This window comes from Ipomoea nil, unplaced genomic scaffold, assembly GCF_001879475.1.
Source record: "Ipomoea nil cultivar Tokyo-kokei standard unplaced genomic scaffold, Asagao_1.1 scaffold2845, whole genome shotgun sequence".
NCBI lineage: Eukaryota > Viridiplantae > Streptophyta > Magnoliopsida > Solanales > Convolvulaceae > Ipomoea > Ipomoea nil.
In genome coordinates, this window is record NW_017619273.1 from 616,556 (window position 1) to 688,644 (window position 72,089).

The 72,089-nt window shown below is 37.6% G+C and overlaps 2 protein-coding genes across 4 annotated transcripts in view; one reads left to right on the forward strand and one right to left on the reverse strand.

Annotated features, from left to right (window-relative positions):
* Nucleotides 1-14,928: 14,928 nt before the first annotated feature.
* LOC109159787 lies at nucleotides 14,929-16,696 on the reverse strand. Its single transcript, XM_019307899.1, has 4 exons — nucleotides 16,327-16,696; nucleotides 15,913-16,256; nucleotides 15,687-15,801; nucleotides 14,929-15,575 (listed from the first exon to the last, which is right to left on the reverse strand). The coding sequence occupies exons 1-4, from the start codon at nucleotides 16,694-16,696 to the stop codon at nucleotides 14,929-14,931; spliced, it is 1,476 nt and encodes a 491-aa protein (XP_019163444.1).
* Nucleotides 16,697-69,581: 52,885 nt separating this feature from the next.
* LOC109160189 (transcription factor GAMYB-like) overlaps nucleotides 69,582-72,089 on the forward strand; it is a 4,518-nt gene continuing 2,010 nt past the window's right edge. The window contains exons 1-2 of one of the 3 annotated variants that reach the window (XM_019308406.1): nucleotides 69,582-70,130; nucleotides 71,222-71,587. In XM_019308406.1, coding sequence (XP_019163951.1) covers nucleotides 71,228-71,587 — 360 coding nt within the window. In that variant the 5' untranslated portion in view covers nucleotides 69,582-70,130; nucleotides 71,222-71,227. Of the gene's footprint in view, nucleotides 70,131-71,216; nucleotides 71,588-72,089 lie in introns of all 3 variants that reach the window. The other 2 variants (XM_019308405.1, XM_019308404.1) reach the window with 2 other exon arrangements.

Below are 72,089 nucleotides of genomic sequence, written 5' to 3' on the forward strand. Positions count from 1 at the left end.
TACCATATTTATGTATGTTTAATTTTGGTGTCTAATTGAAATTTGTCTAATTTTCTAAATCTGTGTTAAAGTTAATTGGGAGTTTACCGTGTATATGTTTGTTTATATATGGATGTGTTTTAATTGCTTTATTTTTTTAATATGTTTCGAAATTATGTGAGTAATTTTGTGAAATTATATGTGAGATTTACGGATATGTGTGTAATTTGTGTGATTATATTTATATTTTTTTATGATACATCTAACGTGTGTTTTTGAGATGATGATGGAAGAGATCAGATTGGATTTAAAACCTCCACCCCTTAAACCTCTACCCCATAAACCCAATCCCATTAAAACTCTTCACCTTTCAAATCTACACCTCTTGATCTTCCACTCATAAATTACATCCCACAAAAATCTCACCCCCTCTCACAAAATCAGATCCCTTCATTAATCCTAATCGACACCCTCTCTCCCTCGAAGAACCCGATCGTCACCCATGCCTCAAATCTGATAAAATCCTCTCTTAAACACTAGTAGTTACTTGTCTAATCTCCTCCTAGCACCGTCCTCCTCAACCAATAGAGATTCATCCAAATTTAATGGATGTCAATCATACCTGTTCAGAACCCAACTGTCGACCATAATCCCTGAAGATCTCAGACGATTCTCCGCCTATATATATATCGGCAATCCAAAAACCGTGCAAGCAGTGCATTTTATTTTTTTTTGCAGGAAGAACAATGGTTTCGAAGGAGAAGAACAATGAAGAAAGAAGAACATCAAAGAGAATCTGGAATCAAGTGCGACTCCAGAAATTACGAGCCAGAAGGGCTGAGGCTGGAGGACATCTGGTTGGAGATACTGCAAACGACCCTCTTGTCGTATCTGAAGAGAAAGGCCCTGAACAATATACACCTGTTTCACCACCAAGAGAACCAGGGCTTATCTATGCTGAAGAAGGAGATGCTGAGAAAAGCTTGCCACCACCGTGTCAAGGCTTAGCCGAACCACAGAAGTCAAAAGAATCTGAAGGACCTTTTCTGAAATTTTCACCTGTTGTGCAACCGGACATCTACCAGGAAATCATGAACATGAGCAACACTGAGTACATCGACTATTTGAAGCAGCTGACATTCGGACCAGTGTTGCCACCACCGGGCTTTGAAGGAATTTCTCATGAACCTCTTGCACCACCAGTTCAGTTTGATGCACCACCGGCCGCAGAACCTGACCTACCACCAGTAGCACCAGAACTCGTTCTGCCATCTGCTCCTCCACCGGTGAATCCCCGCATCCGTCCACCTGTGGACTACACGAGGTTCTTCAATGCAACGTACTCGTCTTCAAGCTCGAACATGCACAGTGAAGATTCCGGACCAGGGTACAGCCCATCTCCTCCACATACTGACGAGGACAACAGTGAAGATGAATGTTGTTCTACTAATCGCAGTTGATGTGGTTGTATTGTCTAAAAGGAATGTCTTTTGTGATCCTCTCTCTTGTACTCCTGATTAAAGGAGTAATAAATAAAAATGTTTGGTTGGCTGTATTTGGAACAAATCGTATTTCCTACCCCATTAAAAAGGACCAAAAATGAACAAAACTTCCTCATCACGTTATATGGTCAAAAGTCAAAAATTGGACCCTACAAGGGATGAATTTAGAGACCAAATTGATGGTGAAATCAGACCATCAATTGGGGGGAATATTCACATGAAGTGCCAGTACACGATAACACCCCTATATTGTCACTTCAAAATACCTCTCTGGAAGCTACTTTAAATGCAGAGCTTATTTCAAGAACAGAGGTAATTGAAGAAGAAGTGGAAAATCATCTTGAAGAAGCCGAATCACCAGAAGAGAATTTGCAACTCACCGAAAATCCGGTTCTTGGAGATTCAAGAAGGAATTTATTCAAGAGTTTACACTCTTTGAATATGCAAGGAGGCCGAACCCGAGAAGAAGATGAAGATGATTTATTGGTTTCTTTGTTTGCAAAAGTCACTAAATCAAGTGATATGGTGTGTCAGAAAATTGGAAGTATTCTCACCGAGCAAGGACATCTCTCTCTACAACATTTTGAGAACACACGAACAAATTTGAAGGAGTTGTTGGAGTATCAAAACACTTTGCAGACAAAAATTGAAAGAGCCGAACAACATTTGAAAGGAGATCTCACTGAAGGATTATTGGAGATAATCCAACTTACGAAGAAGGAACGAGAAGCCACAGAGAAAATCAACAGTGAAAGACACCTGAGACAAATCAAAGCCATACAAGATCAAGAAACAAGGATAAATCACCTTGAGGTGGAATTATCCTCCATGGCTAATAAATTGTCTGTTTTGCAGGATGTTTCTCTCAAAACACATGATGGAGTTAAGATTGTTAAAGCCAATCAAGAACAAGATTCCAAATCCCTTGGCTTTTTGATTGATAATGCCATAAGGGGGGAAGAAATTCTCAATCATCTGGCTTTACAACAACATGAATTCATCATTGGAAATCAGTCACAACAACCAGCTCAGACCGCCGCACCTACGAAAGGCCGTGGACGAGGACGTGGTCAACAATCCCAAGTTGGTTTCGCTCAATTTGCAAATCCAAGTCTTGGATCAAGTTCATCAAAAGTGGCCGAAACTCGAGATTGGTTCGAATGCTCAAAAGGAACCTTAACACCGCAGAAAGTCTGGACATCCGAAAATGTGCCGGCTATGGTGAAAAGATGGCCAAAAGCTGATCAAGCTCAATGGATTTCGGACAAGAATAAAGAAGAAGAAGCGAAACGAAACCGAACCGAAATGTGGTATGAGCTCAGAGACTATACCAAGAATAATGGTGAAAGTCTGGGATTCCAAAGAAGTTTTGAAGAATGCATAATTTGGTGGGAAGCCGGAGCTCTTCCGGGCACCAACATTAAAGAGGCCTTTGGACACTACATGGCTGGGAATGTGACTAAGAAATTTGAATGTGAGAAGTTCAAGAATGATATCTGCAAGATGAGAGAACATATCAAGGATATATTGAAAGCTGACATGGGAGTCAAGAAACCCAGAAGGTAATCAAGCATATATTCCTCAAGAAATATGATGTTTTAAATTTCGATGATTTTGGCTAGCTACAATATTTCCTCTTTCGACTAATATGAATAAAAATTCCCTTGGTCTGATCTAAGTCTGTTTATGATTTATTTTTTTTTTTGGCTATCATGTAATTAGTTGGTGAATCAAAAGACAAGAGTTGTTAAACGCATGCAAAATTTTGATAAAGATAAAAATTGATTAATCAAGGATGCGTATAGGACTTGTCTAATGATTGCTGTAATTTGGGGCAAACAAATAATACCCGGAGTATTCGGGTTGTCGAACCACAGAGAGGTGGTGTACTAATCACTAGCTACTAGGTTACTCATATGAAACTAGTCCGAACAAAACTTGAAGGTTGATTAATTGCATAAAATAACAAGCAGAATAAAATAAGTAGCAAGGTTTTGTAGACAATAGAGCAAAATAGGATTCTTGGGATCACAATGTTTAATCACCTAGTGCCAATTAACGTTTGTAATATTTGGTTTGGAATTAAGATTTGTATGGGAATGCAAAGTGGAATCGAATTACTCCCGTAATCTCTATTCCTAGTGAATTTCCACTCCCATGGCTTAAACACCCAATAAGATCAAAGATCAGCATTCAATTATTCCTAATTACTACCATCTCCCGATGAGCAATAATCTAGAATAAACTTCCCCTAATTAGTTCCCCTTTCCCAAGGACCAACCATTAGGTGCAATCGTGTGTGACCTAATTTATGCCCCAACTCCCATTGGTGACACAAACATGACTGTGAAGCTAGTAATTTAGGCCTTTAACCACCAACAACAACAGATTAAAACAAGATTGCAACACAAATCATAAAACCAAACATAAATATATTAAGAAATTAACGAACTAGGCACATAGGTTCATAAACAAATTCACCCAAAAATCCCTAAGGAATTTAGCTGAGCATGGCTAAATTATACATAGCAAATATGAATAAAGGATTACAAACCATCAAAAGAGTACAAGAATTGACCAAGCGATTCTCCCGAATCTCCGTGGCTTCCTCCTTGCTTCCAAAGATAACTTGAGCCTCTTGAATTCTCTCTTTCTTGTCTACAAAGAACTCTGAAAATCTCTTGGTCCCGGTCTCTGTCATTAGGGTTGAGGAAGGAGGGATTTTATAGTGGGTACAAAGTTGAGATGAAATAGGAATCTTGTACCAAATTGGACTCAAATTCTAATTCCTATATTTAAATAAAGAAATTGTCGTCTTTAATGATATTTAGAATTTGGAAGATTCCTTGAATTGCTAACTTTTAATATGGAGATATGAGCCTTGAAGTCCGCGCAATTGATATTAGGAAAAGAAATCTCGCGCTTATATTGAATTTTGCCCAGCTGCGCCACTTTAGGCGTCTGTTTTTTTATCCGCGCCACTTTAGGCGTCTGTTTTTATCCCAGAAACAGACGCATATTCGACGCGTCGAGAATTTTCTCGACGCGTCGAGACTTCCTGTGCGCGAATTAATTAGCTACTGGAAAATTTCGACGTGTCGAGCCCGCTCGACGCGTCGAGTCCACTGGGCCCCGAACTCATCCAAAATTGCTCGAAACTCATCCTTGAACTCCCCTTGGTCATATCTTTGACCTAAAATGGTTCAAAAACACTAACAAACACCGTAAAATATTCAAAACAAGTGCGAACCATAATTAAATGATAATAGCAAGGAAAACATGTATTAAATAAGCAAAATTAAAGAGCTTAATTACTGTGATGATTCAAAATAACCATAAAAACAAGCACAGATGTGATAACATCATCTAAATTAATTCACAAAGGTTTATTTTCCCTAGAATTATTTTTGTCAAACTCATCTTGGCTTTGTCGAAATAAAATTGAGTAAAAATAAAAATATTTTTCAAAGCCTTAAAGCCAATGTTTGAGTATAGGTTATGGCATTATCAAAAGGGGGGAAATTGTTAGGAATAAATTGTAATAGATTTTGATAAGCCATATTGTAATTCGTAGATCCCCAATTTTATTTTATTAGACTAAGTCGAGTCTTAGACCAAGAAAGGGAAAAATAAATTCATTAGTTGAGGAAATGGATGAAGAAGATATCAATCCAAAAATCAAGAATTTGTCAAGAGAAAATGGCAAACAGAAGAGGAAGATGTATGCGTATGAAATTTGAGAAAATCCCTCAAGAAATCCCGAAGAAGAAAGAACGTGACTAGAAGTTTGCATGAAGCTATCTTGAAGATCAAGCATCTATGGAAAGAAAGGAGTACACCAAGTGAAACTAGAAAATGACTAAAAGGCTGTACGGACGAGATGGTAGAAGCTTGAAATATTATGTGCAAGGTCATAGGTTTGAATCTCACATCCCACATATTTTAAAGAAGCCAAGTTAAAATTCCATCTGATCAAGTAAGAGGCGATGGTTTGGCCGAAGGGATACAATTTGCAAGTCAATGGGATGAGATTTCCAATTTGACTATGGGATGAGATTTCCAATTTGACTATGGGGTGAGATTTCAAGGGATGCAAAATCAAAGGGAATGAGATTTCCAATTTGACTAAGGATGAAGTTTACAAGTGAAGGGATGCAGTTTCTCAAATTGGTATCCCAAACAAATTGGAACCCCGAAAGGGAATGAGATTTCCAAATTGACTAAGGGATGAAGTTTACAAGTGAAGGGATGCAGTTTCTCAAATTGGTATCCCAAACAAATTGGAACCCCGAAATTGAAATAGGGATGCAATTTCATCAGAAGAAACAAATTGGAACCCCGAAATTGAAATAGGGATGCAATTTCATCAGAAGAATTGAAGTTCAAATTGGTACAGGGAAATCAATTTGAAGGGATGAGATTTACAAGGCTTCAATTCAATTGGAGATATAGATTGCAAGGGATGAGATTGCAATTCCAAATCAAGTAAGGGATGAGATTGCAATTCCAAATCAAGTAAGGGATGAGAATTCAATTGACAAATCTAGCAAGGGATAGAGATTTCATTAATAGAAAGGGATGAAGTTTCACAAGGGAAGAGATTTCCAAGTCAATTGAAGAGATGAAGTCTGGAAGCAGTATACAGACCCAGATACACGAAAAACAGAGGAAGATATTAGAAGAAGTTGCAGGAGCAAAAATACTAGTCTAACTAGTAAGGGATTATATTGGAGAATATATTTTGAAGATAAAAATCCCAAGAGGCGTGATCTACACCAGATGGAGATTCATGGGACGCCATTTTTGCTGAAACCTCAAGCTCAATTTGAAATATTTGACAAGATCTGCAACGTTATCTTATCTTCTGACAAAAGACTATACAACTAAGCAAAATTCGAAAATGAGACCGTTTCTTTCCAACGGACGGATTCTCATTACCAGCTATAAAAAGATGAAGATTGAAGCTTTGGAAAGCAGAAGCAAGAACGCAATAGAGCAAGAATACAGAGATAAACAGAGCATATAAAATTCAAAGAAAGCTTTCCATCTCAGGAGCTTAAATTGATATATCTTTTGTGAGATAAACACTCAGAGTGATACAGAGCTTAGAAAAGAAATATCCAAGAGTGTTGAAATCTTCATCAACTTCGAGATTAAGCGCATCAACGAAGATCATCTACAGAATCTCAAAGTTGGAAGCAAGGCAAAACTTGTTTTGGAGCAAAACAAGGGAAAGGAGGAAAGTAACACGGAGTTGTGAAATCCTGGATTGTCACACGGAGCTGTGAGATCCGAAGCAGCAGTGTCGGGAAGACATTGGGCGTGATTGGTGTGGGCTTGGTGATCAAAGCACCAGATCACGGAAGATACGTTTCTACCGGATCGTAGAAGACGGGGGGAAAGTAGCACGGAGTTGTGAAATCCTGGGAAAGTAACGCGGCGACGTGAAACCCGAAGCAGCAGTGTCGGAGGCACTGGGCGTGATTAGTGTGGGCTTGGTGATCAAAGCACTAGATCACGGAATTCATTGTATCTTGGAACCAAGAAGTGGTGGATATAGTGAATTAGCTCTTGGAGAAAAGAGCAAGTGGAGTAGGAGGATTACATCACCTCGCGAACCACTATAAATTGCCTTGTGTTCTTTACTGCTTTCTTTACTTACTGCTCTTGCTTGCTTCTCACGTCAATAATCTTGACACGATCTACACACACACCGTATCGTTTATTTAATTCCGCTGTGCACCTGACTCTAACAATCTAGTTAAGAGTCTTGGTTTATCTCTGGCTTACCTTTTGTTATATTGTGCGAAAAAGTTTGAAAGTCTATTCACCCCCCCCCCCCCCCCCCCTCTAGACTTTCACCTTACCTCTTTTGGGACCAACAATCAAATCACTCACAACATCAAGAATCATCAAATAGAAGCCAAGAAACATCAATAGCAAGTAGAAAATAAATTTTGTATAGCATGGGTTACCTTTGAAGACCAAAAACCACTTTCTTCTTACACTCCTAAGCCTCTCCTTGAAGCTCTTTCTCACCCAAGACTTCTTAAACAACCAAACCACAAAGAAAACACCAAAATAAGATAAAGTCACCTTAAAGTTAACTAAAAACACTAAAAAACTTTAGATAGTACCCCTTCCTATGCTTGGGAGGTAGAAATGTGGGATCTTGGATTGAATCTTTGCAAGGCTAGGAAAATCTTCTTTTAGCTTGGAGAGTAAGCCAAGATTTCTTAGAGAGAAGGTGGAGTGTTTAGGAGATTGGCTAGAAGATGATGAATGAAATGTGTGTCTTGCTAGGGTAAGCTTAAACACCAATCATGTGTGAAAGGACACCTTCCTATCCGGAACCTCAAGAACATCAAGAAATCTATATGTAAAGCCCTAAAGACAAGTCCTATACTAAAATCAACACCCGAGCATGCATAAACCCACCCAAGAATACCAAGAACATCACAACACGAGATTCACGATACAAACCCCAGGGACAAGTTCTAGACTTAATTAAATACAAGATCATATCAATAACCACACAGGGCCATCAAAAATATCAAGAATAGAAATAATTCACCATATAAACCTAAAGACAAGCTCTAACAAGGTATACATACAAAATCACACAATCAATCATTCAATGGGAGCCAATCAATAAACAATAGCAAGGAAAATAGGTTTTATAAGACATGGGTTCGTTACCTCTTTAGCCCTAATCGATTTCCAAGGCTACTAAGGTCATTCCCTAAGATTCTTCTCCCAATTGATCTTCCTAAGCTTGATGGTGGGGGATTTCCTTAGCTAGATTTCCTGAGAGATTTTCGAGTAAGATGGAGGTGAGGAAGGGTTCTATATGCTTCCTAATCTTCTATTTATATGTTTAAGGGAAAACCTATTCAGGGTCTGGATGATAAAGCCCACTTTCATTATTCCCTACGGGCTTAAGGTTTCTAGTTCAGACAAAGGTTCACGATCCATTGAGGATCGCATAGATTAATTAAGAGAATTATAATTAAAATAAATCCTTCTTAATTATTTTGATTAACATAATTAATTTAATAATTAATTCGGGTTTGAAGGCTGTAACACGGGGTGTTACATTCAGGTTTGGCCTCTCAAGGCTGAACTCTGGTCAGCCGTGAAAGCCGTGGCTGATTTGGTTGGAAAATGATACCGAAGTTTGGCATAACTTAGTCCGCAAGGCCTGCCAATTTTCAGACGATATCCGTGCCCGCGTACACGAGTTCAGGCCTGAATCAAGCCTCTTCAGTCTCATTTTGGGATTTGATTTGCACCCACCCCCCCCTGCGCACGAGAGAAAGCCTCTATTCTATACAATTCAATAAGCCTTAGAAAAGCTCTTGTATAAATAGTGGTCCAAATCCACTTCCCAAACCAATATGGGACAAAAGCTACTCTCAAGCTTTTTCCCTTCACTTTTCCAACTCAAATGTGTCTACTTTGAGAAAAATTGAATTTCAGGGTATTTTGAAATCGAAAACAACTGTGTTCAACGGTCGATCCCTGCATAGGATAGGTACGGATTACCGCACCCTTTGAACCTTCCCTTGTGAAGATATGTTTACTTTACTGGCTATATGGAAGAACGCGATGTCTTTGAACCTACCTCCGTTTGTGTAGACGAAGTCATATTTCACACAGGAACCTCCCAACCATGCTCTGTTCTCATGACTGGCCGTTTTGGTCGTGGGTCACCGTTCCTGGTTCTACAAGAGTTTCTAAAGAATTGTGCCCATAAATTCTCCTTTGAAGCGACCCTCACTTCTCTCTCACATAGGTGATTCTTTCCCGAGTATCCCACATACTCACACATGTTAACCGACATTCGAATCATTAAAGCATCAACGTGCTAGCCTCGTACAAGAATCACTGTTTTAACGAGGAGTGGTAGGGAGTCCGAGACCCCCATAGTGACACACTCTGTTCCATAATTTAGTTGCCCGATTGAACTTAGGTGCCAGCTAGGTTGGGTATCCACTATAGAACTTTTAGTCCAAGAGCTTTAGACTCATTCCTCATGTCAACTTCTCCACAACTTCTTTGCCTAACCCTTTGGTTAGCGGATCCGCTATATTGTCTTTTGACTTTACGTAGTCAAATCGAGAGAACACTAGTTGAAGAATAAGTAATTAGCATATAAAAGTCCCAGCATACTATAGATAAAAATAATAATGTTGAGAATGTTGATGTGAGTGAAGAACTATATAATAAGAAGAATTTTATGATATATTATAAATGTTTTGTAAGAAAATTATAAATGATAAGAATCAAAATCATTGAAAATTTGTAAGGGTGTATTGAATTTAGAATTTCAATGACTTTTGTACTTTTTAAAATAAAAAGTTGATAAAAGTCTATAAATGCTTTTTATATAGACTTTTATAGAGTTTTATAAAGTTTTAAAAATTATTGAATGACTCTATGAAAGTCAATAAAAGTTTATTAAAATCTTTCAATTTAAAAGTCTTTAAAAATCTACAAAAGTCATGATTGAATACACTCCCCTAAGTATGTATTTATTTATATACATTTAGATCGTGCATTGCACGGGACAATAATATTTACTCCCTGTTTGGCAAATGGATGTTAGCTGTTAGCTGATTGGGTTAATTAGAGGGTAAATTAGTTGATAACATTAGCTGATTGTAAAAAGGTGTTTGGTAAGTTAGGTGATAACTGTTTGGTATAATTTCTTTTCTCAAAAAGTTAATTGAAAACATTGCTTTGAGTAGTTTTTTGAATTTTAGCATTTTGAAATTACAAAAAGCTAATTAATCAAATACTTATATTGATTTTTGAACCAAGTCAAAGAGCTAATAGTGTTAAATAAGTCAAAATTAATCTACCGATTAACTATTTTACAAAACAGGGCCTTAGTAATAATAATACCAGATTATTGTAAAACTCCATGGGTGGCAGTGACTATGAGAGACGTACAGTACGTAACTCAAACATACCTAAACGATGGTGCAATACATTTGAATTTTTTTATATTTTTTTTAAAGGAAATTTGAATTTTCTTCAAGCATGACATATACTTATATTTATAGGCACACAAAGTATTCATAATCTTAATCGTAATAGGAACAAAATATTCCTACTCTTAATTATCATAGGAATTGAATAATTAAGCAGTTTTACTAAAATTAAATTAACTAAGTTACTTGTCTAACCATAAATGAAATATGCATGTTATCCTTGGAATGCATGGAAGGGGTGATATTTTGTTTTCCAAGTAGATTGGATGATATTTTATTTTCTATGAAAATTGGGAACAGAGTATCATATGATAAGAATATGTCGTCTTTATAAAACATTCTTAATTACCTTAATTAGATCAAAATGTTTATAATTATAATATTAAAATTTATTATATTGTGTTTGTTAGGGTTTTAATTGCTCATAAAACCTCAACATATAATTGGCAATATTATTATGGCAAACTAAGATAGGGTTAGCTTGGTGTCAGTTTTGTTCTACAGAGGACTGATTGATCAAATACAGCAACAGAGGGACTGACACTGAAGATCTGTTTTAGGAAGATGTTTCCCTTTTGCAGAACGCGGTTTAAGAAGTCAGATTTGGAAAGAAGATCAGCGTATCTGTCTTGGAAAGGTATGGACCGGATCTTTAAGATTACATTTTTCTTATATCGTCCTACCATCTACAATCACAGATATCTATGGAGAGTGTTCTTATTATGGAACTATAAGTACTCTTATTCGATCAAGAATTAGGGTTATGCTTTTAAGAAGAAAGAAACACTTAGAACTAGTTTGAAGATCATATCTTTGATTATCATTCCTCTTCTCAAGGCAATTTTTTCTTGGTGATTATGATGAAGAACTTGAGAAGAAATATCACTGTTTAAACGAAAGGACGCTAAGATCACACAGTTGTGGGAACAATATTGAACAGCGTCACTGAAGTGGACTGCATCAGAGTTAGCTCTCCAAGTGAAGGGATTTCATTGGACTTCTGCATGCATGGCTCTCCAACTTCAACAATCCACTAAACTTGTGTAGACTGGGTACGTACCTTGTGTGGGGCACTTTAGTGAGATTATTGTTTCTCTACTTTTGTACATTGGATTATGAGTTAGTGGATTGGACGCTTTTGTGATCGTCCCCCAGACGTAGATACACACCGTATCGAACTGGGTAAACATTTAGTGTGTTGCTTTGTGTTGTTTTGCCTCTTTCTACAAACTTCTCAATGACCTATCTAACTGACTGACATCATCACCGAATCAGTCAGTCCATTTTATCAGTCGTTTAATCCGGTTAATTTGATTAAAATGAGGAAATGCAAAATTACAGTGTTTTATATATATAATGTTTAATTTAAAAAGTACTATTACATTGATAAGTCAATTCAATAACTATTTTAATAAGCATCACACAAATTAAACATATATTAAATCAACAAAAGCGCGCAATTCGGAGGGCAAAAATTATAAAAGCATAGTTCCTTTTAATAAATCATATGATAATATGATATTAGTCAGAGACCAATACTTAACCTCTAACCATACCCAAAATATGTGTCAATTCCTAAAAACATAAGAATTTCAAATTGTATTCTTTTATATATTTTGAACACCTTTCATATTTATTCTCAAATAATATTTTTGAATACTACTGCTCTATTACAATGTAGTATAACACAAACGCCTCAACCGAGGCTTAAACTCATAACCTTCCAAATGGAAGTCCAATCCGGGTACCATTTGACCACATAGTTTTAGTTATTCTCAAATAATATAATTAAACACTATTCTATTAATCTAGTTTGACTAGGTTCATTATAATTGCTTATGTTACTAATAATTTGGGCAACTTCGAATTCCTGAGCGGCATCAGAATTAAGTTATAACATGAATGCTGCTCTTATGTTGCCTTTCACGTTGGCTGAGGTCAAGATTGCACTCTTTTCGATGGCCCCGGAGAAAGCGCCGGGTCCGGATGCTATGACGCCTGTTTTCTATTAACATTTCTGGCCAATTTTGGGGCATGATTTGTTCATGTTTTTAACGAAGTGTGTAACTAACAGAAGCCTACCACAAGGACTCAATTATTCCAACATTGTCCTGATCCCAAAAAAGAAGGTACCCGAGAAAGTCTCGGACTTACGCCCGATTGCTTTATGCAATGTTGCGTATAAGGTGCTGGCCAAAACGCTAGCTAATAGACTAAAAGAAGTACTGCAGAGTGTTGTATCTTTGTCTCAAAGTGCTTTTGTCCCCGACAGACTCTTAACGGATAACATAATCGTGGCAGGGGAAGTAGGGCATTATCTGAGGAGGAAGTCAGGAGGATTGATGGGTTGGACGGCATTGAAACTTGACATGGCCAAGGCCTACGACCGGATGAAGTGGGGCTTTTTGAAGGGGATGTTAGCGGCTCTGGGATTTTACCAGGGATGGATCGAACTACTTATGATGTGTGTCACGATCGTGGCTTAATATATTCAGGTTAACGGGGATTCGGTGGGATCGATAAACCCGTCTCGAGGCATCCGTCAGGGCGACCCGCTGTCTCCCTACCTCTTCATTCTGTGTGCTGAAGGTCTATCTATTATTTTACAACAAGCCAAGGCGAGAGGTGATATCCATGGTGTTAGAATCGCACGGGATGCCCCACCTATATCACATCTGTTCTTCGCGGATGATAGCTTATTATTCTTCAGGGCTACATCTGAGGAGGCTCAGTGGGTCAAAGACTGCTTGGAGATGTATAGCGCAGCCTCGGGACAAACTGTAATTTTGCAATTCCTCATTTTAAGTAAATTGACAGAATTAGATGACTGATGTAGATTACTGACTGATTCAGATAAGAGGCCAATCAGTAATGATAGATCACGAAGAGAGAATAAGAGAAAGATAACTGCACAAAAGCCAAAGACACAGAATGTTTACCCAGTTCGATACGGTGTGTATCTACGTCTAGGGGACGATCACATAGGCGTCCAATCCACTAAATCATAAACCAATGTACAAACGTAGATATACAATAATCTTACCCAAGTGCCCCACACAAGGTTCAAACCCAGTCTACACAGGTCTAGTGGATTGTTGAAGATGGAGAGCCATGCATACAGAAGTCCAATGAAATCCCTTCACTTGGAGAGCTCACTCTGATGCAGTCCACTTCAATGACGCTCTATAAAGTTCTTCCCACAACAGTGTGATCACAGTGTCCTTTCGTTTAAGCAGTAGTAACTCTTCTCAAGTTCATCATCTTAATCACCGTGAACATATTGTATTGAGAAGGTGCATGACAATCAAAGATCTAATCTCATATAGCAGATATGGAGTGTTTCTTCTTACTTGCGGCGTAACCCTAATTCTCTTCGAATAAGGGTACTTATAGATCCTTTAATAACCACTCTCCATAGATGTCTTTGATTGTAGAAGGTAGGACTATAAAAGAGGAATGTAATCTCAGAAGATTAGGTCCATACCTTTCTTAAGAATATACACTGATCATCTTTCCATATGAGTCTGATAATACCGCGTAAGCCTTTTAAGAAACCAGCTTCCTAAATCAGATCTGCAGTGTCAGTCCTTCTGTTGTTGCTTCTGATTGATCAGTTATCTGTAGAGATAAACGGATAGACTCTAAACCTATCTTAGTATGCCATAATAACAATGCCAATTATAATATGGGGCTTTTGAACATTTAAAAACACTAACAAACTCTCCCTTTGGCTATTATTTAGCAAAACAACTCGACTAGAAACTCAAAGAGCTAAGATAGGTTATTATAAAGAAGCAACCCATATGTCCGAACTGATTACATAGAATGAAAACAGAAACATAGGATCCAAAACAGTTTAGGATAAAAAAAAAAAAAAAAAAAAAAAACATAAACGCCCAGCCAGGGCCAGAAGGGACTCGAACAAAAAACAAAAAAATTAAACTCCCCCTGAGTTCATACTACTCCCCCTTTTTGCCAATGGTAGCCAAAGATCAAGCATTGGAGGGAGAGTCACTGTCAGACTTCACAGGATCAGCAGCAGCAGCAGCTTCAGTCAGGCTCAAACGAAGAAGAACAGTAGCTAGCTCAGTACGGGCACCTGTCAGTTGCTTTGCAATAATGCTGTGCACCGTCTCAAGATCAGCAACTCTTGCCTTCAGCTGTATGGAAAGCTGAACATCCTTATCATGAGGAGAGTCATCAGGCACAGCATCTGGTTCAGGATTGGATGGGGCAGTCACAGGAACAACATCCCGAATGTGATCTCCAGACAGAAGACATTTATCAAAAGTATAAAGCAACGTTGGGCTGATTACTTCACTGGGCATAGGCTCAAGGCCCTGAGTGGTAATGATGCCAAAAATCAAATTTGGGAAGGGTAGTCTTACCTTCTGTTCGCGTGGTTGAATCAGGGTGAGGATGTGATAGTAAATTCATTTGCCCAGATCAAGTTACATCTTTGTTCCAATTCGAAATAAGAACCCAGCCAGAAGCTTGCCAACTGTGTGAAAATGGGCTGATGGGAGCCAGTTGTGAAGAGCTAGGCGGTGTAAAATCACATATCTGGACGTGAGATGGGAGCTTTGCAGATAGTCCTTGTCACCCGTAGGCCATGATTCTGTCTGCCCACCGGTCAGAGTTCTGGCAACTAAGTCCCAGTCAGCAACAGCTTCTTCTTGAACTGCTGGCAAGCCATAGTATTCATTAATCATATCCGGCCAAAAAACATACCACCTTCCTCTGATAAAGATCTGCATCGGTCGTGGCCCTGTGAGAACGTCAATCTCATCATTGAGATTGAAATAGAATTCATATGTGAGCAGCTTAGAGTAAGGGCAGATGTCCGTGACAGTTTTCAACAATCCGACTTCATTCAGCAAGGGCAGAATGTCACAAACGGAGTTCAGCTGGTTCTCGTCCACCGATCTTTGAACAATAAGATCCCTTCTAACCATAGTGGCCCATTTGGTCTGTGCAGCAGGAGATACAAACTGAGGCCGGTAAACAGATGGGTCAGTTTCTTCAACAGGTGGGACCTCAGGGGTGATACTTCGACCTCTTGATCGTGTGGATGGCTTCCCTTTTCTGACAGAAAGGGCTGGTACAGAGGTAGCTTGAACAGCAGTAGATCCTTTTTGCTTAACAGACGATCGCAGAGTCTTGAACACATGTTGAACAGGCGGGTTTCCTTCAGGCTTAACTTTCTAACTCGAGTTTTTCTTCTTCTCAAGCTGATCCACATCAGCATTATCATCACCGGTCTCAACAACAACCTTTACTGGGACATTCTTCCTTTTTGACCGTCTTGTTTCCTTGGTTGGGGACTGAACCGGAGTCACAGAGTGGCTAGAATCAGAAACATTTGCAGTCGAGCTTCCAATAATATTCGAAATCTCTCAAATTTTGAAATTCGTGGAGTCAGGATGAGCAGTTGCCTCAACAGTTGGAACATCAGATTGAAGTGCTTGAGATCCATACACTTTAGCCAGTATTTTATCATCTTCACTTGAGGATTCGGAAGGATGAATCACTCGATATGGTTGAGGGATGGAATCAGATGGTAGCCCAGCAAAGAGTCGCACATGTTCCAGACTCTCTCCTAAAGATGTTGCAGTGTAAACAGGAATTCCACCTGTTTTCTCATACTTGTGGGGGCTTGATAAATCAACAGTTTCAACAGTAGTAGGTAAAACAGGAGTATCAATAACAGAGCAAGTTTCTTTAGTGTCATCAACATTCTCAGCAGGAGGCAGAGCAATATTATCAGAAGAGTAAACGACTAAACTCAGTGGATTTAGCTCATCAGAGGACTTTGCTTTCTCATCAGACACATGCAAGACATATCATACCAACAGATTCACTCAAAGGCAGAGATAAAGAATCAACATTCATAAGAGGCTTCTCGGAATCCAAAGCAGTTAAATTTTCAGAAATAACAGGCACACAAGATGGGGTAGCAGAAACATCAAGTTTATCTGGTGAAATTTCAATAGGAGTTTCAGAATAGTTTGACCTGTTTCGGAGGATCTCCTGTCTGTGTGTTGCCTCTTTTTGAGCAGCTGCGAGATACAGAGGTTGCGCCTCCGCTTGCCGTCGAGAGGCCTCAACCAATTCTAGGGCTCGATGTGCAAAGTATTGAAGGAATGCCCCGGCCCGATTTCCATCCAAGGGTTCTAGAATATATACTGGAGAAACTTCATCACTGGCTTCAGAAACCATCATAAGCAGTTCAGTCGCATCATCTTCAGACCATTCAGCATAAGCTCTGGGTAATTGGTCATCACAGTTACTAAAATCTCGTCGCGAAGCAGAGGATCAAGTTTGAGCTTCTTCTTCATAGCAAACTGCAGCAGCGTCTGAATATGCTTATGGGCCACCTCCGGAGAGTGTGTCTTGCTTCCAAGTTTGATAATGATGTTTCTTATAGGGTCTGCCATTGAAGGTTATGTGCGAAGAGAATAGCAGATCACTGAAGGCAGATATGCAAGAGAGACAGAAAGTTGAGAGCTGTGGTGATCGAAGATGTGTTTTTCTTCTTGACCCGGTATCAAATAGGCTTAATGGTGATGAACCCTAATTAATGCGGCTTGTCAAATATCATGCAGACGCGATTGATTGACACAACGGTACAGCTCCTTTTTAGGAAGGAAACGGAACCCAAGGAAATTTGAAATTCGAAAAGAAATTAAGATCTTTTAAGATATCTCTGAGAAGCATAATGTTAAATAATCTTCTTAACATAAATAGAGATGAGTCTTTAAGGAAAGTCAAATCATAACACTGACCCGTATACACCAACTCCTCTCTGACGGACCAACAAATTCCCAGAGCAGATCTGAGAATTTCAAAACGATTAGCATCCAATGGCTTAGTCAGAATGTCCGCCAGTTGTTTGTCAGTCTGAATGTATTCCAGTTCAATTTCCTTGGATTCAACCAGGTCTCTGATGTAATGATGCCTGATGTCAATATGCTTCGTTCTGGAATGTTGAACAGGATTCTTGGAGATGTTAATAGCACTGACATTGTCACAGAAGAGTGTCATTTTTCCTTTAATGTACTTCAGAATGCGTTTTGCAGTTATCAGATGAGATTCCTTTGGATCAGATTGATACCTTGCACAGATTCCTACACTGAACATTATGTCTGGTCGACTGGCAGTTAGATACAGTAGACTGCCTATCAAGCTACGATAGACTGTGTTATCCACTGATACACCAGTTTCATCTTTCGATACTTTTGTAGAGGTGGAGACAGGTGTTCTGGAAGATTTACATGTTTCCAGATCAAACTTTTTGACAAGATTCTTAGCATACTTCTCTTGCGAAATAAAGTATCCTTCAGAACTTTGCTTGACCTGTAGACCTAGGAAGTATGTCAGTTGACCAACCATGGACATTTCAAACTCTTCCTCCATTACTTTTACCAACTCATCAGTGTATTTCTGCAGGGTCGATCCAAACACAATGTCATCAACATAGATTTGAGCTATGGTTACATGACTTCCAGTAGTTTTTACAAACAGAGTTTTGTCAACACTTCCGCGTTTATACCCATGCTAGAGCAAATACTGTGTCAGTCGTTCATACCATGCCCGTGGGGCTTGTTTAAGACCGTAGAGAGCTTTTCGAAGCTTATAGACATAAGTAGGGTGTTCTGGATCTTCAAAACACTTAGGTTGAGCCACATAGATATCTTCATGGAGATACCCATTCAGAAATGCTGTCTTGACATCCATCTGATATAATGTAAATCCCAAAATGCATGCGACAGCCAGCAAGATTCTGATTGACTCGAGTCTAGCTACAGGAGCAAACGTCTCGTCATAGTCAATCCCTTCAATCTGAGTATAACCTTGAGCAACTAACCGAGCTTTGTTTCTGGCTATATTCCCGGCTTCATCAATTTTATTTTTAAAGATCCACTTCGTTCCAATTACGTTGACACCATCAGGTCTTGGTACAAGATTCCAGACATGATTCCGCTCAAACTGATGTAGTTCCTCCTGCATTGCCTTGATCCACAGATCATCCTGTAAGGCTTCTTTGACATTTCTGGGTTCTATCTTTGAGGTATAGCAAGCAGACCCAGATATTTCTGTCAGATTATTTCTTATTCTGCTTCTGGTCTTCATCCCATCTGATGGATCTCCTATAATGTTATCTGATGGATGGTTTTTTTGAGTTCTAGTGGGCTTGTCTTTACCAACATCATTCATGAGATCTATCTCCTGTTCCGAACTTTCTTGATCTTCATCTGACGAATCTTGTGGTTTGAGTTGACTGTTGTTATTACTCGCATCTGTATCACTTAGAGAAGACTCTATCACTGTTGAGTCTACTGATTCTTCTGGGTTGTCATCGATAACCACGTTCACTGACTCCATCACAGACTGAGTCCTCTTGTTGTAGACTCTGTAGGCACGACTGTTCGGAGAGTAGCCAAGGAAGATGCTCTCATCACTCTTGGGTTCAAACTTCCCTCTTTGTTCTCTATCAGCTAGCACATAACACTTTGTTCCAAACACATGAAAATATTTCAGATTTGGCTTCTTTCCCTTCCAGATCTCATAAGGAGTTTTCGTTGTTCCTGGTCTAAAATATACCCTATTTATAGTATGAAACGCTGTGTGAACTGCTTCAGCCCAGAAGCGTTGTGGCAGATGTGAGGCATGTAACATGACTCTAGCCATTTCCTGTAAAGTTCGATTCTTTCTTTCCACTACTCCATTCTATTGAGCAGTTCTATGAGCTGAGAACTCATGTGATATACCATGCTCGGAGCAGAAGTCTGAATATAGTGAGTTCTCAAATTCCTTTCCATGATCACTCCTCAATCTCTGAACTTTTATAATGGAGTCATCATTTTCCTTCTGAACTCTTATGCACAGAGTCTTAAAGGCCTTGAAGGCTTCTGTTTTTTCTCTCAGAAAGTATACCCAGCTGTATCGAGAGAAGTCGTCCACACACACAAATATGTATTTCTTTCCCCCAATACTTTCAGTCTGTGTTGGCCCCATGAGGTCTATATGGATAAGGTCTAGACATTTCTCAGTGGTGATACCTCTTACTGCTTTGTGTGGAGTTCTGATTTGTTTCCCAATTGCACATGCGCCACAGATTTTTTCTGGATAAATTCTGATCTTAGGTACACCTTTTACTGCTTCCAGTTTTATCAGCTTATCCATATCTCTGAAGTTTATGTGACCCAGTCGTCTATGCCAGAGTTTTGATTCATCAGACTTGGATAGATGACAAGCAGTTTCATTTGTCAAAACATAACAATTGTCTGAGGACCGAGTTCCTTCCATGACAAGTTGATTTGCTTTGTCACTAACTCTGCAGCAGTTACGATCGAAACACACATTCCAAAATTTTGATCACACAACTGACTGATGCTAATTAGATTCGCTTTCAACCCACTGACTAGCAGGACTTCTTCTAATTGAGGTAAGCCTGGTACATTTAGGATACCTTTTCCCACGATTTTACCTTTTTGTCCATCTTCATATGTTACAGCTCCACTGCTGGATTGAACAGCCATCAGACACTTAATATTTCCAGTCATATGTCTGGAACATCCACTGTCTAAATACCATCTAGCATCAGTTGTAGATGCAGTCAGAACAATGGTGGGGTAGCAGATGACTTCTGACTTTCTGATCCAAACATGTCTAGTGAATGGTGTAATAGTCTTATTCTGATATTTTTCCTTCCTTTGATCTCTGTAGAAAAAATAACACTCAGGTCGAGTATGACCTTTTGTTTGACAGTAGTGACAAATGGGAGTGTAATATTTAACTTTGACAATCTTATTTTTGAACCTCGAATAATGAGATTGATGAGTTGATCTGGCCAGGTTAGTATCAGTATTCTGATCGTACCTCCTTCCCTTGTTTTGTACTGACTGAGATGACTGTCCTTGTTCATACCTGTGATCAGCAGTGGTCTTAGACATTCCCTCTTTGATGAACTTTGGTGCGTTATTCGAAGACTCTCCTTGTTCAAATCCCAGACCCTTTTTATCATTAGGATTTCTGCCAGAGTCTAGAATTTTATCTAAGGTAGATGTGGTGTCCATCATCTGGATATTTCTCTTCAAGCTCTCCAATTCCTTTATTAGTTTCCCTTCTCTGGACCGTATCTGAGTGATGATATCTTCTTTTATGACCAGTTCTGCATTCAATTTCTTTAGAAAATCATCTCTTTGCTTCAGCTCGTCATTCAGATTCTTATTCACTTTCACAAGTTGTTCCCAGCTAGCAACAAGTTTTGCAAATTCTGTCTCAAGTTGAGTATGTCTCTCTTCAAAATCATCAGTTGATAAGTATGATTCTCCATCAGATTGATCTCCGTCTGACTGAAGGTCTGTAGCAGTAAAGAAAGCTACAAAGTTTCCTAAATTATCCTCTGATTGATCATTTGAAGTTTCCTCCTCATCATCACTAAGAGTAGCTACAGACATAGCCTTTTTCCTTTTAAGATATGTTGCACATTCAGCCTGTATGTGACCGTATCCTTCACATTCCCTACATTGCACTGACCGATTGAGGGGTTTTCCTGTGTCTGTGGAACTGTTTCTGTTTTGTCTTGATCGCCCAGTCTGAGATTGATTGTTTTGTGAGAAAGGTGTTGTTTCTACCTTTTGATATGAGGAGTTGTTGCCTTTGTATTGTGTCCTGGTAGGCTGACCTTGACCCTTTCTGTTGAAACCTTTTAAAATTTTCTTGAAGTTTTTGGTTAGAAGAGCTAAGGTTTCATCATCTATGTCGTCTGTGTCAGATTCTCGATCAGCCTTAGCCACAAAGGCTATCGACTTTCCTTTCCTGTTGCTTCCAATATCATCATCAGCAAGAACTTCCAGGTCGTATGTGTGTAAGCTTCCCATGAGTTCTCCGACAGTCTTCTTTTCCCAACCTGTGTATTCCTGAATAGCAGTTACTTTCATTCGAAAGCGTTTAGGTAAAGATCTAAGAATCTTTTTGACCACTCTCTCATCAGTGAATGGTTCCCCAAGAATTGAGGCTCAATTCATCAAGTTCTGAACCCTACTGTGGAAGGTCGAAATGGTTTCGTCTTCAATCATTCTGAGTGCTTCGAATTCTGACAGAACCATTTACAGCTTTGACTGTTTGACATCACTGGTTCCTTCAAATCTGGTTTCAAGAATTTTCCATACCCGTTTAGCCTCTTTTACTCCTATAACAAGCGTAAAACCAAATTCATGCAGTGATCCTACAATTGAGTTCAATGCTTTGTTGTTCAGATCAGAGGCATTCATTTCATCATCTGTCCAAGTCTCCATGGGTTTTTCTTTAGCAACTCCTTGCGCATTCTGAGTAGTAGGCCGACCCCACCCAGTTAGGATGGTGAGATAAACCCTGGTACCTTGTGCTTGAAGATATATCTCCATTCGAGCCTTCCAGAAAGAGTAGTTGTGACCATCTAGTTCTGACGGTTTCATACTTGCGTCCATCCTGAATACAACAACCAGGTAACGAACACACAGAGAGACTTGCACAAAAACAGAGAGAATGCAAAACTAAAACAGCCCTTCGGATCAAGTCACTATGTAGACTTAAAAGCTCTGATACCACATGTAATTTTGTAATTCCTCATTTTAAGTAAATTGACAGAATTAGATGACTGATGTAGATTACTGATTGATTCAGATAAGAGGCCAATCAGTAATGATAGATCACGAAGAGAGAATAAGAGAAAGATAACCGCACAAAAGCCAAAGACACAGAATGTTTACCCAGTTCGATACGGTGTGTATCTACGTCGGGGGGACGATCACATAGGCGTCCAATCCACTAAATCATAAACCAATGTACAAAGGTAGATATACAATAATCTTACCCAAGTGCCCCACACAAGGTTCAAACCAGTCTACACAGGTCTAGTGGATTGTTGAAGATGGAGAGCCATGCATACAGAAGTCCAATGAAATCCCTTCACTTGGAGAGCTCACTCTGATGCAGTCCACTTCAATGACGCTCTATAAAGTTGTTCCCACAACAGTGTGATCACAGTGTCCTTTCGTTTAAGCAGTAGTAACTCTTCTCAAGTTCATCATCTTAATCACCGTGAACATATTGTATTGAGAAGGTGCATGATAATCAAAGATCTAATCTCATATAGCAGATATGGAGTGTTTCTTCTTACTTTCGGCGTAATCCTAATTCTCTTCGAATAAGGGTACTTATAGATCCTTCAATAACCACTCTCCATAGATGTCTTTGATTGTAGAAGGTAGGACTATAAAAGAGGAATGTAATCTCAGAAGATTAGGTCCATACCTTTCTTAAGAATATACGCTGATCATCTTTCCATATGAGTCTGATAATACCGCGTAAGCCTTTTAAGAAACCAGCTTCCTAAATCAGATCTTCAGTGTCAGTCCTTCTGTTGTTGCTTCTGATTGATCAGTTATCTGTAGAGATAAACGGACAGACTCTAAACCTATCTTAGTATGCCATAATAATATTGTCAATTATAATATGGGGTTTTTGAACATTTAAAAACACTAACACAAACCATCAACTACGAGAAGTCCAATGCCATGTTCAGCACAAATACGGATCACGATACTCGACGGATGGTAGCAATATGCGTGGGGTCCAAGAAACTACCGACTTAGGCCGTTACTTGGGATTGCCATCGGCGCTGGGTCGTAACAAAACAGCGACCTTTCATTTCATTGAGAAGAAAGTCCGTGAGCGAATTGGAGGATGGCAGTAGAAGCTCCTTTCTAGAGCGGGCAAAGAGGTACCATTAAAGAGTATATCTCAAGCTTTACCTATCTTCACCATGTCTGTCTTTTTGTTGCCTGAACGGGTCTGTTCTACCATTGAAAAGCTTTTCAATCGCTACTGGTGGGGCGGAAACGGAGTAGGAAATGCTGGCATTCACTGGTTGAGCTGGACACGTTTGTCTACCCCCAAGAAGCACGGAGGTCTGGTTTTCAAATGTCTTCATGAATTTAACTTGGCTTTATTGGCGAAACAAGGCTGGTGGCTGCTAATATACCTAAATTCCCTTGTTGCTCGACTGTTGAAGGCGAAATATTATCCACACTGCAACTTCCTCGAGGCACAACTTGGTAACAATCTATGTTATTTATGGCGGAGCATCTTGGCATGTCAACCCCTTCTAAAGTTAGGAGTTTCAAGGCGCATCGGCAATGGCATGGATTCCAAAATCTGGGGATGGCCTTGGCTCTCGGACTCGGTCAATCCATCACTAAATACTCCATGCGTCGAAGCTTTAAAGGAGGCGACGATCGACGGGCTGCTAACGCCGCAAGGAGGATAGGATATGGAAGTCTTGCACGACCTCTTTCTCGAAAGCGACGTCGCCAGAATTATGGCAACACTGGTTTCGATTCATCACCCGGACACCTAGAGATTGAAGGATGATATCCGTGGAATCTACACGGTTTGGCACGGTTACCAGATTCTTACGGCCGCCAACGTGGAGACGGCTATAACAGGTGGCTTCACGAAATGGCAGCAACTATGGAAATTGCCGATACCCCCCAAGGTGAAGAATCTGTTGTGGAGATGCGCGCGAGCTATTCTCCCAGTCAAGGAAATACTAAAGGTATGTAGGGTGTGGATTGGTGGGGGTTGCCCATTCTGCGACTCCCCATTGGAAACAATGGAGCATTTACTGTGTGACTGTGCCACTGCGCGACAGGTGTGGGAAGAGGATGATGTTTTACGGGGCCGGACCATTCAAGGGCTGATGGAGGCAACGTTGGGAACTACTACTGTGGAACAGGTTGTGCGCATGGTCGCAATCTTCTGGACTCTGTGGAGTGCACGGAACGATCAAGTCTGGAAGGCAGAATCCAAATCCATACAGAGTCTACGAACTCAGGCTCACGCGATGCAACAACTTTGGAAGTCTTCGCGCTCAACACCAAGTGCCAGTCGTTCGGGTGATTCAACCACGGCCATTTGGGTCCCACCTCCTCATGGATGGATCAAATGTAACGTTGATGCCGCTCTATTCGGGAATGGTGCAAGGTTCGGCGTGGTGGTTCGAGATCATGCCGGTCGTTTTGTCGCAGCTCATGGCGGAAGTCTGGGGTATATGCACGATCCCCTCTTGGCAGAAGTGTCTGCTGTTGAAAGGGCCTTGAGTTGGCTCAAGGGTATGAATTTCACTTGCCACTGCACCTTATTGTTTTTTTACATGTTAATATTACAACCATTCCTATAGTCTTTTGAAAGTTTAGTTGGAAACACTTTCTTAATTTACATTTTCCTTAGAGATGAAGATAGTAGTAGACAGGTGCTACCTTATTACATGTACATGATGTGGATAAAAAAAAAGATTAATCTTCTGCTATGCTATGGTGACTTTCAGGTACTGTTAAACTGTTTGAAATTTTCAAGCACAGTTGAACTGTATTTTATGAATTTTATATGAGCTGATCTAGTGATCTGTTTGTTAAATATCATTAAGAATACAACTTTAAGTTGCTTGAACACATACATGATGTGGATAAAAAAAATATTGATCTTCTGCTATCATGCTACGCCATGGTGACTTTCAGGTGGTATTGTTTGGTTGATTTACTTGTGTCTTTAGGCATCTTTGGAATAGCATAATATTTATCCTTTTCTAGTGTAAAACACAATAATTTTAAATACAGAATGTCATTTTGTTTATATTTTATTTCTAAATCCTGCATATGCTTTGTTGTTTGGCTTTAATGGAACTCATGGTGTTAGCCTTTATGGGCATAATTTATAGTCTAGATTACACTTCTTAAATCAACATAGGTCTACAATGTAAAGATAGGCAGAATTGATGTAGGAGTAATGTATTGTAGTATTGAAGTATATCTGCATCTTGTTTGTTTCAACTCGATCTTTCATGCAGTATATGCTATTACATATATCACTACATAACTTGTAAGTAAACCAAAGAAATAGTGGAAAAATTAAAAGAAAAATGAAATCAATAAGAATAAATTCATACTACCACAATTACCATATGTTCCTTGCTTTTACTAAAATAACTACCTCTGTGATCGCTTTTTTGGCGCTTAGGGGGCTCACCTCATTGGTCAAAATATTACCAGACATTGTGATTTTTTTGGGAGTTAATGTATACTAATAATTTCTTAAAATCCATTTGAGACAAGGTAAGGAATACATAAAAAAGTTGGTTTTGGTATTTAAGTAGTAGTCAGTAGTTAGTGTACTTAAACATTCATACTATATATTGTAATATGGGAATGCAAATAAATTTGAATTTCATGAAATGATAGGAAAAACCTTTTGCCTAACATTTGTATATTTCATAGTCTCAAAACCATTTAACATTTTTTATGAATATGCTGAGCAATGTAATCATATATGAAAGAAACATCACAGAATGTTGAAAAAGATGTCATACATGAAAGGAACAGCCCAAAATTTTGAAAAAGATGTAGAAAGCATCAGGTGGCCAGAGGTGAATAGTGATGCTTGAAGGCATTTGAGAGTTCCATCTTTATTGGGTCAAGCTTCTTTTAAAATTTGAACAGCTGCACAGAGCACATACTAAGTAAAAACATTTCAATTGTTGCATATATCAATTTTTGCATCTGTCATTATTTACATTTCATTGGGCTTGTGATTTCCCATGTCAGTGCTGGTTATGAAGCTTGCCCCACAGACTAAGCATTCATATGTGGATTTAGGAGGCTTTGCTGCTTTTCTTTCTTTCCTATGTCCCTTGACCAAATTTTTAGACTTCTACATCCTTTTATCTTTCTCAGCATTTTATCGCTTTCGCCATTTTTCTGGCTTTCTCCCCTTTTCTTGCTTTCTTTTCCTTCATCACCTTTATTACTTAGTTGTTCATGGCTGTCTCCGATTTCCTCTTCTATTTTCTTTTTACCTTGTCGTTTTGATTTAATCCTATATTTTGTCATTCTAATACATATCAGCATTACAACCCACCTATTAGTGTCTAGAAATTCTTCACGTGTTTTGCTTTTCGTTAGAATGACTATCTCTAAACAGCTAATCAAGAAAGTTCCAATCCAAATAAGAATTTTGATGAAAAGCTGTGGATTACTCTTACCAATATAAGTGTACTTGAACATCCAATACAATGATATAACAAAGCTTAGCAACATATGATTAATTACCGTTATATGTTTCCCATACTGAATGGCTTCAAAATAAGCTCCGGCACCCCACGGTGCAGTCCATATAAAAATCATCAAGCTGCTCAGACCCATATAAAACTTTGTAGGCTTCTTCAACATGAGGGAAACTGCAATAGTATCAGAGCACAAAATCACAAGACTATGCCAATACAAACTACTAACATAGTAGGTCCCATATGGTATCAAAGCACAAACCACAGGACTGCTAATACAAACTACTAACAGAGTATGTCTCATATGGTATCAGAGCACAAAATCACAAGACTGGGCCAATACAAACTACTAACAAACTATGTCTCATATGGTATCAGAGCATATGATAACAGACGGTCTCATATGGTATCAGAGCATATGGTAACAGACTGGTCAACTAATAACACATCAGATTGTCACATATCAATTGAGCCAATCATAATTCTCCACAATTAATAATTATATTTACTGCTGGAAATAAGTAGCATTAAAAACTATAGAAATACATTGTTTATAGAGAATTTCAAATGGTTAAGTATGTTTAATTAAACTTTCATGCAAAGACGAATCAAATTCTCAACTGTTCAAAAATGCAAAAATTGACGCGATGTTCTCATGTGGAGAGAAAAATGAAGAGACGAGAGGTGATGAGAGTCAACAGAAAAGGAAAATGTGAAAGCGTGTATTACTCTGTTCAACCATGAGATTATATACATACATGGACGGTTATAACAAACTCTAAGAAGAAGAAAGACTAGACTGCCCTTCAATAACCGCCGTCTTCTTCATCCATGTGCAGCTTCTTTATTCATGCATTCATCATCCTCCAATACACCCCCCCCCCCCCCCCCCCCCCGCGTAAACTGGAGCATGGAGGTTCTCAATGCCCAGTTTAGAAACAAAGAACTGAAACTGGGAAACAGGCAGAGCTTTTGTGAGACCATCCGCGACTTGTGTAGAAGACGGTATAGACAGTAGTTTAATCAGACCTGAGTGACCTTTTCCCCCCGTTCATGTGTTTGGTTCGCTCGTGAAAAACATGATTCTCGGCGACGGCGATGGCGATGGCAGATCTACTGTCACAAAAAATGGTTGCAGGTTTATAGAGCTCAGCATTCAAGACATTGAGGAGGAATGTGAGCCATTGTACCTCACATACCGTAGCTGCTAGAGCACGATACTTTGCCTCAGATGAGGAGCGGGAAACTGTAGCTTGTTTCTTGGATCTCCATGATTAAGGGATGAGCCTAGGAAGATGCAGAAACCAGTGATGAAACGACAAGTCTCTGTACAGGAAGCCCAATCCGAATCGGAGAAAATATTGAGCTGCATGGGGTTGTTCGTTGGATAGAACAAACCTTGCCTGGGAGCCTTCTTTATGTATTAGAGGACTCTGTGTGCTGCAACCATATGTTCAGTGGTTGAGGGGGGTCCACGTACTGACTTAATTGCTGTATTGCAAAGCTAATATCGGGTCTTGTTGCAGTAAGGTATAGAAAAAGACCTACAAGGTGCCTATAACCAGCAGCATCACTGAGAGCACTGCCTCCTTCTCTGCTCAACCGATGTCCAAGCAGAATTGGAGTGTCAACGGGTTTACAGTTCGTAAAACCAAACGCTGCTATATGTTGAGGGCATATTTCCGTTGACATAGATTCAGTCTGGACTCCTTCATATGAGCCTCAATTCCCAGAAAGAACCCCAAACTGCCCAAATCTTTAATTCAAAAAGCATTGTCGAGGAAAGTCTTGAGCTCCTGGATTAAGTGCATGCTTGGACTAGTTACTATAATGTCGTCAACATACACTAAAATGGCGATGAATGATGCATCATAACCTTTAACAAACAGTGAAGGGTTTGACTTTGATTGCTTGAAGCCTCTATGTATTAGAGCATTACTTAACTTCGCGTTCCATTGGCGACTCGCCTGTTTTAGGCCGTAGAGAGACCTCATTAATTTGCAAACCTGCCCTGACTTTCCACCTTCAAAACCCCCGGCAGCACCATATATACCTCCTCATCTAAATCACCATGGAGGAATGCGTTATTAATGTCCAACTGGTGAATTGGCCAAGATTTAGAAGCTGACATCGCTAAGAGAGCGCGTATAGTTGTCATTCTTGCGATTGGTGAAAAGGTTTCAATGTAGTCAATACCAAGTTGTTGGGTGTAGCCCTTGGCTACTAATCTGGCCTTATACCGTTCTATGGAATCCGATGGGTGTCCAAAATCCATGTGTGGTTGTCTTGTAAGGCCTTAATTTCCAAGGCCATTGCCTCTCTCCAACAGCTCTGTTGGACAGCTTGATGATAGGTTTGTGGCTCCTGCATGGTACAGACAGCCAGAGAAAATTTCCTGTGTGGCAAAGATAGATTTCCATACGAAATAACCTTTGAAAGGAGATGAGGGGATGACCTTCCATCAGTTATGGCATCACAATAACAATCCAGTAATTTTCCTGGAATCCGGCAACTTCTATCAGATCGTCTTGGCTGAGGGCTAACTGTTCTGTCAGATTAATCATGTGCCTCATCGAGACTGCTGTGTTCACTTGGTAAAGAAGGCCTAGCTTCTGGACCTTCAAAGATTGGTGGTGAATCTCCAGTAGAGAAGTCATTGTGGCTAGGTTCACTTGGCTTAGCCTCTTAAACCTGTTGTTGACTTTGCATAGTCTCATAGGAACCATGAAATTGGTTGGATTCAGCATGTTGATTAGCCTGCTGCTCCTGCAGTTCGAAATCCATAAGAATAGGGACATTAGGGAGAGATAGACTCTCACTTGATTGCAATTGATCAGACCATTCCTTTTCCGTCATGGGAAACTGACCTTCATAGAACACGTCTCTAGATATAAACACAGATTCATCATCCATGTCATACAGCATGAAGCCTTTTACTCCTGCTAGAATGCCTATGAACATGCACTTTCTTCCTCGAGGTGCCATTTTGTGTCTAGCAGTTGGCAAAGTAGCCGCACAGCAAAGACAACCGAATATCTTGAAGTTGCTAATGTCGGAATTTTTGCCATATAATCTTTGAAAAGGCTCATCATGTCAATAATGGGAGAGGGAAGCCTATTTATAATGAAGACAGCATGCATTATGCAATGCCCCCAAAACTTCAGAGGTACATTGGCTTGAAATCGAAGGGGTTGTGCCACATTGTGGATGTGTTGATGCTTCCTCTCAACTACCGCATTTTGTTGTGGTGTATTCACACATGATCTTTGATGAACAATGCCATTAGTTGAGAAGAAATCATGCATTTTAAACTCAAGCCCATTATCACTTCGGATGGCTTTTATCAAGGTGCCAAACTGTGTAAACACAAGCATGAAAATCTTTCACAAATTGCATTATAAACTCAAGCCCATTATCACTTCGGATGGCTTTTATCAAGGTGCCAAACTGTGTAAACACATAAGCATGAAAATCTTTCACAAATTGCCTAGTTTGAGATTTACTTTTCATCAAATGTACCCAAGTAAATCTGGAAAAATCATCAACAATCGTTAGAAAATAGTATTCTCCATTCAAAGAACAAATTGGGAAAGGTCCCCATATGTCCATGTGTATCAATTCAAAACAACCTTGTGAACATGTAATGCTCAAAGGAAAGGATGAACGTCTATGTTTGGCTAAATGACATATATCACATTCTAAGGTTTTATTTGTACTAGCAGTGTCAACATCGCAAACAAGATGTAGCTTATTAGTTGGGAAATGTCCCAATCTCCGGTGCCAAAGTTCCTGAACACTACATTGCATGGCAAACTGTTTGTCTGGCATCTTTGGTGGCTGCATCAGAAAATATAAACCACCTTCCTCTTTAGCTATACCAACCATCAATCCATGGTTCGCTTGAATTAGACACTGTTTAGGCATGAAAGTTAGTTTGCAGGCAGTATCCTTAACAAGTTTGCTCACAGAAACAATATTGAATTTGAATTTAGGAATGTGTAGGACATCTTTCAAGTACAGATTGTCATTGATCCTTATGTCTCCTATATGCTTGACACATATGTTCTGACCAGTAGGCAAATTCACCTCAACACCCTCCACCATATGATAATTATCAAGGAAATCAAGTGAGCATGCAATATGATTTGTGGCTCCGGAATCAACAATCCAAGTAGTAGAACACAAAGACATAGAGTTAATATAATACCTGCCTTCATTCATCTTGTTTATCTGATCAAAGTTGGGGGTTAGAGCCACAGCTGCAACACTGCCTGCATTATTTGTATGATTCGAATCAAGTGACAGTCCAAAGCTCTGTCCAGGGTTGCAAAATAGAGATGATTCTTCGCAGTTGTTCAGTGGTGATTCCCAGATCCTTCTCATTAACAGCAGCTATAGTGGTAGATTGTTGTTTCCCTTTTGATTTGTAACCAGGTACCCATCCAGGAGGGTAACCGTGTTTTTTATAACATTTATCCATCGTGTGCCCCGATATGCCACAGAATGTACACTTGGCTTTTGGAGGATTGTTCTTCCTGCCATTGTACATGTTTAAAGTCGCCGATAGGTTCTCTTCTCCCATGGAACTCTGCACGGCATTGGCTTGATTAGTATCCAATCCTCCTACATTCAAGTGAGTCAGCTTGATTTGCCTTTCAAGCTTTTCTGCCATTACGAAGACCTTGTAGATCTCCAGCAGAGGATCCAACACAAGAACATTGGCCTTCAAGTTGCTGTAATCCTCATTAAGTCCTTGGAGAAACCGAATTACTTGATCAACATCCCTCTTCCTTTCTGATTACTTCTACAAGATCACAAGAGCATCTAGGATTGCACTTGCATAGAGGAAGTGGCCCGAGATTGTTCATTTCCTCCCATAACGTGTGACTCTTGGTGTAATATTCATTGATTGACATTCCTCCTTGTTTCAAATTATAAATCTCACTTTGCAGGAGTGAGATTCGTTGAGCATCTTGTTGAGCGAACCTTCTGCGTAGATCCTCCCAAATATCCCTAGCCTTTTCGAAGTGCATAATACTTTGTGCGATTGATGGATGAACCGATAGGAAGATCCATGCGCAGATCATGAGGTTGCATCGTCTCCAGGCTGAGTAGTGGATGTCTTCTCTGTTTGGAGCTACGGTGGTTCCATTCACCAAAGTCCATTTGTTTTTGACCTCCAAGGCAATCCGCATGGAAATGCTCCATGTTCCGTAGTTCGGACTGCCTGTTAATGGAGGATTCACAAGGATCATCGAAGTGTTATCATTGGAGCTAAGGTATAGCGGATTCTCCACGTCCTCTGCGAACAGACTCCTCTGCGGAGTCGCTTCCGGAGCTATCTGAGTTGGTAATGGCGATCCAGTGGCTGGTGTGGAGGTTTGTCCTCCCTGACTGGTGTTGCCTTCACCGATGACCGCGGCAAGGTATGAGCCAGAGTGTAGCTCTGATACCAAGACGAGAGGTGATGAGAGTCAACCGAAAAGGAAAATGTGAAAGCTTGTATTACTCTGTTCAACCATGAGATTATATACGTACATGGACGGTTATAACAAACTCTAAGAAGAAGAAAGACTAGACTGCCCTTCAATAACCGTCATCTTCTTCATCCATGTGCAACTTCTTTATTCATGCATTCATCATCCTCCAATAAAAATACTTGCTAAATCACGTAAACACATGCAATGAAAGTGCAGGGACAATCAAATCCATTTATCCTGATAATTTATGAGATCATATATTTTATCTCTAACAATGGGTTAAAGTTTTTAACAGTAATAGACATACATGTAGGTAGAGTTTAAAATGCAAAGCACAATTCACAAATAGACAGGGAAAAACACAAATAGACAGGGAAAAACACAACAACACTTATATAGTATGCTATGATAAAAAACTTTCTATGACATCAAAGTATATATTGTAGAAATAATAAGTTCCCCATTGTACACATGCAGTAAGACTTTTATCATTTTTGTACAATGTTCCTATTTTTATTTGGTAAAGTAATGGTTTTTCAAACATTATGTCTACTCAAGATCACACAATGAATTTTGAAGAAAAAGTAGAGTTTATTGATTTCATTTTCTAAGAGTGTATTGATTTCATTTTCTAATAATCTTTCTTCTATATCTTTGATTTAGTTACATGTGATATACTGATAAATTAAATGGTACACCAAATACAAAATGCAAGATTTGAAAGTAACAAGATGCAGATATACAGATATACAGCAATACATTACTTCTACAACTATTTTGCCCATCATCTACATTAAATTAATGTTAATGAATAAATTATCCAATAATTTTCTATATGTATAATTTTTTTTATTTAGTTATTGTATTGAAATATAGATGTGTAAAGTGTTCAGTTCCTGCTCTGATTAAGCCCAAATCTTAAAATCACCTTATGTTTAGTTCATCAGTGTATATACGAGTACAATTCAATTCAATCCATAGTATGCATGTTTATTTATTTTGTTATTGATTTGAAATATAAAAGTGTTTAGTTCCTTCTTTAATTAAGACAAAATTTAAAAAACACTTTGTGAGTTTCTTTATCAAGTTCAGTAGGTGTACAGTTCCCTTTAGTCCATCCTATGCATGTTTTCTTTTCTTTTCTTTTCTTTTTTTTTTGTTATTATTATTATAAGATATAAGATAATAATAACAATATTTATATAAAAAAAAAAAATCAAAGATGGTAAAGTCAAATAATTCAAAAAAAATCTTCAAAAATTGTATTTTTACCTAAAAGATTACATTTATATAGTCTTATAGTTAAACATATTAGACATTATAGGTATATATCTTCTAAAACACAACCCGTATTATTATTTAATTCAGTAACATAGTGAAAAAAATAGATTTCAACAAACATCATAAACATGATCCAAATTATCGTCTCTAAATTGAAAAAAAAAATGGAGAACTATACTTAGCTTTTCGTATTGGATCCGTAGGTTTTGGGTGTTTTTCCCTCCCTTGCTGTATTTCTCCTTCCTTAAAACCTCATATCTGTGCTCGAAGAGAAATATCGATGTTATTTTCTTCATCTTTTTTCTTCGTTGTACTGCTCGGTACAGATATGAGAAAATCTGGAAGCCTTTAGTATAAAAGATCTAACATCCAGACAAGACAAGAAAAAAAAAATGGTAGAGATCGGAAAACAAAAATATAGCAAGGATACTAGGGTTTGTATAATGTTAGAGAGGAGGATGAGGACAGAATTTCAGACAGATACGAATAACGCAAATATGCTAGAACTAGGGTTTGGGGAGGTAATACCATTTGAGGTCCTCCGAGTATAGTGGTTTTGCCACGTTTAGTCCCAAACTTTCAAATTGACCATCTGTGGTCCTTCGAGTTTCAAATTTAACCACTTGTGGTCCAAGTTAACCATCTATGGTCCTTCAACTATTAAAATTTGACCAACCATGGTCCTTTCAACAGGACTACCACTGGTTAAATTTTGAAACTTAAAGGACCATGGTTGGTTAACTTGGACCACAAATGGTTAAATTTGAAAGTCGAAGGACTACAGATGGTCAATTTGAAAGTTTAGGACTAAACGTGGCAAAACCATTATACTCGGAGGACCTCATATGGTATTAACTCAGGGTTTGGGATTTCATTTAATACATGGATTTTAGGATATTGGGCTGGGTTATGGATGGGTTTCATTTTTGGGCTAATCAAACAAATATAATATATTTATATTAACAAATATATAGCAAATTATGCTTTGGAACCGAGTCCACTATGCATGGTAGACACGATTTCAAAACGACGTCGTTTCAATTAAAAAAAATTCTTTTTCAATTGCTGTTAACGGCGTTTCTTTCTTCGCAATCGCATTTCTATACAGTTTAAAAATTAGAAATCTACAGTATAGAAATTATGAATCTATAGTATTAGTATTAGGGTTGTGAACATGTGATAAAGTTATATGTTCATAATTTTATAAATATATGTTCATATTTATAAAGCTACATGTTCATAATTAGTATGTCACCCGTGCAATGCACGGACTAAATATTTGAAATATTAAAATCATGTTATGTTATTAAAAATATGAAAAAATAACATTTTTTCTCCCTGAGTTATATACTTATAACATTCTTTCAACTTTCAAATTGTATTGCTATGTGATGCAAGACATAAAACTTAAATAACGTTTTGTTGATGAGATTTTAAAATACTTAAAAAAATAATTTTAAATAATAAAATCAAGCAATTATTATCAAAAGTTAATGCAAAAAATATTGCTTTCTTTAGCAATACGAAGTTATTTGTTTATAAGTAATGAACATCACAACATACTATCAGTATATATTATTAAAAAAAATTGTCTTATTCATAACCATACAGGATGTGAAAAATATAAATTTAAATAATTTAAATCTACTTACAATAAAGAAATATTTATGAAAATTACATATACAAAAATATTAACCAGCTTTGGTATTTAATCTTTTCTTTTTAGACCAAAGAAGGAACTTCCACTAATGACTTAGCAAATCAGAAATACAAGTTAGTGAATTACTAGTCCACACTCCTGAGATATAGTACCGGTTGCTCGAGTAAGCTCATGAGCCACGCGATTCATTGTTATCTTGACATGGGTTATGTAACATCCCTAATTTTTTAAAACATTTAAAGCTTATGAAATAAAGGCGAATCTATCATTAATACCCAACAGAGCGGAACTAACAACATGAGTATCACGGTGCTATGCCACGTCTAAGCTTGAGAACTTAGATGCACAGGATAAACTAACTAATCAAGGCATAATCTGCAATCAATATCCAATTACAATTTAAGGCACATAGGCCATAGCAACTACGACTAGAACAAACTAATGTTAAATCTATAAGTCCATATAGCACGCTCCAAAGCTACTGGTCAGTACCTGACAAACATCTAGTGTAACAACCGTCAGCGAATAATGCTGTATTTCTCCTTCTTTAAAACCTCATATTTGTGCTCGAAGAGAAATATCGATGTTATTTTCTTAATCTTTTTTCTTCGTTGTACTGCTCGGTACAGATATGAGAAAATCTGGAAGCCTTTAGTATAAAAGATCTAACATCTAGACAAGACAAGAAATAAAAATGGTAGAGATCGGAAAACAAAAATATAGCGAGGATACTAGGGTTTGTATAATGTTAGAGAGGAGGATGAGGACAGAATTTCAGACAGATATGAAGAACGCAAATCTGCTAGAACTAGGGTTTGGGATTTCATTTTATACATGGGTTTTAGGCAGACGTTATGCCATGGAACCGTGTTCACCATTCATGGTGAACACGGTTCTAACGGTGTTAGTACACCGTTATCTTTTTTTTTTTTTTTTTTAATTAATTGTGTGACTTTTCTTCTTTATTTTCACATTTTGCGGTTTCACTTTAATTTGAGGTGAACAAAGATTTCGGACATTCATAAATTATGAATTCATGCCTGCACATTCACTTTGGAACCATGCCTACACATTCCCGTCCGAAATCACGGACATTCATAAATTATGAATCCATGGCTGCACATTCACTTTGGAACCATGCCTACACATTCACTTTGGAACCATGAGATTATGAATTTTCTGTTATAAGATTATGAATTTTCTGTTATGAGATTATGAATTTTCAGTTATGAAATTATGAATTTTCTGTTATGCGATTATGAATTTTCTGTTATGAGATTATGAATTTTCATTACATTCATAATTTCGGACATTCATAAATTATGAATTCATGCCTGCACATTCACTTTGGAACCATGCCTACATATTCCCGTCCGAAATCACGGACATTCATAAATTATGAATCCATGCCTGCACATTCACTTTGGAACCATGCCTACACATTCACTTTGGAACCATGAGATTATGAATTTTCTGTTATAAGATTATGAATTTTCTGTTATGAGATTATGAATTTTCAGTTGTGAGATTATGAATTTTCTGTTATGCGATTATGAATTTTCTGTTATGAGATTATGAACTTTCATAAAATTCATAATCTCATAACAGAAAATTCATAATTTGATCAAACGCGCACGCCGTTAACTCCACATCCGCGAAATTTTTTTTTTTTTGGCCTAAAAACGACGTCGTTTTGCCTTGTGTTCACCATTCTCGGTGAACACGATTCCATGGCATAATTTGCGGGTTTTAGGATATTGGGCTGGGTTATGGATGGGTTTCATTTTTTGGCTAATCAAACAAATATAATATATTTATATTAACAAATATATAGCAAATTATGCTTTGGAACTGGGTCCACTATGCACAGTAGACACGATTTCAAAACGACGTCGTTTCAATTAAAAAAAATTCTTTTTCAATTGCTGTTAACAGCGTTTTTTTCTTCGTAATCGCATTTCTATACAGTTTAAAAATTAGAAATCTACAGTATAGAAATTATGAATCTATAGTATTAGTATTAGGGTTGTGAACATGTGATAAAGTTATATGTTCATAATTTTATAAATATATGTTCATATTTATAAATCTACATGTTCATAATTAGTATGTCACCGTGCAATGCACGGACTAAATATTTGAAATATTAAAATCATGTTATGTTATTAAAAATATGAAAAAATAACATTTTTTCTTCCTGAGTTATATACTTATAACATTCTTTCAACTATCAAATTGTATTGCTATGCGATGCACGACATAAAACTTAAATAACGTTTTGTTGATGAGATTTAAAAATACTTAAAAAATAATTTTAAATAATAAAATCAAGCAATTATTATCAAAATTTAATGCAAAAATTATTGCTTTCTTTAGCAATACGAAGTTGTTTGATTATAAGTAATGAACATCACAACATACTATCAGGATATATTATTAAAAAAAAAAATTGTCTTATTCATAACCATACAAGATGTGAAAAATATAAATTTAAATAATTTAAATCTACTTACAATAAAGAAATATTTATGAAAATTAATATACAAAAATATTAATCAGCTTTGGTATTTTATCTTTTTTTTTTAAGCCCAAAGAAGAAACTTTCACTAATGACTTAGCAAATCAGAAATACAAGTTAGTGAATTACGAGTCCACACTCCTGAGATATAGTACCGGTTGCTCGAGTAAGCTCATGAGCCACGCGATTCATTGTTATCTTGACATGGGTTATGTAACATCCCTAATTTTTTTTAAATATTTAAAGCTTATGAAATAAAGACGAATCTATCATTATTACTCAACAAAGCGAAACTAACAACATGAGTATCGCGGTGCTATGCCACGTCTAAGCTTGAGAACTTAGATGCACAGGCTAAACTAACTAATCAAGGCATAATCTGCAATCAATATCCAATTACAATTTAAGGCACATAGGCCATAGCAACTACGACTAGAACTAACTAATGCTAAATCTACGAGTCCATCTAGCACGCTCCAAAGCTACTGGTCAGTACCTGACAAACATATAGTGTAACAACCGTCAGCGAATAATGCTGTATTTCTCCTTCCTTAAAACCTCATATTTGTGCTCGAAGAGAAATATCGATGTTATTTTTTTCATCTTTTTTCTTCAATTCGTTGTACTGCTCGGTACAGATATGAGAAAATCTGGAAGCCTTTAGTATAAAAGATCTAACATCCAGACAAGACAAGAAAAAAAAAATGGTAGAGATCGGAAAACAAAAATATAGCAAAGATACTAGGGTTTGTATAATGTTAGAGAGGAGGATGAGGACAGAATTTCAGGCAGATACGAAGAACGCAAATCTGCTAGAACTAGGGTTTGGGATTTCATTTTATACATGGGTTTTAGGATATTGGGCTGGGTTATGGATGGGTTTCATTTTTGGGCTATTCAAACAAATATAATATATTTATATTAACAAATATATAGCAAATTATGCTTTGGAACCGAGTCCACTATGTATGGTAGACACGATTTCAAAGCGACGTCGTTTCAATTAAAAAAAAAAATCTTTTTCAATTGCTGTTAACGGCGTTTCTTTCTTCGCAATCACATTTCTATACAGTTTAAAAATTAGAAATCTACAGTATAGAAATTATGAATCTATAGTATTAGTATTAGGGTTGTGAACATGTGATAAAGTTATATGTTCATAATTTTATAAATATATGTTCATATTTATAAAGCTACATGTTCATAATTAGTATGTCACCCGTGCAATGCACGGACTAAATATTTGAAATATTAAAATCATGTTATATTATTAAAAATATGAAAAAATAACATTTTTTCTCGCTGAGTTTTATACTTATAACACTTTTTCCCCCTGAATTATTTAAGTGGTTGTTTTTCCCTTAAAATGTTAAATGGACATATTTACCCTTAAAATAAATATTTCGTTTATTTTCTTTCTTCAACAAATTATGATCATAATTTGGTTCTAATCAAACAGACACTATAGCAATCAAACCGAAAGATTCCTATTACAATTTAGAATCGAACCCCGATATTTAGAGTTTATTAAAATTTTGAACCGGAACGACCGGTTCATGTTCCGAACTGAAAAAAATAAAATACATTTATTGTTGAATTTAGACTATTTTAGAATAAAAAATAAAATTTTAAAATAAAGACGGTTCAAAATCGCGAATCGGATCTGAAATCGCCGATTCACGGTTCAGGATCCAATTTTTTTTATTAATAATTTTAATAAATTGAAATCCAAATATTGGGGTCTAGATCTGAATCATAATCGGAAACTTTTAATTCGATTTCTATAGTGTCCGGTTCAGTTCAAACCGAACCGTGGTCCTCCCTACGTATACGCAATAATTTGTTGGAGAAGTAAAATAAATAAAATGTTTACTTTACGGGTAGAAATGTCAATTGAATATATCGGGGGGGGGGGGGGGAGGGGAGGGGGGGGGGGAGTCACCATTTTTAGAATAATTGAAGGGCTAATGTGCTTAAATAAATAATTCAGGGGGACAAAATACTATAAGTATATAACTTAGAGCGAAAAAGTGTCATTTTCCCTAAAAATATTAATGTTATTAAATTTCATATATCACAAACGAATATGAAATTTATTCTTTTATAAATTTTGTAATTAAAATTAAAATTGATATTTAAGCTGGATAATTACTAAAAAGAGTTAATGTCATATGTGGCCATTCGAGGTCATATGTTGTCATTCGAGTATAGTAATTTTGTCACGTTTAGTTCTAAACTTTCAAATTTATGACCCGTGATCTTTCAACTTTCAAATTGTATTGCTATGCGATGCACGACATAAAACTTAAATAACGTTTTGTTGATGAGATTTAAAAATACTTAAAAAATAATTTTAATAATAAAAAATAATTATTATCAAAATTTAATACAAAAAATATTGCTTTCTTTAGCAATACGAAGTTGTTTGTTTATAAGTAATGAACATCACAACATACTATCAATATATATTATTAAAAAAAATTGTCTTATTCATAACCATACAGGATGTGAAAAAATATAAATTTAAATAATTTAAATCTACTTACAATAAAGAAATATTTATGAAAATTACATACACAAAAATATTAATCAGCTTTGGTATTTAATCTTTTTTTTTTTTAGACCAAAGAAGGAACTTCCACTAATGACTTAGCAAATCAGAAATACAAGTTAGTGAATTACTAGTCCACACTCCTGAGATATAATACCGGTTGCTCGAGTAAGCTCATGAGTCACGCTATTCATTGTTATCTTGACATGGGTTATGTAATATCCCCAATTTTTTAAAACATTTAAAGCTTATGAAATAAAGGCGAATCTATCATTAATACCCAACAGAGCGGAACTAACAACATGAGTATCGCGGTGCTATGCCACGTCTAAGCTTGAGAACTTAGATGCACAGACTAAACTAACTAATCAAGGCATAATCTGCAATCAATATCCAATTACAATTTAAGGCACATAGGCCATAGCAACTACGACTAGAACTAACTAATGCTAAATCTACGAGTCCATCTAGCACGCTCCAAAGCTACTGGTCAGTACCTGACAAACATATAGTGTAACAACCGTCAGCGAATAATGTTGAGTAACCCACTCTCACGCGTTGAGTACAATATATACAGATATAAGAAAACCATTTTGAGACTTTTTTTTTGAAGGTCAACCAATGGGTTGTATTTATAGATAAGCTGAAATAGCATCGGGTGGGGAATCATCCCAATACATAGTTGTATCATACTGAAAAGCTGAAGAAGCTAAACTATGTGCTAAAATATTCTGCGATCTAGGAATAAAATTAACACGACAAAAAGTAAAAGTAGATAAAAGGTTCCTGCATTCGTCAATAGCATAGGCGGTGTATGATTGCGTCAGCAGTTGCGGGGCAGTCAAGTAACTACTTTATAGTGTTTGATAATCAGTATATAGCTCAACAGTCAGTTCTCCATGATTGCGTAACCAAGATAGGGCCTCCTTACACGCATACGCCTCGGCCATTAATGGGGAGAAACAATGTGGCAAGGGTGCACTGTATGCTGAAATAAAACGACCATCCGCCCCTATTAGGACTGCTCCTATAGTAGCCGAATTGTCCACATGATGGTAGCCGGCATCGACGTAACACTTGGCCCATTGTGATGAAGTCTGGTGTACCGTAGGGGGATGAATATTGGTGTGCGGCGTCGGCTGTTGCACAATGTTTGTACCGTGGATAGGCGGATTCTGCAGTAGTGCTGGACCTCCTCCGTGAACCTGCTGCCACGCTGTGATGGCGGCTCGAACCGTGGCCAATAGTTTCCTCGGCCGGGGCAAACACGCGTCCCATACCGCACCATTTCGGGCTCTCCATAGATGATAAATAATTGCAGCTGCGTAGATAATTCCATCAGAATCTAGAATATTTAACATTGCACTAAACCATTCATAAAAAATATTTGTCACAATATTTGGGGATGGAAGGTTAGATAGTGCCCAAATGGTCTTTGTGTAATCACACAAAACTAATGAATGCATAATATCCTCATTTGCTTCTCCACACATAGCACACACCGAATCAACCTCTACCCTTCTTATAACTAAATTGTTAGTGGTAGGGAGGATATCACTTATACTCTCCATAGTAAGGTTTTCCACTTGGGTGGCATCCTTTGTTTCCATAATGTGAGCCACTTGGTAAAACCCATATTTGTAACATTCTCATAATTTCCAACAACACATTTATATCCATTCTTAACCGAGTAGTAACCTTTGGGGTCTCCATGCCAGTACCACATATCATCATAATTTGGGGAGATTGGTATTTTTATGATTCTAGCTACATCACCCGGATCAAAGATATCAGTAAGTAAATCATGATCCCATGTTCCTGTCTCTTGATCAATTAAATTAATCACTTTAGCATTAGCCAGTTGGGATGGAATTTCAGTTTGGACCATAGGATCCTCCTCGTCCTGCAACCAAGGATGTCCCCATACAGAGGTAGAGTTTCCATTCCCAATCCTCCTTCTTACCCCACTACAAATCAAACCCTTCGCAGTCATAATACTCCGCCAGCAGTGGCTTGGGTTATTTCCCAGAACAGCATCAGTAAATGATTGTTTAGGATAATATCTTGCTTTATAAACTCTTGCCACCAGTGAGTCTGTATTAGTAAGTAGCCTCCAAGCTTGCTTACCCAATAGTGCCACATTAAACGCTCTCAGATCTTTAAACCCCAATCCACCATACTTCTTAGGGATACATAACTTATCCCAAGCTTTCCAGTGTATTTTCTGATCAGTTCCTGAGCCCCACCAATATCTATTCATCAAACGTTCAATAGCAATACAAACAGTTATAGGCAACAAGAAAACACTCATTGAGAAGGTAGGCATAGCTTGAGCCCCACTTTTCAATAAGATCTCCTTACCTGCTTGCGACAAGAGTTTCTTGTTCCAAGATCCTATTCTCTGTCTGATCTTGTCCTCTATATAGGCAAAAGCCGCTTTTTTATTCTTGCCAATAAAGGAAGGTTAACCAAGATATTTCCCATAATTAGGAGCCTGGACCACTCCCAATATCTGTGCCACCGCATCCCTTTCCTCATCAGCCGTGTTCTAGCTATAACATATACTGGACTTATGATAATTCACAGCTTGTCCAGATAAATTCTCATATAGTTCCAGACATCCTTTTATCTCATTAGCCTCCTGCACAGTTGCCTTAAAAAATAATAAGCTGTCATCTGCAAAGAAGAGATGAGATATAGGGGGGCACCCCTAGCTACCCTGCATCCATGTAACACTCCCGTATCTTGTGCCTGTTGCAACAACAAAGAAAGTCCTTATGCACAAATGATGAACAGATAGGAAGATAACGGATCACCCTGGCGTAAACCCCTGGTTGGTGTGAGTGATTCACTACGTGACCCATTCACTAGAAAGTTATAAGATACCGTTGTGACACATAACATAATGAGATCAACCCATCTATCATTAAAACCCAGAGCCATAAGCATACCTTTCAAAAAAGGTCATTCCATACGATCATAGGCATTTGCCATATCCAGTTTTAGGGCACTCCAACCAACTGCTCCACACTGCTTTCTGTTCAAATAATGTCCTACATCCGAGGCCACCAAAATATTATCAGTTATTAATCTGCCAGGTATAAAAACACTTTGAGACTCAGATATAATGTTATCTATCAAGGGTTTCATCCTCTGTGTTATCATCTTGGCCATGATCCTATATATCACATTACTAAGTGCAATTGGCCGAAGATCAGAGACCAACTCAGGGGCATCCTTTTTTGGGATCAGGACCACATCAATATTATTTAATCCAGGGGGCAAAGAGCATGTATTCAAACAATTAACAATAAAACCTGAGATATCTCCTCCCACAATATCCCAGAAATTCTGATAGAAACCTGGGTTCATCCCATCTGGGCCCGGTGCCTTATCAGGAAACATCTCAAAAAGCACATCTTTTACCTCACCAACTTCAAAAGGCCGCCATAATAGATCATTTTGCGCCTGAGTGACTCGTGGGGCAACATTACGAAACAATAGGTCACCATTGATAGGATTACTAAATGCAATAATTTGTTTAAAATAATCCAGAACCACACTAGTCATACCATCCCCCTCCACCCACTCACCACTATTATTCATTAATCTATGCAAAGTATTTTTCCTTTTTCGGTTCGAGGCATACCTGTGATAGAATCTCGTGTTCGCATCCGCATCCTTGAGCCAGTGTTGCTTGGCCCTCTGCCTCCAATATACATCCTCCTGAACCTCCAAACGACACAATGCCTCCTCAAGTCGGTTATATTCAACTAGGGAAGTTGGATCAGTACACCCCCTGAGACGTACCTGTTTCTTTCTTAGATGGTCAATTCTTTCCCCATATTTATGATAATGATCTCCCCCTCATCGGGACAGTCGGTTCCCACAGTACTCAATACAACTCTGTGTCCCTCTACCCCGTCCTTCCTCCCATGATTCAGCGACAACCTTCCTGCACCCCTCATTGTAAATCCAGGTCATCTCAAAACGAAATCTCTTCCTTCCACCTCCCCTGGCCCCATAATGGCGGATTGCCACATATATTGCCGAGTGATCCGACTTCCTCGTTAACAAATTGGAAACCGTAGCCCCATTAACAATGTCTCGCCACTAATTAGTAACAAGTACCTTATCTAACTTCTCTTGAATCCATCCTGAGGTGCCTTTCCCTGTCTGCCACGTGAACTGGTACCCATTCATAGGTAATTGAGCCAGGCCACACTGTTCAATAGTCTCCCCAAATCCGCGTAGGAGACTATTCGGATGTGGATTGCCTCCCTTCTTCTCATACTGGTACAAGAGATCGTTAAAGCCACCAATCACAATACAGGGTAGTTCGGATTGTGTTTCCAACAATTTCAACAAATCCCATGACTCTGCTCGCCTTGTGCGCTCTGGATAACCATAATAGCATGTCATCCTCCAATTCGAAAAACCACTCATACTCACTTCCACATCAATATGCGTCTTTGAGTAACCCAGTAATCTTGCTGTATTATTTTTTTCCATAACAACGCTAGACCACCGTTTCGTCCAGTGTTATCAACGTAGAATAGTCCTTCATAACCAAGCTTGATACGGACACGCTCAGCATGTATCCGTCCCACCTTGGTCTCCATAAGAAATACAAAATCAGGCTTCTTTCTGGACACCATGTCCACTACCTCACGAACTGTCCGTGGATTGCCCAAGCAACGGCAGTTCCAGCTTAAGGTACTCATTGTTGTGGGCGGGTCTGGAAACCAGAACCCGCCTGCTGCAAGTTTTTTGAACCATTTACCATGTTTACATCCGTATTGGCATCCGTTTGCGCTCTACCCCCATCCTCGTTATCATGACGCCGGCGTTTAGCCAATGCCGTGATACCATCATTCTCCCCAGCACCAAATCGCCCCTGATCATCCTCTATGTCTGCATTCTCCGATATTCCCCCGCCACCATGCAACACTGGCATCTCATCCGATGATAGTAACCAGGGTGCCCCAATCGGCCGAGGGCCTCTCACCAGTCCAGCCCGCATCTACACACCATATGGATACGGATCAGGGATCAGTACCGAGTCTCTAGCTCCCAAACAAAATTTGTCCGAATGCCCTAACAGACCACAAAAAAAACAGAAGGTGTGTAATCTCTCATACTTGAAATTTACCCATCCCCATGTTTTGTCTCGTCGTATTAGCTTCATCCTTCTCTTGAGTGGTTTATTAATGGGAATAGAAACTCTAATTCGATAGAATGCTTTGGGAGGTCCCTTCAATTGCCTTTCATCATATTTGATAAACTTCGCCATGAAATTCCCTGTCTGCTCTAATACTGGAACCGTATTATAACCAATCGGTAAGTCATATACCTGAACCCGTAGATCAATCGTATCAAGAACCACATCCCCCGGCAATTGGCCATCATCCAATTCCTTACAGACTAACGTACAATTCTCAAATGACCACGGCCCCTCGTCTTATACTCTCTGGACGTCCGTTTTATGGTGAAACACAAACTGGAAGAGATTAGGTTGGAGTTCCGTGATGTGCACGCCCTTCACCAGTTTCCAAGCCCCGGCCATAATCTGGCGCATATATTCAAATTTTATAAAACGTTGCGTCAAGAACCGCCCTATCACAGTCCATGATTCCGCTACTTCCATCGCCGGTGCTATGCTGTCGTCCGTCGGCGCCACCTCGACACCGACGTCCTCATCTTCCAACACCATGTCTTCCCACCTTGCGGATAGACCTACTACCGCTACGTTGCTGGACGATGCCATGGTCCTTCATTACTTCCGTTGTTCGGTCGGAACTGTATCTGTTTAGCTGTCGAAGAATAAACAAAAACCCTAGGCGATAGGGAAAAAACGAGAGAAAACCCTAGGGATAGGGAGAAAGGGGGAGAAGAGTATTCCAAAACCATTTTGAGACTTGGGAATACATAAATATAATTCTAAGCAACTCTAGCTTTAAATCCAGGATCATGATACAAGACGCACCAATAGACTCATGACAGCATAATAAGATTCAAGACATAACAACAGACTTAACATGACGAGACAACAATGAGATACATGCAAGAATTACAAATCATGACCATTCAAACCTGTCCATGATCCAACCTTATACCAAGTTCCAACCTTTACTCCTCTCCATCCTTATATCAGTTCCAACATGTACCTCCAGGCCACCCTGTACACCACACCCTTATCCCTCCAGAGCAATGCTCCCCGCCTATCCATCCGCCAATCTATTCCGCCGAACTAAAGCACACGCAGTGCCAAAGATACCGCAGCACCCAATCAAACAAATGCACTGTAGCGCACATCAAAAGCACCCGTAGTGCCAAAGGTACCACAGCACCCAATCAAACAAATGAACCGCAACGCATATCAAAAGCACACGCAGTGCCAAACCTGATTGTACCGCAACACAATAATCTAAGCATGCGCAGTGCATCAAATCCACCAATCGATTTTCTACCGCCAATCTCATATCTTTTATCACCATGGACAGCAACAACAACAATCAATACTCAACAACAATCTCAGCAAGGGATGATCAAGGGTGGGGCACATCACGTACCGTCTCATAACAACAAGTGATATCAACACCACATAAGACCCACAATGAAGCTATACAAATCATGCTTTGATCCAACAAGGTGCCAGTTTAGACCACATGCATAACAAGACTCACAAATGAGGGGATACTATTACTTTTATATGGGTTCAAAACCCTAGGAGAATTTCATATGATTGGTTGATGAAAGGCAAAATCTGATTGGTGCTCAAATGATGCATCAGGCAAGGTGGATTCTAGTGGTTCACTATACTCCATGGTCCAAAGGCTAGAATTGCTGTTTTAAATAGTTTGGGGTAGAAAATAGAATTTTTCCCAAAATGTTTTCTAGATGATCACTTGGTTTAAGCTTCTCAGAATTCTCCCGGTTTCACTCAGATAGATTTCTCAGTTCAAAACGTGGCACGCAATGTACCCGAAAAATTAGGATATTGGAATTAAATCCATTCTTGGTGTCGAATTAAATTTAAAATGGCTCAAAATATTTTATTCAATACCGCTTTCTTTGTAAAAAAATTTTTTATGGAGTGAAAATTGGCTGTTTGGATTTTTCTTAAAACCGGATTTATAAAATTAAATTTTGGGTTGTCACATCGATGGACTAAGGATGCATCTTTAAAGGCTACATTTGAAATTGATGGCGTCATTTATGATCAAAATCGACCCAAGGATGAAAAGAAGGTGTTGCTGAACAAATTGTGGGCTGATGTACACTCTTGTATTGAGCTGGCATGATCAAACATGGAGCAATTGACTTCATTTTCACACTTGATTATGAACAAAAACAGCTCCTAATGTCAGGAAAAGAGAAGTTATCCACTCAGCAAAGCATGAAGATTGTTATAGAATCTTTTTGCGAGTCAATAGAGATATCAGATATTAATATACTTCCACCGAAGCATGCGAAGAACAAAGGCAAGTGGCAAACGAATCAAAAGCAGCAAGGAGTTGGCAATGGAAAAAGAAAAAGGCAGGAGGTGCAATACTTTTAGGATTAAAGGGGATCAACATGACACCAGGACTTGCCCACTTAACCCAAAAAATAAAGACAAACAAAAGGGTAAAAAAAAAAAAAAGGCATAACAGCATATTTTTACATTGCTTCTACAGTTTAGAATGAAAATAAATAGAAAATATGTATCATACATTCTTAGTTGACTAATTGTAAGCCTTAGGATGTGTGGTTTTGCTCCTTGAGGTCCTTATTTTTAATGTTTAACATTCATTACTTTGTGTCACCAAAAAAAAAAAAAAAAAACCATTTACTTTAATGTGATTGCTTTAATAGTGTAAAATACGTCTCATTAACACTTGAAGTGCGTGTGATTATGTCTTAAGGTGGGTTGGTTTATGAATTAAATTAGTTGCAGCGAAAGGAAAAGATTTGTAAATGCCAAAAGCTTAAAGTGAGTCATTTAACCATTTAACGTGCACGACATATGACTTTAAGATGCATTGTGTAATTTTGCATTTTCTCTTTTTAGACAGATTAACAGGAATAATCAACTGTCAGATATTACTGATTGATTCAGTTACGAAGTCAGTCAGTAATACTAAATCATGGAGAAAATTAAAGAGAAAGATAACAGCACAAACCCAACGACACAGAATATTTACCCAGTTCGATATAGTGTGTATCTACGTCTGGGGGACGATCACATAGGCGTCCAATCCACTAAATCATAATCCAATGTACAAAGGTAGATATACAACAATCTTACCCAAGTGCCTCACACAAGGTACATACCCAGTCTACACAGGTTTAGTGGATTGTTGAAGATGGAGAGCCATGCATACAGAAGTCCAATGAAATCCCTTCACTTGGAGAGCCCACTCTGATGCAGTCCACTTCAATGACGCTCTTTGCAGTTGTTCCCACAACAGTGTGATCACAGTGTCCTTTCGTTTAAGCAGCAGTGATTCTTCTCAAGTTCATCATCTTAATCACCATGAACATATTGTATTGAGAAAATGCATGATAATCAAAGATCTCGTCTCATATAGCATATAGAGAGTGTTTCTTCTTACTTTCGGCGTAACCCTAATTCACTTCGAATAAGAGTACTTATAGATTCTTCAATAAACACTCTCCATAGATGGCTTTGATTGTAGAAGGTAGGACTATATAAGAGGAATGTAATCTCAGAATATTAGGTCCATACCTTTCTTGAAAATATACGCTGATCTTCTTTCCAAACTTGTCTGATAATACCGCGTACAGTCTTTTGGAAATCAGCTTCCTAAATCAGATATTCAGTGTCAGTCCTTCTGTTGTTGCTTCTGATTGATCAGTCATCTGTAGAGCTGGACGGAAAAACTCTAAACCTATCTTAGTATGCCATAATAATATTGCCAATTATAATATGGGGTTTTTGAACATTTAAAAACACTAACAAACTCCCCCTTTGGCTATTATTTGGCAAAACAACTCGACTATATAGATAGACAAAACATAAAGAACTAAGATAGGTTATTATAAAGAAGCAACCCATGAGTCCAATCTGATTACATAGAACTGAAACAAAAACAAAAGATCCAAAACAGTTTTTTTAAAAAAAAAAAAAAAAAAAAAGTAGTGGTGCCATAAAAAAACAACGCTCAGCCAGGGCCAGAAGGTACACAAACACAAAAACTCCCCCTGAGTTCATACTACTCCCCCTTTTTGCCAATGATAGCCAAAGGTCAAGCATTGGAGGGAGTGTCACTGTCAGACTTCGCAGGTTCAGCAGCAGCAGCAGATTCAGATAGGCTTAAACGAAGAAGAACGGTTGCCAGCTCAGTACAGGCCCCTGTCAGTTGCTTTGCAATAATGCTGTGGACAGTCTCAAGATCAGCGACCCTTGCCTTCAACTGAATGGAAAGTTGAACATCCTTAGCATGAGGAGAGTCGTCAGGCACAGCGTCAGGTTCAGAATTGGATGGGGCAGTCACCGGAACAACATCCCGAATGTGATCTCCAGTCAGTAGACGTTTATCAACAGTATAGAGCAGCGTTGGACTGATCACTTCACTGGGCATAGGCTCAAGACCCTGAGTTGTAAGAATGCCATAAATCAGATTTGGGAAGGGTAGTATTACCTTCTGCTCTTGTGGATGAATCAAGGTAAGGATGTGATAGTAAATCCATTTTCCCAGATCAATTGGCATCTTCGTTCCAATTCGAAATAAGAAGCCTGCCAGAAGCTTGCCAACCGTGTGGAAATGGGCTGATGGGAGCCAATTGTGAAGGGCCAGGCGATGTAAAATCACATATCTGGATGTGAGTTGCGAGCTCTGCAGATAGTCCATGTCACCTGTAGGCCAAGCTTCTGTCTGTCCACCAGTAAGAGTTTTGGCCACTAAGTTCCAGTCAGTGACAGCCACTTCTTGCACAGTAGTCAAACCATAGTATTCATTGATCATGTCCGGCCCAAAAATGTACCACCTTCCTCTGATGAAGATCTGTATCGGTCGAGGTCCGGTTAAGATGTCAATCTCGTCATTGAGATTGCAATAGAATTCATACGTGAGGAGCTTAGAGTATGAGCAGATGTCTGTGACAGTCTTCAGCAATCCTACTTCATTCAGTAGAGGTAGAATGTCACATACAGAGTTCAGCTGGTTCTCATCCACAGATCGTTGAACAATAAGGTCCCTTCTGACCATAGTAGACCATTTGGCTTGAGCAGCAGGAGATACAAACTGAGGCCTGTAAACAGATGGGTCAGTTTCCTCAACAGGTTTAACCTCAGGAGTAATGTTTCGACCTCTGGATCGTGTGGATGGCTTCCCTTTTCTGGCAGATGATGCAAGTACAGAAGTAGCTTGAACAGCAGTAGAGCCCTTTTGCTTAACAGACGATCGTAGTGTCTTGAACACTTGTTGAATAGGTGGATTTCCTTCAGACTTGACAGTCTCACCCGACTTCTTTCTTTTCACAGGCTGATCCACATCAGCACTATCATCACCGGTCTCAACAACTACCTTTACTGGAACACTCTTCCCTTTAGACTGTCTTGTTTCTTTGGTTGGGGATTGAACAGGAGTCACAGAGTGACTGGAATCAGAGACATTGGCAGATGAGTTCCCAATAATATTCGAAATCTCTCAAAATTTGAAGGTCGTTGAGTCAGGATGAGCAGTGGCCTCAATAGTTGGAATTTCATATGGAAGTGCTTGAGATCCATACACTTTAGCCAGAATTTTATCATCTTCGCTGGAGGATTCAGATGGATGAATCACTCGATACGGTTGAGGAATTGAAGCAGATGGTAGGCCAGCAAAGTCTCGCACCTGTTCCAGACTTTCACCTAATGATGTGGCAGTGTAGACTGGGATTCCACCAGTTTTCTCAGACTTATGGGGGCTAGATAGATTGACAGTTTCAACATTAGCAGGTAAAACAGGAGTGTCATCAGCAGAGCAAACTTCTTTAGGATCATCAGCAATCTCAGCATGAGGCAGAGCAATATTATCAGAAGAGTAAACAACTAAACTTAGTTTATTTGGCTCATCAGAGGATTTTTCTTTCTCATCAGACACATGCAAGACATCATTTTTCACATCAACAGACTCACTCAACGGCAGGGATGTAGGATCAACATTCACAGGGGGTTTCTCATAATTCAAAGCAGATAAATTATCAGTATTAACAGGCACACAAGATCGAGTAGCAGAATCATCAGGTTTATCCGGTGAAAATTCAATAGGAGTATCAGAATTGTTTGACCTGTTTCGGAGGATCTCCTGTCTGTGTCTTGCATCTTTCTGAGCAGCATCGAGATACAAAGGCTGTGACTCCGCTCGCCGTCGAGAGACCTCAACAGATTCTAGGGCTCGTTGTGCAAAGTATCGAAGGAATGCCCCGGCCCGATTTCCATCCGAGGGTTCTGGAATAGATACTGGAGAAACTTCATCACTGGCTTCGGAAACCATAATCAGCAGTTCAGTCGCATCATCTTCAGACCATTCAACATAAAACTCTGGGTAGTTCGTCATAACAGTCACCAAAATCTCGTCGCGAAGCAGAGGATCAAGCTTCAGTTTCTTCTTCATAGCAAACTGCAATAATGTCTGAAATTTGCTTAAGAGCCACCTCTGGAGAATGTGTCTTGCTTCCGAGTTTGATGATGATATTTCTTACAGGATCCGCCATTGAAGAAATTTTTTGTGAGAGGAGAAGAACAAATCACGGAACGCAGGTATGCTGAGAGAGAGAAGGTTTGAGTGCTGAGATGCTTGAAGATATTTCTTATTGGCCCGGTATCAAATAGACTTAAGGGTGATGAACCCTAATCAATGTAGCTTGTCAAATATCATGCAGACACGATTGATTGACACAACAGTACGGGTTCTTTTTAGGAAGGAAACGGAACCCAAGGAAATTTGAATTTCGAAAAAAGATTAAGATCTTTTAAGATATCTTTAAGATAAAAAAAAAGGTTAAATAAACCACTTAACAAAAATAGAGAGGAGTCTTTAAAGAAGGTCAAACCATAATACTGACCCGTATAAACCAACATTTGCTCCTCTCTGACTGACCAACTGCCTTAATTAGTCAATTCTGCAAATTCCCAGAGCAGACCTGAGAATTTCAAAGCGATTAGCGTCCAGTGGCTTAGTCAGAATATCCGCCAGTTGTTTGTCAGTTTGAATGTATTCCAATTCAATTTCCTTGGATTCAACCAGGTCTCTGGTGTAATGATGCCTGATGTCAATATGCTTCATTCTGGAATGTTGAACTGGATTCTTGGAGATATTAATAGCACTGACATTGTCACAATAGAGTGTCATTATCACTTGAGTAAAACCATAATCCAGAAACATTTGTTTCATCCATACCAATTGAGTACAACATCCACCTGCAGCTATGTATTCTACCTCTGCGGTGCTTAGTGCGATTGAATTCTGTTTCTTGCATAGCCATGATACTAAGTTCTTACCAACAAAGAAACATCCTCCAAAAGTGCTCTTTCGATCATCAATATTTCCTGCCCAATCAACATCACAGTATGCAACAAGACTCAGTTCACTGTCATTGGAGTACCAGAGGCCATACTGCATCGTTCCTTTAACATATTTCAGAATGCGTTTTGCAGCTATCAGGTGTGATTCCTTTGGGTCAGATTGATACCTTACACAGATTCCAACACTGAATATTATGTCTGGTCGACTGGCTGTTAGATACAACAGACTGCCTATCAAGCTGCGATAGACTGTGTTATCCACTGATACACCAGTTTCATCTTTCGTTACTTTTGTGGAGGTGGAGATTGGTGTCCTGGATGATTTACATGATTCCAGATCAAACTTTTTAACTAGATTCTTAGCATACTTCTCTTGTGAAATAAAGTGTCCTTCAGGACTTTGCTTGACCTGTAGACCTAGGAAGTATGTCAGTTGACCAACCATGGACATTTCAAATTCTTCCTTCATCACTTTTACTAACTCGTCAGTGTATTTCTGTAAGGTTGATCCAAACACAATGTCATCAACATAGATTTGGGCTATGGTTACATGACTTTCAGTAGTTTTTACAAACAAGGTTTTGTCAACACTTCCTCGTTTATACCCATGCTGGAGCAGATACTGTGTCAGTCGTTCATACCATGCCCGTGGGGCTTGTTTGAGACCATAGAGAGCTTTTCGAAGCTTATAGACATACGATGGATGATCTGGGTCTTCGAAACCTTTAGGTTGAGCCACATAGATATCTTCGTGGAGATAGCCATTCAGGAATGTTGTCTTGACATCCATCTGAAACAGTGTGAATCCCAAAATACATGCGACAGCCAACAAAATCCTGATTGACTCGAGTCTAGCTACAGGAGCAAAAGTCTCATCATAGTCAATCCCTTCAATCTGAGTATACCCTTGAGCCACTAACCGAGCTTTGTTCCTTGCTATATTCCCAGCTTCATCAGTTTTATTTTAAAAAATCCACTTAGTTCCAATTACATTGACACCATCAGGTCTTGAAACTAGATCCCAGACATGATTTCGCTCAAACTGATGTAGCTCCTCCTGCATTGCCTTGATCCACAGATCATCCTGTAAAGCTTCGTTAACATTCCTGGGTTCTATCTTTGAGGTATAGCAAGCAGACCCAGATATTTCTGTCAAATTAATTTTTATTCTGCTCCTGGTCTTCATCCCATCTGATGGATATCCAATGATGTTATCTGATGGATGGTTTTTCTGAGTTCTGGTGGGTTTGTCTTTTCCTGTATCATATATGAGATTTGACTCCTGTTCCGAACTTTCTTGATCTTCATCTGACGATTCTTGTGGTTTGGGCTGACTGTTGCTATTAGTGGCAGTTGGGTCACTGAGAGCAAGCTCTGTCACTGAATCTATCACTGTTGTGTCTACTGATTCTTCTGGACTGTCATCTATAACCACATTTACTGACTCCATCACAGATTGAGTCCTCTTGTTGTAGACTCTGTAGGCACGACTGTTTGGAGAGTATCCAAGGAAGATGCTCTCATCACTCTTTGGTTCGAACTTCCCTCTTTGTTCTCTATCAGCCAGCACATAACACTTTGTCCCAAACACATGAAAATACTTCAGATTTGGCTTCTTTCCCTTCCAGATCTCATATGGTGTTTTGGTTGTTCCTGGCCTAAGATAGACGCTATTTATAGTATGACAGGCTGTGTGTACTGCTTCAGCCCAAAAGCGCTGCGGCAGATGCGAGGCGTGTAGCATAACTCTTGCCATTTCTTGTAAAGTTCGATTCTTTCTTTCCACTACTCCATTCTGTTGTGCAGTTCTAGGGGCTGAGAACTCATGTGATATACCGTGCTCGGAGCAGAAATCTGAATATAGTGAGTTCTCGAATTCTTTTCCATGATCACTCCTCAATCTCTGAACTTTTATTATAGACTCATTCTTTTCCTTCTGAACCCTTATACATAGAGTTTTAAAGGCCTTGAAAGCTTCTGTTTTTTTTTTCTTAGAAAGTATACCCAGCTGTATCGAGAGAAATTATCTACACACACAAATATGTATTTCTTTCCCCCAATGCTTTCAGTCTGTGTTGGCCCCATGAGGTCTATGTGGACAAGATCTAGGCACTTCTCTGTGGTGATGCCTCTTACTGCTTTGTGTGGAGTTCTGATTTGTTTCCTAATTGCACATTCGCCACAGATTTTTTCTGGATCTATTCTGATCTTAGGTACACCTTTCACAGCTTCCAGTTTTATCAGCTTATCCATATCTCTGAAGTTTACGTGACCCTGTCGTCTATGCCAGAGTTTTGATTCATCATATTTGGATAGGTGACAAGCAGTTTCATTGGTCAAAACATAACAATTGTCTGAGGACCGGGTTCCTTCCATGACAAGTTGATTTGCTTTGTCACTAACTCTGCAGCAGTTACGATCGAAGCACACATTCCAATTTTGATCACACAACTGACTGATGCTGATCAGATTCGCTTTCAACCCACTGACTAGCAGGACTTCTTCTAATTGAGGTAAACCTGGTACATTCAGGATACCTTTCCCAACTATTTTCCCTTTTTGTCCATCTCCATATGTTACAGCTCCACTGCTAGGTTGAACAGCCATCAGACACTTAACATTTCCTGTCATATGTCTAGAACACCCACTGTCGAAATACCATCTAGCTTCAGTTGTAGATGCAGTTAGAACTATGGTGGGGTAGCAGATAACTTCTGACTTCCTGACCCAAACCTGTCTAGTGAATGGTGTAATGGTCTTATTCTAATATTTTTTCTTCCTTTGATCTCTGTAGAAAAAATAACACTCAGGCCGAGTATGACCTTTTGTTTGACAGTAGTGACAAATAGGGGTGTAATATTTAACTTTGGCAATCTTATTTTTGAACCATGAATAATGAGATTGATGAGTTATTTTGGCCAGGCCAGTATCAGCAGTCTGGTCGTACCTCCTCTCCTTGTTCTGCACTGACCGAGATGACTATCCTTGTTCATAGCTGTGAACAGCTGTGATCTTAGACATACCCTCTTTGATGAAGATAGGTGTGTTATTCAAAGATTCACCTCGTTTAAATCCCAGACCCTTTTTATCATTAGAATTTCTGCCAGAGTCTAGAATCTTATCTAAGGTTGATGTGGTGTCCATCATCTGGATATTTTTCTTCAGACTCTCCAATTCCTTGACCAGTTTTCCTTCTCTGGATCTTATCTGAGTGATGATATCTTCTTTTATGACAAGGTCTGTATTCAGTTTCTTTAGAAGATCATCTATTTGCTTCAGCTCGTCATTCAGATTTTTATTTACTTTCACAAGTTGTTCCCAGTTAGCAACAAGTTTTGCAAATTCTGTTTCAAGTTGAATATGTCTCTCTTCAAAATCATCAGTTGATATGTAAGATTCTTCATCTGATTGGTCTCCGTCTGACTGAATGTGTGTAGCAGTAAAGAAGGCTACAAAGTTTCCCACATTATCATCTGACTGATCATTTGAAGTTTCCTCCTCATCATCGCTTAGAGTAGCTACAGACATAGCCTTTTTCCTCTTGAGATACGTTGCACATTCAGCCTGTATGTGTCCATATCCTTCACATTCCCTACACTGCACTGACCGGTTGAGGGATTTACTTGTGTCTGTGGAACTGTTTCTGTTTTGTCTTGTTCGACCAATCTGAGATTGATTGTTCTATGAGAAAGGTGTTGTTTCAGCCTTTTGATATGTGGAGTTGTTGCCTTTGTATTGTGTCCTGGTAGGCTGACCTTGACCCTTTCTGTTGAAACCTTTTAAGATTTTCTTGAAATTCTTGGTTAGAAGTGCCAAGGTTTCATCATCTATGTCGTCTGTGTCAGATTCTCGATCAGCCTCAGCCACAAAGGCCACTGACTTTCCTTTTCTGTTGCTTCCAAGATCATCATCAACAAGAACTTCTAGTTCATATGTGTGTAAGCTTCCCATAAATTCTCCGACAGTCTTCTTCTCCCAACATGTGTGTTCCTGAATAGCAGTTACTTTCATTCGAAAGCGTTTAGGTAAAGATCGAAGGATCTTTTTGACCACTCTCTCATCAGTGAATGGTTCACCAAGAATTGAGGCTCGGTTCATAAGATTATGAACCCTACTGTGGAAGGTTGAAATGGTTTCGTCTTCATTCATTCTTAGGGCTTCGAATTCTGACAGAACCATTTGTAATTTTGACTGCTTGACATCACTAGTTCCTTCAAATCTGGTTTCAAGAATTTCTCATACCCGTTTAGTCTCTTTTACTCCGGTGACAAGAGTAAACACAGATTCATGTAGAGATCCTACAATTGAATTCAACGCTTTGTTGTTTAGATCTGAGGCATTCATTTCATCGTCTGTCCAAGTCTCCATGGGCTTATCTTCAGTAACCCCTTCTACACTTTGAATAGTTGGACGACTCCACCTAGTTAGGACAGTACGATAAACCCTGGTACCTTGTGCTTGAAGATATATCTCCATGCGAGCCTTCCAGAAGGAGTAATTGTGACCATCTAGTTCTGGTGGTTTCATACTTGCATCCATCCTGAATACAAACAACCAGCCAACGAACACACAGAAATACTTCCAAAAGACAGAGAGTAATGCAAAACTAAAAACAACCCGTCGGATCAAGTCACTGTGTAGACTTAAAAGCTCTGATACCACATGTAATTTTGCATTTTCTCTTTTTAGACAGATTAACAAGAATAATCAACTGTCAGAGATTACTGATTGATTCAGTTACGAAGTTAGTCAGTAATACTAAATCATGGAGAAAATTAAAGAGAAAGATAACAGCACAAACCCAACGACACAGAATATTTACCCAGTTCGATACAGTGTGTATCTACGTCTGGGGGACGATCACATAGGCGTCCAATCCACTAAATCATAATCCAATGTACAAAGGTAGATATACAACAATCTTACCCAAGTGCCCCACACAAGGTACATACCCAGTCTACACAGGTTTAGTGGATTGTTGAAGATGGAGAGCCATGCATACAGAAGTCCAATGAAATCCCTTCACTTGGAGTGCCCACTCTGATGCAATCCACTTCAATGACGCTCTTTGCAGTTGTTCCCACAACAGTGTGATCACAGTGTCCTTTCGCTTAAGCAGCAGTGATTCTTCTCAAGTTCATCATCTTAATCACCATGAACATATTATATTGAGAAGATGCATGATAATCAAAGATCACGTCTCATATAGCATATAGGGAGTGTTTCTTCTTACTTTCGGCGTAACCCTAATTCACTTCGAATAAGAGTACTTATAGATTCTTCAATAAACACTCTCCATAGATGGCTTTGATTGTAGAAGGTAGGACTATATAAGAGGAATGTAATCTCAGAATATTAGGTCCATACCTTTCTTGAAAATATACGCTGATCTTCTTTCCAAACTTGTCTGATAATACCGCGTATAGTCTTTTAGAAATCAGCTTCCTAAATCAGATCTTCAGTGTCAGTCCTTCTGTTGTTGCTTCTGATTGATCAGTCATCTGTAGAGCTGGACGGACAAACTCTAAACCTATCTTTAGTATGCCATAATAATATTGCCAATTATAATATGAGGTTTTTGAACATTTAAAAACACTAACACATTGATTTAATGCCTAATGTGCATGGATTCAACTACCAAATACCATAACGTTTGTCGATTAATACTATAAGGTTCTTTATTTAAATCACGTATCTTAACCTTGATTGTGCGTGCTGTATATTTTTAATGTGCGTTAGTTTTCCTGCTAAATAACGTGTTGCAAAAAGATGGAAAAAAATGCAAATGGCAATGCCGTATATTTTTAATGTGCGTTATTTAAATCATGTATCTGGGGACGTAAATGATCGCACCTTATGTGTATACAGCACGCACTCTAAATTATTATTCCATGCACCCAATTATCAATACACAAACCAGCACACTTTTTCTTTCCAGACCACGCACCTTAAATTTTTACGTAGCGCACCTTAAAGTGTTACCTTTAGGTTTTGGAAGTTGAAAACGAAACGTCTATTCAATGTCACGTTAATCATCGCGTACCCTAATTTCCATTTATAAATTGGGCGTTAAGCTATCACTAGTTTGTGTGAACTTGTCTTTGTTTTTCTTGCAGGTGAAAATGGATTCAGGTAAGGACGCTGGAAAAAGCACGGGGAGACGCTTTTCAAACTGTCTCGCCGAAAAGGAGAGACAGAAGAAACTGTCGGAGAGACGTGCATCCCATGGAGGTCATTTGGTTGGGGACACTTCCAGTGATCCTCTCAGTCTATCTGAAGAAGAAGAAGAGATACACCACCATCTGGATTCATTTATGATTCACCAATGCATCCTTTACTACCATCACTTCCTAAATATGATCTAGATTGATATGGACCACCATATGTTCCACCACCATACGAACCTTTCTGTGATGACGCTCCAGACTGGGACCTCACCCAAGACCATATCTACCAGATGTTCGCGAGGAAGCATCCGGGACCATCTCCATCCCCAAATGATGTTCCCACAAACTCATCCCCACTATACCTGGATGGGATCTTATTTGCAGCAAGCGGATTAGAGAACCTTCAAATAAGTGGTGATAAATGGAGGGAGATAATCCGCCTCTAATGTTATTTCACGCACTTGTAGATTAAATTGACTTTAAGATGCGTTAGTTTTTATATGAAAACAGTAACAAGTAAACTGCAAAATACACAATGTGCGTGTAATTAAGTCTTAAGGTGCATTTTTTAATGGCTTAAATTGTGTTGAATCAAGTCTTAATGTGCTTGGATTTCTGTATTAAATTATCATGTAACATAAAAGTTGCAAATGCCAAATTGCATAAGGTGTGTTGATTTAATCCTCAAAGTGTGCGGACTTGTTTGTTTATTAAATGACTAGCAAGTAAAACACAAAATACATATGTTGCAAAAAGATTTATTATTTACAATGCAGGAATTTACAAGTTGAACTGCTACTACTACTACTACTATAATGATAATAATGATAATAATAATAATAATAATAATAATAATAATAATAATAATAATAATAATAATAATAATGAAAATCCCACGAGAGATTCCAAAAAACATCAACCAAACAACTATTGAAGCCCCCATGAGAGCTTATTTTAGTAATTAAGAAACACAGCCTAACGACAGGATTCATTTACACCTTAGAAGATATTTCTTTTGGTTAAGTTTGCACTAAGATACCAAAAGATATATCTTCAAAGGAATAGAGGATCATGTCGTATGTCTAGGCTAAAACGACACACTCTAAACCTGAAAAGATCAAATCCCTTTACTTGGATGTGTTGGATTGTCCCATCTGTTTCATGCAACTTACAAAACAACACATCTAGCTGATTTCTAAGTTGCATGAAACAGACAGGAAAAACCAACACATCCAAATCAAATAAGATCCACAGAAATTGATCTTTTCAAGTTTAAAGTGTGTTGTTTTAGTAATTAAATGGCTTCGACAACCACAAGATCCAACTACGGCTTCGAGTAGAACTATACTCAAAGGATGTCGACTTTGATCATGGTTGCTTTACCCTCATGGGGGATTCAAGAGTTGTTTTGCTCGATGTTGTTTGAAATAATCACATCCACTTACAGTACCCACTAAGGATGCTGCTTCGACATCTGGAAAGCTTTGACCCAACACTTTGGCAAGGCAATGTTGCCTCAACATCTGGGCAATACCAATTGGGAACTACAAATATTGTGATGTTAAGGGGGGTGTTTATTTTCAGGTTTAGAGTGTGTTGTTATTGTAATTAATTACAATGACTACAAGGAGAATGAGGACGAGGAAGATGAGGAAGATATAGATTATGAAGAATAAGAAGAAGACAATGAGGAAGAAATGATTCTGGTTGTGATGTTGGTGTGGAAACGTCACTTGACACCATTTCAATATATACTGCAAGAGAAACCAAAGAGGAATACTACACAGGTGTTACTAAAACCTGATGCTCAATTGTTCGCTCTTCCTTCCCTTTTATAGGCGGATAACTTGGTTTGCCCAATTTTAAAATAATTATATTATACAACACAAGCATTCAATGCTGACCCTTAAGGTGTGTTAAAATAACTATATTATACTACACAAACTCCAAAGTGCATTGAAGTTCACACATTTAAGGTACGTTGATTTACAATAATTATATTAACATGCACGCACCTTGTACTATTATTCCACGCACGTAATAGAGCAAATTATCGCACAATCAGGATTTTGAACCACTCACCTTAAAAGTATTAGTCGTACTGTGTGGATAAGTGTCAATTCTATTCGTTGTCAGCACTTTATCCATTTTCCATAAAGGAAATCTGGAAAATCTAAGGCATTTGTAGCTAGGAAAACTGACAATATTGAATTTGCTTACCCATAAAGGCATGTATACTTTAAGGTGCGTTAATTTGCTCTAATACATGCGTCGGATCACTCTACAATGTGCGTACATGTATAATTTAATGTGCGTTGTTTAAGCATTAAATGAACCTTCAATGTTGTCCGTTTCCCCAACTACACATGCCTTAAAGTTGACAGATTTCCTTTATGGGAAATAGATAAAGTGCTGACAAAGAAAAGACCTAAAACTTACCCACACAGTACAACTATTAAATTAAGGGGGCTGGTAAAAAAAAAAAAAAAAAACTTAATGTGCGTTGATTATGATGTATTAAATGCGTGCAATAACATTACAATGTGCGTGTAGATATACTTTTTGATGCATTGGTTAATAATTAAATGTGCCTGAATGACAATTCAATATTGTCAGATTACCTAACTACAAATGCCTTAGATTTTCCAGATTCTCTTTAATGGGTGCGTGTTTTAAGCATTGAATGACCAATCAATGTTGGTCATTTCCCCAATCACAAATGCCTTAAAACTCACAGATTTCCTTCATGAGAAATAGATAAAGTGCGGACAACGAATAGACTTGACACTTATCCACACAATAGGAGTAATTCTTTAAGGGTTGGGGTAAAAAAAGATAATGTGCGTTGATTTGATTTATTACGTGCGTGCATGTACGCTTTTTGGTGCGTCGGATAAGATGTTAATATGCGAGAATCACAAATTTCTTAGATTTTCCAGATTTCCCTTAGATGCCTAGTTAAAGTATTGAATGACAATTCAATGTTGACAGATTTCCTTTATTAGAAATAGATAAAGTGCTGACAACGAATAGGCTTGTCACTTGTCTACGCAATAACACTAATACTTTAAGTGGTGTCACAACAGCCTTAATATGCATTGATTTGTTTTATCACGTGCGTGAAATTACATCACAATGTGCGCGACCTTAATTCTTAATGTGCGTTAGTTTGAGAACTAACTAACTTGTTGCAAGCTCAAATGTCAAAGCCTTAAGGTGAGTCGATATACACTTAACATGCGCAGCGAAAGACTTTAAGATGCATGGATGAATAGTTTAGTGTGCGTGGATGACCATTTAACTCGAAATGCCTTTAACAATTAAACTACTTCCCCCGCCATGCCTACCCACACCTCCACTCCCCCCTCACCAAATCTGTCAACTTTAAGACATTTGTAGTTGTGGAAACATACAACATTGAATTGTCATTTAATGTTTAAACAACGCATATTAAGTAATTCTTGTCGCACACTGTATGGTTCATCATACGCATAAAATGGAGTAAATCAACGCACATTAAGAGTTGGATTGCAATGCTGAAAATCAGTACACGTGACCAAGTTATTCGCCTATAAAAGGGAAGGAATAGCCAACAATTGAGCATCAGGTTTTATTACCACTTGTGTAGTATTCGTTCTTGGTTTCTTTGCAGTATATAGATAGAAAATGGCGTCAAGCGACGTTTCCACACCCACACTGGAACCCTCATCATTTCTTCTTCCTCCTTTTCTTCTTCTTCTTCTTCATATTCTTCATAATCTTTATCATGTTCATCTTCCCCCATCTTCCTCCTTGTTTTCATTGTAATTAATTACTAAAACAATACACTCTAAACCTGAAACAATTGACCAATGGACAGAGTAGCCAAATAACGGTTTGCTAAATATTTGATAGTCATAAGGCATTGGTACAAAGACAATTGGGCTATATATGGGCCTAAAGTCGAGGTGCAAATATTGGGGCCTAAAAAGTAGGATGGCAGCAAATTATTGTGTGGACTATGGTCCACACAATGTTATGTGAACCATAACAAAAAGTACTTTTTTAATATACTAAATGTACATTTTTTTGTACTGAATATACATTATTTTACAATAGACAAAATATGGTCCACACAAGTTGTGTGGACCATGGACCACACAATAATGATTGTAGTATGCCTCAAGTTAAGATAAAACTTGCAAAAAAAATGACAAATGATCAGTTGATGGGACTCAAACCCCTAACGGCAATTTATATCGTGCACGACGGTGCACATTGCTATGTGCGCCCAGGCACAAAACGCACGCGTTTCTTGCTGACGTTGCTCCGTCCGTCCGAACAGACCAAATCCCATTATGTGTATTCAGTTAAAAGTTTATGTATATTGTGTTATGAGTTTATGTGTATTCAATTAAGAGTGTATGTGTATTCAATTAAGAGTTTATGTGTATTATGTTAACCAAACCCCATTATGTGTATTCAGTTAAAAGTTTATGTGTATTGTGTTAGATTATATGTATTATGTTATGAGTTTATGTGCATTCGAAACAGATGATTTTTTTTTAACAACTTAACAAGACGACGTCGGTTTGAGAGGCGCAGGACACAGTGCTATGTGTGCCCTGGTGCACGGTATAACGATTGAACCCCTAACATACAAGCAAACAACAACACGACTACATAATTTTATGCTGGACCATGGCCCGTAAAATTAGAGTTTTTTGCACTTTTAGTCCCACGACTATAGTGGCACTGGCAGAATTGATCCACGACTTTTGAACCTTGCAATTTTAGTCCACGACTATTGATTTTTTTGCAAAAATGGTCCTTCCGGCCATTTTTCCGTAAAATTTCACCGGAAAAAAAAAATTCTCTATTTTTAGCCGGGTTAAAATTGACATTTTACTTATCTCAAAAAATTAAAAGAAAAAAATTGATATTTGACTACATACAATATTACTGGGCTACATACTACTGCCCCAGGCGGCGGAGTACATGTACCACTCCAATGTTGCTGCCGGATAACCCAACTAGCCCGGGGAACGCCACGGCCGCTCCGCCGCTTACTGACAGCCCTGCCTGCTCCAGGAACTCCGCCGCCTGGGGCAGTAGTATGTAGCCCAGTAATATTGTATGTAGTCAAATATCAATTTTTTTCTTTTAATTTTTTGAGATAAGTAAAATGTCAATTTTAACCCGGCTAAAAATGGAGAATTTTTTTTTTCCGGTGAATTTTTGAAGGAAAAGTGACCGGAAGGACCATTTTTGCAAAAAAATCAATAGTCGTGGACTAAAATTGCAAGGTTCAAAAGTCGTGGATCAATTTTGCCAGTGCCACTATAGTCGTGAGACTAAAAGTGCAAAAAACTCCGTAAAATTATTAATATTCATTATAGTTGTGTTGATCAAAGTGACTCAAAAAAAAATAAAAATTGAGAAAAAACATTTACCAATCAGCCTTAAACTATAATGCTAATAGGATACTATTATAATTTGACAATAATTCTACAATCATTATTGTATGAACCATGGTCCACACAAGTTATATTGACCATATTTTGTATACCGTAAAACAATGTATATTTAATATAAAAATAATATACATTCAGTACAAAAATAATGTACATTATATTCAGGGGATGTACATTATTTTTGTACTTAGTATACATGATATTATATAATGTACATACAATACAAAAATAATGTATATTTAGTATATTAAAAATGTACTTTTTGTTATGGTTCACATAACATTGTATAATTTACAATAATTCTATGACACTACTAATAAGTATGGGGAAATTCCTCGTGCATGTAGAGTCAAACCCAAAAAGTTACCATTTGTTGGAAACTTTTGGGCGGGCAAAATGTTGGGACTAACTATGTATATGAAATATTTGGAAAAGCAATTTTAGAATGGATCACCTTTGAAATATTATTTATATGAAATACGATTGGAGTGGTTTATTGATTTAATAACATAAAATTTAATTTAGAAAATAAGATTTAGGTAGAAATAGTACAATTAGACCCGTCTAATAACTCTAATCTTGTGTTGTCACCTTGTCACTCTAGCTGCTACAATTTCACCACTCTCTAAAACACACCATAATATTAACAAGAAGTTGATTCTCTTAAAGAAATAATCCCAGTCAAGTTAGTCGGATAATTGACTTGATAACCACAAGATTTCAAGTTCAACTCTATTGAGAGTTGTCTATTGTCTTTATTGGTTTGTGTCGATCAGCCATGGGCAACCTATATTGGTTTTACATCCTTATGATCCTTTGTCGACTAGGGTCACAAAGCGAGCTTCACCCAATGCATACATTTGAATAACAACTGCAAACTTTTTTCATAAATTGAAAAAATTATACTTAATTTCAATAAACAACAATTGTTTTTTAACATTTTCACACCTCAAACACACAATCTTCCTCGACTATACTACAAATAGTAAAGTAGTATAATTAAGAGAAAGGGAAAACATAAAAACAAAATTATGAAGAGAGATGTTAGGTATGATATTCTTCACAATAAGACAATTAGAAAGAATCAATGCTCTTCAACAACTTCATTTTGATTTTGGTTCCCAATTACTGAAATTGAACAAATACACCTTTAAAAGTGAAACAATAGTACCAACTTTTTATAGATAGTAATGCTCTATTTTGGTAGTCAATAAAAACAATAGCAACCATATGTGAAAATGTGAATTTCTGCTTAATAATTGATTCACCAAAAGGTCAAAAAGTATAATTAATTGTAACTTAATTTGATTTTGAAAAAAGACCAATTTTTAATTGTATAGTTATTGGAGATTTGATATTGATTTGAGATTTTCGAAGAAGTTTGTTGGTTATGTAACATTAAGATAAAAGATTGAAGTGAATTACCACTTTAATCTTGACAATGTCGCGTTTAGTAACAGTTTTGTTATATATAACTTTGACATTAAGTTAGTGATGAAAAACACAACATCTCAAATAGCTTAAGTATTAAAGTCAAGTATATCAAATAATTATTAGGGACCAAAATAAAAGTACTTCAAAATTTAAAATTTCATATTGATTTGTCAATATTATAAAATCTCTACCTGAAAAATTATGGGGAGAGCGACGACTGTATTACTATAATTCAAAGAGTCAAAATCCATTTTTGCAATAATTAAAAATCAAAATAACAATTAACTAATAACTTAAAAATCAAAATTATCTTTTTCCCTCGTGTGGATGGAACATAAATTTTGTACCTAAAAGTCACAAGTTTGATTCTTGTCAACACTCTCTCGGTTGAGTTTGTTGCACAAGATCTCCATTACATTCCTAGTGCAGTTTACCTCTTTTGTGTTTAAATAGCGACTGTTGCTTTCACTAGTCATCCAAAAAAATTAAACTATGTTTTTGCCTTTAATATTTTACCTCTCTCTATTACTTATTAAATGATTTAATGAAAGTCGCCATTAATGAGGATATTTATAGAAGGTGTGCAAACTTAAATCAAACTAAAATCTTATTACATAATGTATGTATTATTTTATTTTATTTTAGCGACGAGGGAAATTCGTAACCATTATTCTTAATGGTGTATATTGAGTAAAGTCGTCTTATGATATTAGCGGCAAAACCTAGTTTGTTCATATCTAAGTTCAAATAAAAAATGCCAATAGCTAGGTCGCTCCCACTAAGATAGTGTTTAGCAATTAGCTATTAGCTGATAATTGAAAGTTGATTGTGTTAGCCAGTTTGACCACCTGATAGTATTAAAAATTATTTGGTAAATTAAGTATTTACTCTTAGCTTATTACACGTAAAATGACCTATAAGGACATAAATATATTATGTAATATTTACATAATTCTTAAAGTACTTTTATAATATATCTTAGGCAAAAACTTGTGTGAGACCGTCTCACCGTGAGACCGGTCGGATCAGGCCAAGATGAAAATGTAATACTTATAGCACAAATGTAATACTAATCAAGAATAACATTTTTGTTACTTATAAGGGTAAATGTAATACTTTTAGGGTGTGTTTGAAAACCCGAAAAATGATTTCTGGAAATCATTTTCCGGATTTTAAATGTTTGGAAAGAAGGAAAATTTAAAGTCAACTAAAAATGAGGCATTGGTCAATAGAAAATGGGTTTGTTTTTCTGGGAAACAACTTCCCCTTTTCTAAGGGGAAGTCATTTTCCGGATGTTGACTTCTTCATTTTCTTCACTTTCCCGTTGGTTTCATCTTCATATTCTGACTTCAGAAACAAGTGCTCACTAGTTTCCGGCATCCTGCCGAAAACCAGTAAGCACTGATTTCCTTTAAAGCTTTGGTTTCCGGCGGAAATTTGGTTTCCACGGGAAGCCAAAGGTTTTTTTTTTTTTTTTTTTTTTGTAATTTTTTTAATAAAAATTCGGTATTGAATTTATTTTTTTTTTTTGTAATTTTTTAAATATTGCTTTTTTTTAATATTATAGAATTATATTAGAAATTATTTTAGTATTATTATTATAAATATTTTTATATTCTAAATAAAATAATTAAAATATTTATTTATATAATTTTACTCATTTTTCAGAAAATGAACCAAACACACCAATGCACTTTTCCAGAATGCAACCAAACACCGGAAAGGAGAATGTTTTCCGAAAAAATAATTTATTTTCCAGAAAACATTTTTCAAAAGTCATTTTCCTGCTTTTCAAACGGATCCTTAAGGAAAAATGCAACACTTTTACATTTCGATTTAAGAGTATTACATTTTTCTTCAAAAGTATTATATTTTCCCTTATAAGTAAGGGCCACTTGCCAACATTACTTATTATGGAAAATGTAATACTTTTACATCGAAATGCAAAAGTATTACATTTTCTCTTATAAGTAACAAAAATTTTATTCCTGATTAGTGTTACATTTGCGCATATAAATATGACATTTGTGCATGTATGTATGACATTTGCATGTTGATTCGACCCAACCCGTCTCACGAATAAGGATCTGTGAGATGGTCTCACACAAGTGTGACCCTATATCTTATCGTTGTGTTATAATTTCAAATGAAAATAGAATAAGCATAATAACGGTTAGTACAATTATATATATGTGTGTGTTAGGTCAAGAGTCAATTTAAATGTCGGGCTCCAAACGGTTCTTATAATATTAAAATAAAAATGTAAATTAAAATTAAAATATAATAAATATAAACAATACAATAACGTAACCAACAATTATTAAGAGTAAATTAGACTTTTAAAACGAAAATGCAAGCTGATATCAATAAGTAATTTTTTTCATTTTCAATTTATTGACATCAATCAGAGTTATTATACTAAACACTTATATTAGATGTTTAATTAACCAAACAATTAAAATTAGTTAAACAAGTTAGACATTGACTAATAAGTCATTTTCAATACACAAAATTTGACTTCATAAGGTACAAATTCATATTCATAATACACATACACATAAACACAATATAATAAACATGAATTATATGCATTATGAACATGAATTATGTGTATTATGTTAAGTGTTTATGTATCCTCAGTTATATAATACATAGAATTCATGTTCATAATGCACATAATTCATGTTCATTATATCATATTTATGTTTATGTGTATTATAAACATAAATTCTGTGTATTATGAACATGAATTCTGTGTATTGGACGAGAGTTTACAGTACACTGTGGATCCTAGTCCACAATATAAGAATTGCAATATACGTGTCCGAAATCATTATGATATTGGAAAACGGAAACAAAATAAATAAAATTATAACCCTTATTTATTTATTTACAGGAATGGATACCCCAGGATGCATGGATCTAGCTTGCCATTTGGCGCCATGTTGGGACTCCAATTAGATCGTCTAAAACATCCATAGCTTCTTCAGGTGGTTGGCTGAGGAGTTGCATTCCTTGTGGTTTCTTTGTAGCCAGTGTTGCTAGTACGTCAGCGACTGAAAATTATAACCCTTTTTATAAATGAGAATATATTGCATTAAATATAATAAAAATATAAAAATAAGTGTAGCGTTTCTTGGTGGTTTAGATAGATCAGTGTTGTAAAAATCGCGTCTAGACGGTAGGCGCCGCCCGATTGCGGTGAAGAAGGCCGGAATCGGCCTCCTTCGCAGCCGCCTAGACTGCCTAATCAGTTGAACCGTTCGATTTTTTTTTTCTTGTTAGGGTTGTTGAAAAGTGTAAAAAATTTTGACAATGCATAACTTTTGACTCGGTTATCCGTGTTGGACAATTTTTTTTTTTAAATCGCATATTTTTTCGAGATCTATCCTATTTCTAAAAAAATGTTTCTTTTGCTCTTAATTTTAATTTTTTTTTATGTATTTAGATGGTTTCAACAATATTTTGAACAATTTTACAACCACTTATGTAAATAGTTTGTAAGAAAAAATTGGATGAACCTTATGTTTTATTAGTGAATTTTTATAATTTTTAGCTTAATTTTTTTTAAATTACAAAATAAATAAATAAAAATAAAAAATTGAATGCCTATGCGTCCTCTCAGCGTCTAGAGTGCGCCTAACATATTTTGCAACCTTGAGACAGATACACAAAAAGAGTAGAATTGATTGGAGCAATTTCCAATGGAAAAAAGAAAAAGGTAAAATAATGAGATGAAGATGCAAATGATTAAGCAACAAATTACATAAATAAAGCTAGCTTAATTAACACCTAATCTATAATTAGGTGTTAATTATCCCTCTTCTCTCTCCGCTATTTCTTCTCTTTACTTGACACCCCCCACCCTCGCTTCCACGCCCCCCTCCCCTCCCCTCTTCTCTTCTCTTTCTCTTTCTCTTTCTCTTTCTCTCTCATATTTGGCTTTTTTTTTTCTTTTTTTTAAAAAAAAAAAAAAATTCCATAATCAGCTGAGACTTCAACCTTTTGCTCTCTCTCTCTCTCTCTCAAACTCTAAATATAATAAGTGGATCTTGCTCATCATTTCCCTTCTTCACGACCACAATAGGGTTTGAGTTTCGATTTTAATTTTTTTTTTTTTTTTGGTTTTTTTCTTTTTGGTTTTGGGAAGCTGGAAATTTGATGTTCGCATTTCAGTTCTGTGCTGTAAATGTTGTTTTGGGATTCTGAGCTTCAGTTTCGCGATCTTCATGATTGGTGTGGAGCTATTGTGTTATGTATAGGCGTGTAGATTGTTATGAATTTAGGGTTTGGAGTTTTGGCTTGAAGGGTGTCATTTTCTCCATTCCTTTTTTTTTTTATTTTATTTTGGTGGGGATTAGCTTGTCTGGGCCTCTTTGGTTCAATTGAATTGGATTTTTGTGAGTTTTTAAAGGACTGATCTTAGTAGTTACTTGCTCCAAGCAGCTACACCAACACCAAGAACTGCTTTCTTCTTTGCTCAGGTAAATAAATTTGATACTTAATTATTCATCCGTGAATAAATAAATATGGTTTATTAAAGGTAGGGATATTGAGTTCATTTATTGAGACTTTGAAGCTTTGAGATCTATTTGCACCCTTAAATCGCTTATCTTATTGCTATTATTGGTTTGCTTCGATTTGATTTTGTGAATATCTGAATTTGATCTAATTCTAAATTGTTCTGCTACTATTCTGGAATGTTAAGTTTGCATTCGTCTCGTCTGGTGCTATTGGCTTGTGAGCATTTCATTTCTACTTTATATTTTGTTTTCAATTGTGCTTGGTATAGGTTGATGCATGGCTCTGCAAGGACACAAACTTGTTAATTTTGAGCATTGTGATTGGCATTTTTGTGGTTATATTGCATTGGAATTTAGAAGTGTAGTTTTGTGTGTGTGTGTTTTTGTCCTTCTTCTTCAGTCCATGTGATCACAAAAACCTTTCATGTGAATTATGTAGAGTTGAAGGATGACCCAAAAGGTATACAGCTGTTGTGTAAAATTGGTCTCTTGGGCACCTTGTTTTCTTATCACCCAAACCAGTGTGCTTGTCATATGGTGGTTTTAGGCTCAATGATGCGCAAATAGTATCGGTGCTCTAACTTTTTATACATCTGTGTATTTGGTCACTGCTTTCTTTTTTAATATTACTTTGTGGAAAATGTGGTATTTCTTTCAGTTTAGTTTGTGTAAAAGTTTTTCCTTTTTTCATTCCGTTGTTAAGTCAGGAATATTACTTTTCCGCACTGGTAGCTAAACAACAATGAATGCTTAGTGATGATGTTTCCAAGTATGTTTGTTTCTCCAACTTTATTCCATGTAATAGTTTGAGTCGTGTTTGAAGGGGTTTTAGACCATGGATGATGAGTTGTTGCCGCCGTGGATTTTGGGAGCTGTGTTTTCTTTTACTATCACCAATTCTTTTATGGGCAATTTCTCGCTGTATCATGATAATAAATTTAACTTGTCATCTTAAATGAGGTCACTTGTCTTGTAATGGTGTTATGTCTTCCCTCTCTTGGCATATAGGAGCACAGTCTTATTTTTCTTTTGCTGAATTACCTTTGTCATTCTAGATTTCAGTATGAGTATGACCAGTGAAAGTGAGGACAGGATGACTTTTAAAGGCAGTGTAAGCTCCCCATCTATTGAAGAAGCTACTGCTGGAGGAAAAACTGGAGGAAGTGTTCTATTAAAGAAAGGTCCCTGGACATCTGCGGAAGATGCAATTTTAGTGGATTACGTAACAAAACATGGAGAAGGAAATTGGAATGCAGTGCAGAAGCATTCAGGACTTGCTCGCTGTGGTAAAAGTTGTCGTTTGCGGTGGGCAAATCACCTCAGACCAGATTTAAAGAAAGGCTCATTCACTCCCGAGGAGGAGGGCCGTATCATTGAACTCCATGCTAAAATGGGAAACAAATGGGCACGGATGGCTGCTGAGGTGTGTATCATCTGATCATCTCTCTATCCAATAGTGCTTATACACATTTCTGCCTACAGTTGTAGCTCTGTCCAGGTCTAAGTCTGAAATCTATCCATAAACATAATGGTTTCTTCAATCTAAAAATATACGATTCTCTTGAAATTTGGGAAGAATTATTATTGAAGATTATTTAGTGAATAGGAGTATAGAAAATTAACCATCTTCCCCTGATTTAGAGTTTAGACTATGTTGTCGGTATACATTTTAATGAAATTGTTTAAAAAAGTGCATGTAATATTGTAATGGTGGCATGTGGTAATCCAATCATCAGTACCCTCAAATCAACTGGAACTGAAAGGAAAAGAAAAAGGATTTCAAAAATTGTTTTCTTATAGTCTTTTACATTAACCTATTATGTTGCATACCCAAGATAGATTGAGTGTGATATCTGTACTTGCTTCTAGATTAAATGGGAAGAATTTGGTCTGATTGGAAATGGCAATGTGATTTGCCTGCTTAT

Bases quoted from the DNA above. Each gene is read 5' to 3' on its own strand.
- LOC109159787 (XM_019307899.1), bottom strand. From the start codon at position 16,696: ATGGTTTCTGAAGCCAGTGATGAAGTTTCTCCAGTATATATTCTAGAA. The intron at 15,802-15,912 runs GCAACTGCTCAT...ACTCCGGTTCAG, and splicing joins CTGATGTTCCAACTGTTGAG to TCCCCAACCAAGGAAACAAG. The intron at 15,576-15,686 runs GTTAGAAAGTTA...CCTCTGTACCAG, and splicing joins TGAGAAGAAGAAAAACTCGA to CCCTTTCTGTCAGAAAAGGG.